Source organism: Rosa chinensis, chromosome 6 (assembly GCF_002994745.2).
Source record: "Rosa chinensis cultivar Old Blush chromosome 6, RchiOBHm-V2, whole genome shotgun sequence".
In the NCBI taxonomy this organism is placed as follows: Eukaryota; Viridiplantae; Streptophyta; class Magnoliopsida; order Rosales; family Rosaceae; genus Rosa; species Rosa chinensis.
Genome location: NC_037093.1, coordinates 48,167,894 through 48,239,982, shown reverse-complemented (window position 1 = coordinate 48,239,982; position 72,089 = coordinate 48,167,894). Strand labels below are relative to the sequence as shown.

Here is a 72,089-nt window from a genome sequence, read left to right as displayed (position 1 = left end):
CCATATATATATATATATATATAAAAGATATATATGCATTACCACAAAATTGGTGTGTTTATATATGCATTACTGCATAATAAATATATATATACATATATAGATATATGTGTGTGTGTGTGTGTGTTTATATATATATATATATATATATATATATATATTTGTGTGTGTGTGTGTGGAAGTTTTTATACTTCTATATAGAATATGTGCATATATATATATATATATATATATATATATATATTCTACATATTATGACTACGGTTGACCAATTCGATCGGATTCGAAAATATGGTGAAATTGGCTAAATTTTTTACCACACTCATAATTTATTGTAATAATCTCATCCAACGGTCGGTTTTTCCATTTTCTTTGAATTGACTGCATTTCATTAGATTCATTGGCCAATCAAATGGGACAATGCAATTCGGTGCAAACAGGATATTTTGTCAAATGTTTTAAAATGGTGGAGAATGAAAGCTGTAAGAGTATAACACTTTCATTGCTAACACGCTACCTTGAGAGCAAAGCATTTTCTGACAATGAAAAATTTAGCTTTGTTGGTCCTGGAAATGAAATTCCAGAGTACGTGGTACAATCACCGAAGTGTGGGGTTTTCGATAACTGTAGAGCTGCATCCAGGTTGGTTTAGTACGTAACAAGTTTATGGGATTCGCCTCCTTCGTCGTTTTTAGACTCCTCAAACCACTCACGCCTTTGGGTTGGTGGGCCATTAATTGCAAACTGAGGGCCAATGAGAAAGACACTCCCTACCCGTGTGTATTATTTGGGGAAAAGTGGGGTCAACCTGTGTCATATCACATTTGGTTGTTGTATGTGCCCCATGATGGATACTACCTTACAACTGAGTGGCAAGATATCTACTATCAGCTTGTATTCTCATGAGCAATAGTTGCCCGCGGCTTGCTCGGGAATTGGTTTAATAGATGATAATGTGATTGATGTTATAAGACTGTTATACAAATTTTTTTACAAAACTGATAATTTCATATCAAACTTGATATATATAGTTTAATGAAGCTATAAATTGAATACAATGTTCATTTGGTGTTGGTGTTGGTGTTGCTTGTTGAAGAGTAATGCTGGTCAATAGCTGGTCTCTTAATTTGATCGATGAATTCTGCCTTAAATTTTTTGTAATGAATTTTTATGCATTGCAAGATGAATTTTGTAAAGCTCTTTGTGCCAATATTGGATAATAAATATTGGCTTTGCTGCGGGCAAATTTTAGTAAGTTAGGTGATCTTTCTGTCTTTTATGCGTCGGAAAATTTTATTAATATATTTAAATAAATATTTAATTAACATAGATTGAGAACATTTATAAAGAAAAACCAATAAAATTCTTGCTCCATATGTTAATCGCCCAATCACTTTTTTTGTTACGAACAGATCCATCCACAGAGCTTTACGAAATCACTCAAGTATATATATATATATATATATCCTTGCTGCGGCCAAATTTTAGTAAGTTGGAATTAAAATTTTAGTAAGTATTGTTAAATACTTAGTAAGTATTCTCATTAGTTAGAATTATCGAGATTTCCGGAGCCAATAAATTTTGCTGAGCATAAATTTAATAGAGCAAATGAGAGGAGACAAAGACCCAAATTCTATGTTAGCACAAAATTTTGTGCTATATATATCACAATAACATCACAAAATTTTGTGCTATTGGAGCCAATAAATTTTGTGCTATATATATATATATATATATATCACAATAACATCACAAAATTTTGTGCTAGATGGAATAATTTCACAAAATTTTGGAATAAAAAGGCTCCAATAAATTTATTGGCTTCTCTAGATGTATAATTTCACCAAATTCTATGTTAGCACGAAATTTTGTGCTATTGGAGCCAATAAATTTTGTGCTCTTAATCTCATCACTATATTCCTTGTTGAACATGATAATATGAGAACTCGTCCAAGATTTTACGGGCATACATGACTTAGAGCAACTCCAACAGCTTCCCTATAATTTTTTTATTATAGGGAAGCAAAAGTCAAACCTTTAGCCTCTTTTTCTTCTCCAACTCCAACAGATTCCCTAGTTTACAGTAATCTATAAAATCTCCATATTCTTCTTTAAAATTTTGGAGTTTGCTGTAAATATAGGGAATTTGGTTTTCTCTCTCCTCACTTTCCCTAAAATAGAGTTAGTTATAGGGAATCTGTTAGAGCAAAAGAATCTCATTTTTCCCTAAAGTAGAGAAAAATCAAAATATAGGGAATCAGTTGGAGTTGCTCAGAGCTCTCAAACTTGAGAAACTGCAAAAAATAAGTGCTATATGTCAATTGAGTTTCAGGTAATTTTGATCAAATACACAGATTGCACAATTCACATCGTCAACCACTTGTTTTTCTGATTACTTACCTCAGATAACATTCTGATTGATCGTCAACGTAAAGAAATGAATCCAATAAATGAGAACATTCTGTGGAATGTCACTGTCAAGTCTCTAATAAAGCTAACTACAACAATTTTTCTTTTTAAGTGACTAATCTACTTTGCTTTGCTAATTCTTTACCTCTCGGAACCAAAGAATCAGGTAGAGAAGGGTTTCTTTCAGTCTCCCTCCCTAACTTTTTCTTTTCTGCTCTTTTCTTTACTTCTCTTGGCTTCAATGCTCACCAAGTAATCAAGCATACACTCTTCTGTGCATATACACATGCATAAAGGATGCTTTGGATTTGACCATTGTGTTATTCATTAATTACTTCTCTCAACTGCAAAGAGTCCAATGAATGCTTTGGGTTCTTTGATTCCTTGTATTTTTTTTTCTCTAATCAGAAAAAACAGGAAGCTAAAAGGTTATGCATTTAGTGTAAATAAGAGATAAATGATGACAATATATAAACATCCACCAAAACTTTGACAGTAAATTACCTGAAGGCAAGTAATATCACACAAAGGAGAATGTTCAGCTTGAATGTTATGATTTATGCTCTAGTTCTATTCAAAAAACTCATGTTTAGTTGTTGAATTGCTAACACGCTAAGAATTAAATAAGGGTATCTCCCCATCTATGAATACAAAGTTTGTACCACAAATAGCCGGTAACTTCTTTAATTCTCTTCAAGCCTTTCAATATCAGTAGAAACGCTACTCTTTCGCTGGTCAAACACATTACCATTACCAAACCACAGAAATCCATATATACTCCAACAATAAGCAAGTTTCACTAACTTGACTCTAAAAATAGACCAAATTCAGAAGCCACGAAATAACATATAGCTGTTCGATTCTTTCAAATTCCCTTCAAGCCTCTCAATTTACATGAGAAAAAGACTCAATTTTTGGTCAGCCAGACACACAGCCCAATCAAAAACCCAACCCAAAAGGTACCCGACAGAATTATCCAATTGATTCGTTCACCCCTCTTTTGACCTCACTATCGATATAGTTCTGTCAACAAAATAACTCTCGATTAGTTTGATAAGATTAATTGACAATTCTGGAATTTTTGTTTACTTTAGTTGCTCCAGTTATGCTGTTGTTATTTTGATGTTATCAAGTATGAGACCTTGTTAAATCAGATGTCAATCATGACTCTCGATTAGTTTGATAAGATTAATTGCATCATTGTTGATTTCAAGTCTTCTGAACTCTTCCCCAAGGTCCAAAACGTACTTATATTAAGATTTCTAAGCCCTTGGCTGCATGTGTTTTTACACCTAAAGAAGGTATAGTACGTTAATCAGTCTAAACTCAAGAATCTATTTATTCAGAACATCATAGAACCATTTTTTGAAAACATGTGTAAGAGAAAAGAAAAACAAACAATTATTCACACAAAGAATAGAAAAATTTTAAAGCTCAATGCCAATTTCATTTCTACTATGATTCTTAAGAGACATTGCTCAAGGTTGCGCAAAAGATAGCAACATAAACAAACCTAATATGATAAAGTTCAGTGCATGCTAACAAGACAACACACAATACTAAAGCCCTAATTTTTTCCATCCTTTTGTCTAATTCTGGTAAATGACCTAGTAGGTGCTGATTGCTTAGATGATGAAGGCTTAGGGGGAGGGTTTGACCTTGTTGGAGCAGAAGCTGTAGCTCTTGACATTGCTAGAGCAGGAGTTGTCGAAGCTGTTGTAGGTCTACCCTTTGATCCTCTTGACACATTTGATCCTCTTGTTGTTGCTGCTTGCTATGTCTTCTTTTCATCTCTCTTTTTCTATAAGAAGATATACCAATACACATAAACTGAAAGAACAAAATAGACCAAAAGCACAATCCATCTATGTAACAGACCAAAACCAATGAATTGAACTTTACCTTCAACCTTTCTGCCTTTAGTTGTACCTTCTTCCTCAACTTATTTTTACTCACTGGTCCCTTGCTCTTAGTGTTGGTCTACAGCACACACACACACACACACACATATTAACACAGACCAAAATACACATAAATATACACATCAATAACCACAATTCACAATTTCAGAATGTTTAAAGTTCATATCTGAGTTTCAGTTTTGGATGCATCCAACTTTCTCTTCTTGCTACTGCTTGTTGAGGTCTTATTCTTGGGTGGCAAGTGTCTATGACAGGTCTTTACATTGTGACCAAGTTGTTGACAGTTGTTGCACTTAAGAGACCTTTGAACTCTTCCAAGCTTGATTCCACCACTAGCTGCCTCCTTCTCAACTGCATCCTTCATCCTCTTTATCCTTGGTCTCCCTAGTTTCCTTGTGTACTGTGGGGGAAGGATTGGGGGTTCTGCACTTTTAGACCACAAATCCATACCATTTACAGGTTTGATTGTGTTGGCATAAATGGCCATGTATGTCTTCTTCAAGTAGCACTGATCCACATACTCTTTAGGGGCATGTCTCATGTAATGTATTGCTGAAACAGCATGTTTATATGGGATACCAGTTAAATCCCATCTTTTGCATGCACAAGTGTGGGCTTCAAGGTTCACCACATACTTACTGCCTCCTATGCTTGCAACTTCAATTTGTGGCCCACTTGATTCACTAGGTATGCAATCAGTTGTAGCCTTGACCTTGTTTTTCTCCAATATCTCCCTAGGTTTGGGGCAGATTGTATCTTCATGTTTTAGCATCTTATCCTTCCTAACTTGGATTCTCCTCATCAGCTTAACCCTTATTTCTTCAAAACATCTCACAATTGGCTTCTTTCTAGCTAGTACAATGAATGCACTAAAGCTCTCGGAAAAATTATTCAAGAAGATGTCACACTTCAGATGTGTTCCAAAATGTGCCCTAGACCAGTGCTTGGCAGGCCTATCAGGATCTACAAATCAGATAAAGATTGTTATGTACAATTTGTGGAACATTTAAAAACTGATTAAACTAAAGTAAACATAAAATAAGCACAACTTCACTTACGCATTAGTCATTCCCATTCTGAAGAATCTAGTTGGTTCATCAGGACCATTTCCTTGATAAAAAAAAGTTCTTTGTGGTTGCCTTTGCTCAAGCCCATAGCTGATCCTTCATTACCTTTCCAGGAAATAATTTGTTGAAGTTTGTCCATAAGTGTCTAACACAAAATCTCAGGTCTGCAAGTGGCATCACTTCAACAAAAGTAGGTAACAACCCCTTCTGCTTATCACTAATAAAGGTCCAACCAGCTCCTTCATCCCTTATGTTTAGATCCTTAGCTAACAGGTCCAAAAACCAAGTCCAGCTGTCAGTATACTCCTACTCTACCATGGCATAGGCCAACACCCAGGTAGTGTTATTTGCATCTAACCCCACAGTTGTAAGTAGCTGACCTCCATAGCAGCTCTTCAAGTGGCACCCATCTAGGCCAAGTATTGACCTACATCCAGCTCTAAATCCCATTTTAAGTGTTCCTAAACAAATATACATCCGCTTGAATATAGGTAGTTGTCCTTCATTGAAGTCACACTTGATGTCAATGGTGGTATTTGGATCTGGTTTTCTGAGCTCATCCCCATAGTCCCTTATTCTTGCATATTGTTCCTTGATATCAGCTTCTAAACGGGCCAAGGCTGCCTTTTTTATTCTGTAAACCTGCTGGTTTGACACTCTTGCCTTCACTCCAGCTAACATTGCTTGTGCAAGAACCTCTGTAAGACAAGCAAACTAATATCAAAATCCAAACATTTATACCAGGTTAGTCACAAATGTTAAAATGAACCAAAATCATACCTGTTGACCAATTAGGGTTGAACTTAATATGCTCAACATACTTCTCTGTCAAGTATGGTACCCTAATCATGCTATTGTCATTCACTCTAGCACAAGTGTGTGCAGGATTATAGGTCTTGATCTGCAAAGTGTTGACATGTTGCATCTTAGATGCATACAACTTGAAGGGGCAATTTTGAGCTTTGCAGATCACCTTTATCCTATCCCTATCACTTTTCACAAACATTGCTTCCCACCCTTTTTGAATTGCTCTTTCTCTTACTGCAGCTCTCAAAATTTTTGGGGTTGCAAACTTCATACCTAGGCAGAATTGAGGGTTATGAATATCAGTTTTGGGGTTGAACTCAAGGAACCCATCTCCATCTTCTTCCCCATCAGACCCTACCTTATTCCCAATACACTCCTCATCAGACTCAATAGCTCCATGCATTTTCTCATTATCAAAATCATCTACATCTACCTCATTCTCAACACCTGCAGAAGAGAACCCTTGACAAACTCCTCCTATCCACTGACAAACTTCATTAAACTCAACATCCATGTCACCTAACCAATCATCTTCCAAACTATATTCATCATAATATTCATTGTCAAACCTGGGAACATAGTCCTCATCCTCTGAACTGTTCTCATACAATAAGTCATCATCATCAGTTTCAACATCTGCTTCTTGCTCTACATCAGTAGGAACTGTTGATCTTGAGCTTCTTGGTTCGTAGCTAGACACATCAACATCCACACGACTATCTAGGCCATCAAAGACAGTTACATCAGGTTCTTCCTCCACAATTTTTTGCTTGCCTTTGTCTTTAGATGCATTCACTTGAGTTGCACTAGCTTGAGTAGGCACAACACTGGTCCATTCCAGCTCCCTAATGAAAATTCATGAAGACTTCTTTGGTGGCACTACATCATGCCACTCTAACTCAGGTATGACAGGAGTACAAGACTTCATTGGTGGCCTACTCGGAGTATCCCTCCTTGGTGAATCAGGAAGCTGCTTTATAGCCACACTTGGCTTCCTCCTTGGTGAATCTGGTAACTCCTCAATAACAACTCCACTAGAACCTACCTGACTAAAAGCAAAATCATGATACTCATCCTCTTCATTCATGAGGTCATCCTCTTCATCATCTATCTCCACATAATCTGGCTTCAAATACCAATGATCCAAGTATAAAATCACTAGCCTAATTTGTGGAACATAGTAGCATATAGTAACTACATCTAAATATGTCGAAAGCTTTATCAAAGCATCATCCTCAGTTCCAATCCTATACCAGTAATCTATCCTCTTGCCAGTATAGTCTTGGTTCAACCCCCTAACCATTGCATCAACTTCGACAAGTGACATCCGATCCTTGTCCACAAAGTCATAATAGTTTATCTTCCCACCTATATACTGATTCCCACTAAAAATAACCCCCATGATAGAGCTTAACTGTAAAATAATCTAGTAGACCTGCATATCAAAAGAATCAATGTTTAATCAATACATGCAGAGAGCAAAAAAATCAAGAAGAATAAAACCGTTAATAAACAGTAGCAAACCTAATCGAAACTAGGACCACAACAGCCCTCAAGCAGATAACAACATTCTTTACTATTTGTTTGGACTACTTGAACAATATTTAAAGGGCAAACACAACACCCACCAACTCACTTTATTGTCTTCAGTACATTATTCATAAGAGTAAACACAAGTAGACAAGAAACCCAATAAATTATCACATTCCAATCCCTATTTATGTTCAAAATCACTTCTTGTAAACTACTTTCAAGCTTCATAGACCCCAACCAGTCCCAAAAATAGAAACCCCGAAATAGAAACTCTAATCCCTAAAACTAGAACCCCGATCGAAAACCCTAATCCCTAAATAAAAACCCCAATCAAAATACTAAACCCATAACAGAACACCTAAAACCTAATCGAAATAAGAAAGCATGATTGAGATTAAAAACTTACTGTAATTCAGAAGCTCATCTCCTTCAGTTTTCTCTCACGGTCTCCAATCATCGTCAACTATTACACCTTGACGATTCTAGGTATCGGGTTATATAAACCCTATCAAGTTATGGGTTTCAATCCTCGAGTTCTGGGTTTCAATCGATCTCCTTCTCTCTTTGTTTTTGGTTTTTCTGTTTAGTCTTAGAGAATGATTTAGCGACCCCCAAATCGGGTTTAGATCTCAAATGGGAAAATGTGTTATTGTTTATTATTGTTTTAGGGTTAATTGAGAGGGAATTGATTGAGGTTTTGAGATTATTGGGGGGAAAACGTTCTACTGGTACTACACCAATTTCGGAATCAGACAACACATATCAGACGACAGCAAACATTTTAACTGTCGTCTGAATTAATCAGATGACAGCAAGAAATATTCTGTCGTCTAAGTTTTCGAATCCAACAACAGTTTTTTTTTTGCTCTTGTGCAATATCATTTCGAACAATGATTGATTTTTTTGACGTTGTCTGAATGAATTAATTCTGACAACAGTTATTATGTGATGTTGTCCAAGGTTGATTAACATAATGGTGGATAAAAGATATTGTCTGATTGTTTTTAATCACACAACAGTTATTACTTCTCTGTTGTGCAATTACTCTTAATACAATGGTTGAAAAATATGTCGTCTGATTGTTTTGATTCACACAATAGTTTTTTAGTTGTCTATTGTGTGACTTTGTTTCAGACAATGTACTGAAATTGATGTTGTTTGAGTTTTAGGGTTCAATAGTTTGCTCAGCCCCCCTAATTTTTTGGTCGAAAGTTAAACTTCCCACTTTTTCTTCCCACACATATTCGCACTGCAATTTTGCTCGGCCCGCCTCTATTTTTTAATTCCTCTCTCTCTCTCTCTCTCTCTCTCTCTCTCTCTCTCTCTCTCTCTCTCTCTCTCTCTCTCTCTCTCTCTCTCTCTCTCTCTCGCTGTGCATCTCTTCCCACCAAGACCCTCTCATCCTCTCAGCAATGTCGTCGCCGTCGTCTCTCCCCAAACCCCCAACCTAGCCTCTGTCCCTAGACGCCTCTGACCCCCTTCACGATGCCATTGAAGAGCTCCAGCGCCGCCATCGCACATATGTTGCGTGTGCCTCGCAGCACCACCAGCCCAGCAACCACGCGAACAACCTTCATCAATGGTAGAGCCTCTGGTATGCTCGCTACCTGCGTCATTCAACCCATCGATATCTTCATCGAGACACAAACCCTCTTTATCTTCATCATCCTCCTCCCTGACTCCTCTTCTCGTGAACATAACCCTCAATCCCTTTGCTTCATCATCCATCACTGAGCTGCTATGCGGGCTGAAGAAGGGGGACGTTGTGGAGCTGACCTAGGCCATGGGGAAAGGCTTCGAGATTGATCAGATCGAGCCGCTGGAGAATTATCCTACGGTTCTAATTTTTGCAACGGGCTATGGAACAAGGTTTGTTGCAATCGATTTTGAATTCACTAATTTCGAGGCAATAGAGTGAATACGACTACTAACATGTTTTGATTTGTGTTGTGCAGTCCAATCGGGTCTCTCATTGAATCAGGGTTTAATGCTGATAAGCGATCCGACGTGAAGCTCTTCTATGGGATCAGAAACCTTGATAATATGGCTTATCAGGTCTGTAATAATGTTGTTCTTATTCATTTTCATGTGCTTTATTCAATTTGTGAATTTTCCGTGATTGTTCTTCTTGTTTCTCCGAAATCCTATAAGATAGATTCAAAGATTGGGAAGCTTCAGGTGTAAAGAGAGTTCCTATATTATCACAACCACAGGGCATTATGAATTTTTACAGGACAGTATGAATTTTGTCACTGTTTTTTATTTGAATTGCTAGTAGCTGGTGTAGGCTGTTTCTAATTTTGGCCACTCTTAACTTTGTTCTATCAATCTGCTTTCAGATCACTTGGCAGTGGCTTCCTTTTACGAATTCTGCTCAGAAAGATGACTTAAAGCTTTACCATTGGGTGAATTTTTGTACTCCGAAGGTAAAGCTTTATATTTTTAATTTGGTGTTAACTACAGCCTCTCTTCCTATGGAGTATGTTCTAACTTTATATCATCTTGTCTCTGAATATCCAGCTTTTCTTATTTGTTTATCTTTGTTTTTAAAATTTTTGTGCAGTCTGTGCATGGATGTTATCAGATACACCGACGAGGAGTATGAAAAGTATTTGACTGATCCTGTAGCTATGAAATTAGTATTTAGTTGTATATATGATCTTATTTTACTTAATAGTGAGAGGGCTTTCCATTTTGCATCGTGGATTCATAGACTCATTCTTTGTTCTTATCTCTCATTTACACTAGATGTGGACAAAAGAGGGGAGAGATCATTTGTTTGACTTGTGTCAACATTTTGATCTCCGCTTCATTGTGATGGCAGACAAGTTCCCATCATCGCGTATTGTGGAGGAATTAATTGAATGGATTCTTGTGTAGGATGTGTTGTAACTTTCCATTAATTGAATGTATTCCTGCATTTAAGGTATGGTTCTGTGGTCTATCTATTTATGCTTGAGTTTCCATCAGTTTCTTTTCCTTGGATAATGTATCATGACACACCCTTTTGAATTGATTAACCTGAGTCATTTGCACTCCAGAGTTACTCATGTTGAATGAGTGGACACTTCATGGATCTTATGGTCCAAACATTGCTAATTGCCCTTCAATCTGTAGTTTTCTTTGGGTTATGCTGTTATATTTTTATCTCAAAAAATATGACTTACGATTGTGTCTTTCCATTGCAGGTGGGTTTGTAGTTTCCAGTATGGTAGCTTAGTTGAGGAGGTAGATGGACATACATCAATACTTTATCATAGGCTTCAGGTAGACTGGTTCCCAATGTAATTCCTTCACCATGATCCGGATTGAAGTTTCATATTCTTCTAAACAAGCTAGTCGGATATATTATTGTATTCTGGTGGTTTACTCCAATCAAGGTTCTGTCTTTAACATCATGAGAAGATTAGCCGGACTTATTACCATATCTAATGGAGTTGATTAACAACCAAACCACTATGAATGGAGGTCAGCCTTTCCAATTCATCATCTGTCAATTGCAACTCTATCTTGATTCTATCTATGTGGCCAAAATGAGTCTATCAGAAACATTAAGTTTCTTAAATTGTTTGTCATGCTTTTTCATATTTGTGACTTTGACAAGTTTTTTCTGCTTTAGATTTACACGCTTCCTAAATTTTTCAGTGCATGGAGCTCTTAGATGCTTGGCTTTTCTCTTTGTGGACTTGGATGATACAGTGGTCCCGACACTAATTCTCACTTTGTTCCCATGCTTACTTACAATTGTATCATCTCCTCAGGTTAGTACCCTTTGTCTTCTTTTCCAATTAATTGTCTTCAAGCTCTGTTCTATTTGAAAGGCTAGTAAAGCTCCTTTGTAGAATGCCTGTTGTTGATCTATTTGAGTCTCATATTCTTCTGCTTATGAACTGTGGTTATTTTAAGAGGAAAACATTTCATGGCATTTGTGGCACTTGATTGTTAATGCAATTTAAGCATGTATCATTTTTAGAGCATGTATCATTTTGTATGAATTGTTTATTTAATTAATACTTTTGAATTCAATTTTCAGATTATCAACTCAGCCACGATTGAGAGATAGAGAGATTGAGTGTGTTTCCCGCGGTTCTGGAAAAGAAGGGACAAGAGGAGAAATTTAATCTTAAGGTTTGAGAGCTTTTGTTATCTGGGTTTGTTCTTCTTTTGTTAAAGCTTGATTTTTTTTTGTTTTTTAGTGAGAAGTTTGTTGGGTACTTGAATCACTGTGGTTGATGATTTTGTTCATTTGAGTCATTATGTTTGATTGTTTGGTATCTGAGTTCTCAAAGTTTATGCATTTGATTGATCATAGGTAGGTTTGGCAAACGACTTCTCTGTAGCATTTGGTTCACACAGCAGCTCTCTCTCTCCTCCTTATAAAACACACACACACACACTCTCTCTCTCTCTCTGTAGCTTCTGGTAACAGTTTTTACTGCCTATGCTTTGTGTTTTCAAAAAAGGCTCAGTTTTAACACCACCCCATTTTTTCAAAAGCCATTTTGTATGACTCTAGCAAATGGGTGAGTTGTTTTCATGAATATTGTATTACCACGAAGGTCTTTTAGGGAGATATTTGAGTTTAGATGGTAATTAGATCACAGAAGAGAGAGCCAGCTTAGATATCACTCATCATATTCTGCATTTGTATAGTTTTCAACGTGAGGGCTTTATGTTTCCCATTTTTTGTAACTGTTTGCTCTGTTTCGTGATCTCTCTCCCCTTTGAAACCTTTAATTCTATTTCAGGCATGGGAGTTGATGATTCTGAAACTGACGCTATAATAAATTATGAGATCAAACTAGAATTCTGATGTTCATATACCTGTTGGATCATTTCATGCCTTGTTAAGATATTTGTATTAGTTTTCTGTTAGCTTGTTTTAAAATGAACTTTTAGTCAACTAGGTGGCATTGGATGAAAAAAGTGCTTATATAACTTCCCATCATTCATACATACATAAAGGAGAGGCATCAAGGCATAGGGGAGTGACAGCGAAAGTAAAGGCTGTTGTTGATGCAACTTATGCTAGCATCTTCATTGTCATCACAAAGTGTGTTCTTCAAGACTTGGTTGGTTTCAACATTTTACTAAATTTTTTTAGAAAACTAGTTCTGTTGATGTAATGACTTTGTTGGATATATGGATGAATGTATCAAATTTTAACATAAATGAATGTGTTTTGGATGTGATGTCATTTTGAATGTCTATCAGACCGTTCAATCTAGCTAAAAACTATTGTCTAATAATTTATCATCACAAAATGCCTAACAAAAACTGTTGTATGAGCCATCTAACAATAATACTATAAGGACTAAAAGAACGAGAAAGTCATTGTCCAGCAAAACAACAAACAACAGTTTTTTGGAGAAATCTATAGTATCAGTAATGGATGGACAATGGGATTTGCAAGGACATATTGTCTGACTAAGCCTTCAGACAACAGCAAGCATATAATCCCCTGTTGTCTGGCACAGCCTTCAGACAACAGCAAGCATATAAGTCCCTATTGTCTGGCACAACATTCAGACAACAGTAAGTATATAAGCCGCTGTTGTTTTTCTTGGTGTTCAGACAACAGACAGCATAGTAGTCGCTGTTGTAGTAAACTTTATCAGACGACAGTTTTTTGGTATTGTCTGATCCATGTATCAGATGGCATTGAGATAGACAACAGCAAAGTATATAATCAGACGACAGTGAAAAACTGTTGTCTGATTGAAAAATTGGTGTAGTGTGGGTTAGTTTGGTCATTTAGCCACTAAACCCTCTCAAATTCATTCAATTTCAAACGCAACGGTAGGATTTGACATCCAAATTGGACGGAGGTTCATAGATTGGACACGGAAGATGAAAATTGAAAAGCTTGGGGGGAAAAAATTCAAAATTGAGAGTACATGGGGTGACATGATGACACCCCCAAACTTCAGGGAGGGAGATTGAAATTAATCCCAAAAAAAAATTTCTATCATATGAGATTTCATTTTAGCTTTTCTAAAAAAATAAAATAAAATAAGTTCAAATTTAAAACATCTTCCACCGATGAGAAGACAAAGATACTAGTAAGCTTTATGATTTATAGTATCATTGTCCTCATTTCTTACGCAAAATCTAACCGTCAACTGACTATATTTTTTGTTCTTCAAAGATGGAAAATCATCTTAGGAGTTAGGAGAGTCGATCTCCTGTGGAGAATTTCTACATGTCAGTCTCTAGGGATCAGCGGTTGCACGTCACTCACGAGACACCAACCCTTGAGGAGAAAAGATCACGCGCTCCCTGATTGGCAGAGTCTAGGTACTGGAATAGGTGCCTCGTAAAACACACCACGCAAGCATGACGTCACGCGTTTGTCCGTGATTGAATGAAAGAAAATGAATTTACCTAGAGAGAGAGAGAGAGAGAGAGAGAGAGAGAGAGGTAAATAAAAAAGAGGGGAGGGCTTGAAAAAAGGATTGAAAATAGTTGAGAGAGTTAAATATAGAAAAAAAGACGCGCAGTAAGGTGATTGATTGGCGGAGCAGTCACACGTCACCGACTTGTACGGCGGTTTCAAGTTTCAACCCCCTAGGAGAAAAAGAATAACAAAGACTTTTTTGCAGTAAAAGTTAAAACCAAAGGACGACGCTTTCAAAATCTGTTGGCTCCGTGTTTTGGAATTTCTAAGTTTGGGCTCTGTAGGGCGAAGGTTTCAGGGAAGGAATAAACTTTTCCACACTCTCTTTTGGTAGAATATATGGTCTAATTGCTATATTTAAAGGAAAATCAAGAAATCATTTATGCAGACTATATACCAAATAGAATGCATAGATTTAAACAATGCAAAACGATAAAAGTTAGAAAAACCTTTAACAATGTGGTCGAGTCTAGAACTTGGTTCTATGTCCTTAAGACGAAATTGCCTCCTCATTGGTGCTTGAAGGGTTTTAATGGCAAACGTCTCCGAGGATACAACGATCATCTTCTTGTGGTAGTAGCACTCCAAACCTCAAGAACAGCGAACTTAGATTGTGTATGAACTCTCTCTTGAAAAGACTCAATTGATTTTCAAGATATTAGTAAAGACTCATATGTAAAGGAGAAGAGGAAAGATGAATTCAAGAAGATATTTTCAGAATATGGTGTAACAAGTATTTTATAGATGTAAGGTGATTTTTGGAGGAGAGATGACTTTTCACTAAAAGTTATCTTTTGTGATCACCCATGACTTCTCATTGCATAGTCATTTACATTTATTTAACTTCACACGTTTTCACTAAATTATTCATCCACAATTATTGAAATTTAATAATTCAATATTAAATTTTCCAACAATCCCCCACATGGATGAAATAATTAGTTAGAAAAGAAAATTCCAAAAGACGACGCGCGCGGACATATGAGAGAGTTCGGTTGAAAGGATACCGCATCGGGATAGGTAGCTTTTGGCCTTGAACCTTCCGTAGTGAAATACCATAGGATTTACTAGCTAATTAGTGAACGTGATGTCTTGAACTATTCAGCCATTTATGTAAACCGAGAGAATAGTATTCACACAATACCTTTTCATACACATCTAGTTCTACGGTTGTGTCCTTCCGGCTATGGACAACACCCGGTATTCATGAGTTCTTTAGAGAATTCAGCCTTCAAAATTCTCATAGAAACGGCCTCATTTCACACTCATATAGGTAGCTTCCTATGAAGAGTATCCTTCTATACCCCACTTGAAAATTCAAGCTATATATAGGAACCATTAAAAGCAAAGTTACCCTAACTCATTATGCATTGTTTCTTCATCATAGGACATGGGAAGGAGATTTATCTCCACAATGCTACTTCAAAATCATCCACCATTTAGTTGTCCCTTTGAACCTAGATCTTGGGATCTCCAGTCAACTAGGTTGGGTATCCATGATGGCGACTTTATGTTTTAGGCTATATCCCATTCCTTTCGATGATCAACTTACTCTCTAGTTAAACTTCAATACAAGTAATTTGGGCCCACTTGTTTAATTATAACTCTATTGCAAATGAAATTCAATATATGAACTAATTTTATTGAGAGTAGTTGTTACCAACTCAAGTTTTCGATATACTAATCGAGACTTACTAATTACATCAACTGAGATAGAAAACGTTTAATTTAGACACCCCCACATTTAAAGGAAAGCCTGTAATCTTTCCATACCTTACGATATGTCCCATTAGAAGAGAATAGGGCAAAGCATTCTATCAGGGTGCTTCTGAAATCTTCGTTGATGCTTATAATCCTTATCACCAAATTCATCATCATTGCTCTTTTCTCCCATAAAGAAAAAGTATATTCCTTATCTTCTTTTTCTTGATTTAACTATATATACATGGGCTTGTACAGAGAGTTGGGTACCAACCCCCAGATTCTCTCATAACCATACTTATATAATGTAGGAACACTGTATTTTCCCTTTGAATTGATCAAGAACGCCGTGACTCATGGTCATATCAACTTCATTTGTTCTTATCATGATAATGTTTGATGGAAAACTCATTTCCGTAATTCACTGACAGCACTTGTCACTTTCTCTGATCAAAGCTAGAGTAAATAATTGATCAACATAAATTTCTTTATAAGCGCTTGCACAGTAAACATGTATATATAGTCCTCTGTTCTGATAATGAATGAACCCAATTCAATAAAGTCAGAACGACAATGAAGGATCATTAAACTTAACAATAAAAATATAAAACATTAGATCAAACACAGTAGTAGTTGCAGATATGCACATGACTTAATCGAACAAAACTAAAATAGCAGTTACAAGGCTTAATTATATTTGTACGAAGAAGCAAATATTGCATCTTTTAAGATTTACCAACCATTATGACTGTTCAGATAGTCAAACCCAGGTTGTGTCTATTTGTATGATCAAATGCATATCTGTAAACGTATTTAGCAGTTGACATTGATTGATTGAGTATATAAAATGCAGCAGTAACATTTACATATCTTGTGGTCGAGACTACCATGAATGTCCAAAGAAGTAAACCATTCAATTTAAAACACTACTGACATGTTTTCATGTAGACCATGCAATTCAAATCAGCATATAAAAAATTGCATATACATTAAAATCCTTTGAACTGCATATTCTATATCCACTTATATTACTGCAGATATCGAAACATAGATATAGCAAAAGACCAAACAAATAATTTCGTCTTAAGATTGTTGGTAGAATATATGGTCTAATTGCTATATTTAAATGAAAATCAAGAAATCATTTATGCATATTATATACCAAATAGAATGCATAGATTTAAACAATGCAAAACGATAAAAGTTAGAAAAACCTTTAACAATATGGTCGAGTCTAGAACTTGGTTCTATGTCCTTAAGACGAAATTGTCTCCTCATTGGTGCTTGAAGGGTTTTAATGGCAAACGTCTCCCAGGATACAACGATCTTCTTCTTGTGGTAGTAGCACTCCAAACCTCAAGAACAGCGAACTTAGATTGTGTATGAACTCTCTCTTGAAAAGACTCAATTGATTTTCAAGATATTAGGAAAGAATCATATGTAAAGGAGAAGAGGAAAGATCAATTCAAGAAGATATTTTCAGAATATGGTGTAACAAGTATTTTATAGATGTAAGGTGACTTTTGGAGGAGAGATGACTTTTCACTAAAAGTTATCTTTTGTGATCAGCCATGACTTCTCATTGCATAGTCATTTACATTTATTTAACTTCACACATTTTCACTAAATTATTCATCCACAATTATTGAAATTTAATAATTCAATATTAAATTTTCCAACACTCTCAATGGTACCATTGCTTGTTGATTTTAGTTTTTTTTTTCCTTTAAAGAGTATATCAACAAGGATATAGAAATTCTATCTACGTACTAGTTTATTTTCTGTGAAGTTCTATCACCTTTCTATTTTTTTCCTTCTCTTTTTCATCCATCCAATCACTCATAAATGGTAAAGTATCTAGAGGTTGAAGATGGAATTTTCAGGTGTCAAGCGATAGAAAATTGAAAATCGCAGTAAAAGATATTGTAATATTTAGAGAGTATTAGTCAAATATTTTAGTATCAATTTATTGAATTGTATTGGAATTAGCTCCTTCATTCTATCTTGCTTGCTTAGTCACTACCCAAACTTCAATCTGAGGCATACCTGAGTAAAATTGAAAATTAGAATTCTCATAATTCCCTCTTTATTTTAATCGATCAATGTAGTAAATGAAACTATAAAAATTCTAGACCCAAGTAAAAAGTTTTTCAATAGGTTGGACGTCCATTAGGTTTATTGCAAAAAAGGTGGGAAGAAAAAAACTACCGTAAGGATTTAACTTTTTAGGCCCTTGAAATTCTGAGGCCTAGGGGGTCGCCTCATGTCCAATCCTCATGATCGACCCTACTATAATACGCTCATCAACAAAATGTGAGAGGCAAAAAGACAAAACTTGCATGACCTCACTGCTAATTGACGAAACTTTGTTTCTCAATTTGATTTAAAACTTTGAAATAACATTGGTTTATGAATTGAATTTAAAAAAGTTGAACATGATAGGTGGTCACACTGCTAATTGACGAAACTTTGTTTCTCAACTTGATTTAAGACTTTGAAATAACCTTGGTTTATGAATAGAATTTTTAAAAAGTTAAGACGTGATAGGTGGTCGGTTGAGACGGGAGTGATAGGCAACCATGATGCAAGGAATGGTTGGTGGCCAATGACTTGATCAAGGAAACCCTGATGATGATGGTGAATGAGGAGAACTAGATTGAAATAAAAATAGTAACACAAAGAAATAAATAGTAGAATTATTGGATTTCCAAAATCACAAAAATTCAGTTTGTTAGAATAAGCAAATTGTTTAAGGACATCTGATTTATGTGTCTGGCCGAAACTCTAGTGACTTGTCCAAGTTGTAATAGGGTTAGTCTTACAGATATCCTCAGAGATATCCTATATATTCATTGCATGATTTACTTTCCATGTAAGACTCATATTATCTAGTTGTAATTCTCTATATAAAGAGGCCTCTATTATCAATGAAAGCACAACTCATTCTCTCCTAATTTATGATTTCCTAAAATATGTTATCAGCATGAATCCCTAATCCTGAAATCCTAAAATTGTAACCTTCAAACCCTAGCTTCCTTCACCGCGCACCTTGAAGCCCTCAATCCCAGGAGTCCAGAATCGACGGCGGAACCACAAGAACGGTCGGGAAAAGCCCCGAACCGGCCATCGGAAATCATAAACCAACCTTGCTAGCCTCGCCAGCGCACCCCTATGCCTACCTCCCCGCGCGCCCATCCCTGACCCCTCAGCTAGCCTCGCCTCCACACAACCCCGCGCGCGCCCTCGCTTGCAGACTCCTTGGTTTGCCTCGCACAAACACCTTGCATGTAGCCTCCCACGCATGTCCTTGCCTATAGACCCCTGGCTGACCCCTCAATTATCCTCGCCAGCAACAACCCCTGCACGGCCTCGCACATCCTAGCGCCATCTGCCTGCAGGTTAGTCTCGCCAGCCCTAGCGCCCTCACACAACAGCCTCGCTGACCCCACACTGGCAGGCCCGGACCTGAGATTTTCAGACCTGAGGCAAACTCTAGGAGCTGGGCCCTCAAATCGTAGTGTGCATTAAAAAAAAATCTGGAACTAAAGCTATAAACTCAAAATCTGATAGTAAAACAACAAACAACATGTAATATCCAAAAATATTTAGATTATAAGTCAATAATATATCCTAAGATGTCTTAAAACAATATTTAAAAGATTAAGTTAAAAATATAGCCAAATTAAAAATATAAGAAAAAAAACTAAAGATGAACTAGACAAAACAAAACTAAAGCTAGAAATGTTGACAGGAAGCTATATTTGGATATCATCATACATCACACGCTCCCTTGAAGCATCAAATTTTACTTAAATACCACTCGCCTCGCAGTTTTGGAGGCAAACGTAGTAATTAAGTTTGCATAATCAAGTTTTTCAACCACTTTTTTCTCAATTGATAACATAGCCAATCCATTCAATCTTTCTTGTGACATAGTTGATCGAAGATAAGTCTTGATTAACTTCAACTTGGAGAAGCTTCTCTCTGCAGATGCAACTGTAACTGGTATAGTCAGCAAGATTCTATAAGCAACATAAGCATTCGGAAAACAACCATCCATCTTCTTCAAATAATTCAGCACATCAATTGCTCTTTTTGTTTCTCTTGGTAAAGAGCATTTCAAGATTTTTAACTCCAAAAATAAATCATATCCATCAATATCTGAATGGCCATTATGTGTTAAAGAATTCTCAAGATTGTCACATGACATCGTTAAACTATGATCATCAGCAGACTTTAACCTCTCCAAACTAAACAAAAACCCAAAAATTTCTTCATATTTTTGAAATTGTTCGAACCGAGTTTGAAGTGAAGAACGGGCTTGATCAATTATAAAGAGGAAGTAATTAACTCTAAAAGATTCTTCAGATGATTGCATTACCTCATCACTGCCACTGTCATCAAATTGCTTCTTTCTTCGAATGATGAGTTTTTCGCGGAATACAGCTTCAATTCCCAATTCACTTGCCATTTGTTTAGCTTCATCCATGGCCATATCAAGCCCGGATTCTCTATACTCTTCAAGAAACAAAATAAGTCCATTTAATTCTTTAAGAGCAGCATCAATATCCATATTTTCAGCTTGAAGACATTTACTCACAGTGTTGATTGCATATAACAACTGATACCAAATTACCATGCCAAGCAAAAACTCAAAGTTCTCAAGTTCATGTGTTACTAAAGACTCAGCTTCACTCTTTGTTTTCAGATCTTCACTAGTATTTGCCAAGTCAACTAAAGCATCTCTTATTTGCGAAGTCTGCTCTTTTATAGGTTTGACACTTTCGACATGACTTTCCCAACGTGTTTGTGACAATGGCTTAACTGTCAAACCTTCCACATGATCTTTGAAAATCTTCCAACGCTTGGTAGAAGAAGAGAACAATGTGTAGATGCGTTGTATCACTCCAAAAAATGACATAGCTTTAGGACAACAATTCGCCATATCACATAATGCCAGATTAAGACTATGACAACCACATGGAGTATAAAAAGCTCTAGGATTTATTTCAAGTAACCTGCTCTGTACACCTTTGTGTCTCCCTCTCATATTAGATCCGTTGTCATACCCTTGACCTCTTATATCATCAATATCAAGTTCAAGATTGCTTAACACATTTTTAAGCTCGGTAAAAAGTCCATGCCCTGATGTGTCATCTACCTTCAAAAATTGTATCCAATATTCTTCTACCACTGCAGAGTTTGCTGAATCATCCACGCATCTTATCACAAGAGACATTTTCTCCTCGTGACTCGCATCTGGAGTACAATCCAGTATGACTGAAAAATATTTTGCTTGTTTAACTTTTGTAACAATTGAAGTTCTCACGTCATTTGCCAACATTTGTATCAATTCATTTTGAATTTTGGGACCAAGATATGTATAATGAATCTGACGTGCTTGACTACGCCGAATGTGCTCTTCCATTATTGGATCAAACTCAGCAATCATTTCAATCATTTGCAAAAAGTGGCCATTGTTTTCAACATAAAGCTTCTCACAATCTCCTCGAAATGCCAAGTTATTTTTGGCTAGTCTTTGCACCACAGCGATTATCCTCTTTAACACTTGTCTCCAATGTTCTCTTTCTTTGTTGATTTCTACTTGCAAGCTTTCATCAATTGTCTTATTTTTTTGCAGCCTTCTTTCCAATTCAATCCAACTTGTCATACAACTAATATGCTCCTTACTAGCTTCATGATTTCTAAGACTCCGAGACAAATTATGCCAATCTTTGTATCCTTCATTAGCCAATTGGCCAATTAAAATCATATTTCTTTGTGTCTTGAACAATTTGCAACAAAAGCAAAAAATCTTGTCTAAAGAAATAGAATATACTAGCCATCTTCTATCACTTTTCTCCCCATTTGGCAACAACCGCTTATAATGTGATGAATCAAAATGTCTACCAGAACTATCTTTGGGAAACAACTCGACACCATCATCTCTTTTTGGACCCCTTTCAACTAAGAAGTCCCTAATATTTTGATCAATTTTATCCCAATTTCCTGGATCATCAATATTCAAAGGAAAGCAGCTCTCTTGATTTAAATCTTCATGTTGAACATCTTCAATCATATTGACATCAACTTCCTCATTCTCAAGCTGCTTCGGGTCTTCAACCTCGGTATCATTTAATTCATTCACATTGGCAAGTTGAATCGCTTCTTCATTCTCATTCTCATTCTCATTCATAGATTGATCATGTTGTTCATTGGCATGGTCATTCTGATTCGCTTCCCTCTTCGCTTTTTTATTGCTAGTAAAGTACTTACTAATATCTCCAGCTTGACTTTGAATTAATGCTTCTTCCCTCTGTTTCTTCTTTCTTTTTTGAGCTCCAGACATATATTTAGGAGGCATGATAACAAAGTTGAATGCAACCCAAGACACAAGACTAGAAATTGATTATTGAGAGTAGTGAATTCCTCTTATGTAATTATCTCTATATATAAGTTCACCAAAAGGCTTATTAATTATTATAGAAATAGGATTACCAAACCTTGATGTTTTAGTAATCCTATTTCTAATAAATATTCTAGTAATCCTATTTACATTATGAATCCTATTTATACAATAAATCTCTTAGACGGTTAGGCTTCTACCCGTTTTTTTTTTTTTAATTAAAACTTTTTTTTTTGGGTACACTTTCAAGCATTAATTAATGGGTGTACCCCATTTTCTTTCTTTTACGTCTGAATGGGTGTACACACTTTAACATTATATTATATATTATATATGGCAAGCAGCCAAGCATCATGTATATATAAATCTGTCCAATTCTTTGTGGGCCCCTTAAAATTATGTTTCTTTCCCTTTAATTGGAGAAGTGATTGCTAATTAATGTTCACACACTTTTGTCTTTGGAGCACCAACACATACGGCAAAAGCTATAAAAAATATTTTTTGGGCCTCCTAGATTTCTGGGCCTGAGTCAGCTGACTCTTGGGCCTCGTGTCAGGTCCGGCCCTGCACACTGGCCCCTTACTACCAGCAAGCATCAGACACCACCGGCGACTCATCCGACCACCTATGATTTTTCTAGCCACCTCCGGCGACCATTTTTCCGGCCAATTTTCCGTCGACCCCAAAACAAGGGAAAGTTTTATAAAAGTTCCCGCTTTTAGTACTTTTAATTCTTTTGTTTTAACGAGGACTTTAGACCTCCCTTCTTCTACCCCCGCCCCCCCCCCCCCCCCCCCCCCACACTTCTTCTTTTGTGGGGAGACCTAACAAGAACTATGGGGATTCATGTTATCCAAGCTTAGAGCTTGTTGAGACCTCCAAATTTAGAGTTTGTTAAGAAGATACGATCGACCACATACACATTATCATTTCAATCTAATCCAATACCTCTTGAAATAGAATTTCTTGGGAGTGATTACGCTCAGAAATTACCTCTTGAAATAGAATTTCTTGGGAGTGATTACGCTCAGAAATTTCTTTTGTTTTTGTGGTAGCCATTTTGCTCCAAAACAAACACATTTTCTTGTTCTTTTTCAGGATGAGTAACTTGAACAAACTGGACTTTGCTCCATTGGGGACAACTGGCTCTGGATATCACAAGTGGTTCGTGATGTCCGCCAGCATCTCAAGGTCTGGAAACTATTTTTTAGCCTAGTCAGGACGTGCTAACTCTTGAGCAAGCTCAAGTTTTGTAAGCAAATAGAGCAGTCTTGAAACAAAATAAGGCGAATTGAAAGTCATCATCCTAATGACTCATCGTATGGATGATTCACTCCAGTACGAGTATCTAAACGAATAAGATCCGAGAAGGTTGTGCATCTCACTCGAAGAACGCTTTGGCAACGTCCGTGACTCCCTGCTTCCTGACCTAGAAGTGAGATGACATAACCTCCACTTCTGTGATTTCAAGACAATTCTTGATTATAGAAGTGAGATGACATAACCTCTACTTCTTAGATTTCAAGACAATTCTTGATTACAACTTGGAAGCACTTCGCATCAAATCCTTGATGGAATTTGTGACAAAGAGATCACGGATGCGATGATGATTAAGAATACTCTCTCTACCTTCCCTGTCTCTATATTGATGGTTGCTAAGAACTATCATTTTGATGTTACTGTAGGAAGTATCACAAGGTTTCATGAGCTAATTGGAGCCATGAATGTAGCTGAGAAGCACGACAACATACTTGTGAAAAACTATAATTCGAGACCCATGGGAACCAAGTCTATTCTAGAGTCCAATTATAGTCGCTCCCTTAAGGGAGAGTGCCAAGAGCGAAACCCTAAATCTGGGGACTATTCTGGACGTTCTGATCCATATTCTCACTCTAATGAGGAAGGTAACCGCTAAAATTGGCTGACAAAGAACCGAAGAGGTCAAAGTAGAGAAAGAGAGCGAGGTAATGCCTCTGGCCATGTTAGTGGCGCCACCAACACTAAGAGTCATCCTAATGACTCTTTCAATAGGATGACTCTTTCAAAGCACTTCGATCAAGGAAGCCTGACCATAGAAATGTTTGTCTTCGACGTGGAGCGTCCTGACATTGGGCAAAGGCATGTAACACATTCCAAAATGTTGCAAAGGCATACAAGATGTATTGCGAAGCAAGGGAAGCAAACTACATGGAACATGAGGATCAAGAAGGTGATCTTAAACTAAGGGGGGAAGACTTCATGTCCGACCAAGATCAAGAGACTGACGATTTTGAATAAAGTCTTTATATTCCAAGAGATGTAATAGGCAATTGCCATATATTTTGTATTAAATGTCATTGGTTTAGTTTTTCTTCAACTAGGCTCATCCAAAGTGAGTATGATGTCTAGAAAGGTTTTGAGATAAGTGGTACTTAAGCGAGCTTTGCTCCAACGACATTTCTCTACTCAGCTGGTCATATTTATTTTGGAGTTACCGAAAGAAGTCAAAAGGCTACCATTGTTTTGCATTAGCTAGTATTTGGATTAGATTCTCTTATTGATTAAGAAACAATGATGTACTTCGTTGGCCTTATTAATAGAATTTCGAGTTCTTTCCATTCTGACTCCATTTTAGTTCTGAGCATATTCCTCTGTGACTACGATGGTTGAGCCATTAGGTTTAGTTCAAGGACATGAAATGGCCTAAATTCAGCTTCCCAAATGACACCTTGATTACTATCACAGAAACTCTGTACGCTCTTAGGGAGAATCGAACCCTATTAAGCTATTTGAGCCAACGAATTCTATGCGGAAACACATGTAGAGAACAGAAAAGAGTTCCTTTGCAATACCTCTAATGATTGAGAATAAAGACGCATCTTAGAGAAACTTATGTGTCTCTTTAGTGGATTTTTATGTCACCACTATTCGAGCTATTAAATATAATAAAGTTATGAGAGAATATCTCTTGGATTTAGATAAATATTGGCTTTGTCACGACATGATAGGTTATCCTAGTCATGATATGATGATCCGTCTAGTAAAGACTTCACATGGACATCCATTCTTTCGAGTGAAACGAAGCACGAATCAAAGGTTGATTCCTAGACTAAGTGTGACCGTCGTCGCTGCCTCTGGCGCCGCCAGCCTAGGGCTACCTTAATTTATATCCATGATGCCATGGATGATGTCCATCATGGTGATGGCGCCCCAGATGATGCTGCAATCACCAACTTTTCTTCCAATAGCATTGCAAACGCTCAGGCCCAACCAAAATCCTCATTGGTTGCTTCTAAGGCCTCTCGCTCGTTCTACAAATCATGTTCCTTAGGGAAATTAGGACTGAGACCGTCCTACACAAATGATACAATAATACTTATTCTGTTCTTACATAGAATCCGTGGGGATTCTGTGAACCAATTCAATCAACTTGCAGACGTTTAAATATCTCATGATGTTGCTTGACACGTGAACACGCTAGTCACGTGTTGTGCCATTGTCCACTTATAATGCTGCTTACGATACACTCCTAGCATAGATCATATGGCGACAGGCTCACTCTCCGGATCATTCCATTCAGTCAAGTTGATTTGACAATGCTAGAGAGTTTACATTGAAGACTTTCGATGATTATACATATCACTGGGACTGATGTTGGACATGATATTCTCACATACACACCCAAATGGTCTTGCAGACACGACTACAATGGTAGCCCGGACATTGGTAATGCGCACTAATCTCCCTATATACGTTTGGGGTGATGCAATATCGCATGCAGCTATGCTAATTCGTCCACGACTCACCACCACCAAATCTATCTCTGCATTACAGCTAGTGACTAGGTACAAGTATCTCGTACTTACGCATATTTGAGTGCTCCATTTATCTGCCAATTGCGTCGCTATAACGCATCATGATGGGTCCTCACATACGAATGGGCAAATACGTTAGAATGGGACTCCAACAATCGTCCGTCATTTACTACCCTTGCTAGGTGATCTCTTTACCGTTAGATTTGTTGATTGTCATTTTGATGAGATAGTCTTCCTGTTGTTAGGGGGATATAAGAACACAAATGTTCAATAGGAACGACAGAAATTGTCGTGGTCTGTTCCCACTTTGTCTCATCTCGATCCCCGCTAAAATGACGAGATCACACATATTTGCTTGCAAGGGTGGATGTCTATAAGAGAGGACGTAATGCCACCCTACATGGAGGTGGGCATGACACTAATGCCAAAGAGAGTGGCACTCTGGCGTTACAGGCCATGGCCCTAACTAGGATGTGTGGGAGGCCCGTGGTTCGAAGGATACTTTGGCACAACTCAATCATTTGATCATCGATACTCAAAATTCGTCTCATGAGAATGTTCTGGATTAAGGTTATCGTTGGAGGACGCCTCAATAATGTCAGAGCCTACTCTTAAGAATATAGAGCTCTCTGAAAATTACATTAGTGTACATGAGACATGGGATAAAAACTCCATCATGATTGATGATGTATTCGCGCATGAATTCGTTGAGTCCAATGATATCGAATCATGCTCTGTGGATGAATGATGAATGCCAACGTAGAGAAATTTGGCCTAAATAGAAAGATGCGATTCAGGTTAAGTTGGGGTTGGAGTAACTTATTACAGATTATGTATCCGGAAAAGATTGTTTAAGCTTGTTCCTCCATGTTAGTTAGCAGTCACATGTGTTATGTTTTTCGCGTTTGAAAGTTCTCATGTTAGAGTTCACACAAATCGCTAATTGTGTTAATTGTTACCTTCACATGTTGCAGAAGAAGAGGAGAAAACTGGCTACTTCTCACCACAGTTTGATGTTCAGGCTTGGAGCTCAATTCCATTCTATTTTGATGCACTATAATATGGTACTAAGTCATTCATCATAGAAACATGGGATGTTGTGCTACCTATTTTTACTTGATTTATATAGCATAGGAAAATAGAGACAGATAATGTTCCTAGGCTATGCATCCTAGACTGGTAGTTGTTAATACTTAAAAGATACAGTTGTTGGAGTAGGCTCTACTAATCACTTTTTCTTCTCAGTTATGAGTATCACGTCACCATGCATTATTTCACTAAGAAGGCCAAATGACAAGCTACTAAATATGATTTATGAAATGTGTTTGCCTATTGAGCTGCTCTTTCACTTTTACCTACTAAATATTTCACTCGTCAATTATTTATTGATTTATGATTTTTGTCTGTCTTAGATTTTGGTATTAATAGTGTTGCCATTTACCTATAGGTGAAAGCAAAAGCAGTAAAGAAGCAGAGAAGTCATCGGGTTCATATCACATGGGAGTTGGCTGTGATTATTGTGGGGTATACTTCTTTACTTCTTTCTCTGCACATTGATGCAAAAAAAACTTTGCCTTCTCCATCTTGGATAGGTTTATGGCAGTGCAAGTGTGGATACTAAAGTATTAACCAGATAGATTTATGACTCAAATGATCAGGACCATGAAAAGTTAGGATGTAATAATAACCAGAAACAGTGCACGCTACTTATTTTTGATAGCCCTAGAAGATAGACACGTTTTCTTATTGAAGTATCTGCAAATTCTGCATGATTGTTTGATTTATGATGGCTTAAATAGTTGCTATATTGCCTGGTCACACTCTGTAGCTGATGATGGTACTTTATTGCCTGTCAAGTTTCCGTACTACTGTTAACCTCTGTGCTGGTGAAATTTCAGTTCTGTTTCACTTGTGCATTTTCATCTGGTTTTGCTGTACATTTGGTATGAAGAGGGCTTGGAGTCAGGGTTAAAGTAATCTATAATGTTGTATGAAACAGTATTTATCCCATAACTTTTTTTTTTTTTTTGACTTTGTCAAGAGGAACCCAAAGGTTTCTTAGGCCTAAAATAAACTCATTCGGTGCATGTGAAATGCTCCAACTGTGCATTGCAGCACAGTGCCTGACAGCTTCGGGGTTTGAACCTAGATTGGGGAGCGTGACTAGGCAAGAACCACTAGGTCACTTACAGTGGTTATCCCAGAACCTTTATGCTTGCATAAAATCGGAGTCTGATCACTCTAATTATTAGATAATCTTTTTTTCCCTGTTTGAGCCTCAGTTGTAATTAAAAATCTCTCCCCCTCTCCCATTACTGATATCACAATTGCACAGGATAATAACATCTTAGTTTCTTTTCAACAGATGTATCCGATACATAGGATTCATCTCTCCAAAGGATTCATTTTCCCTTCCACTTTCCCTACATTAATTACATAGTATAAATACATTTATATCCTTGTTGAAAATTATTATTGACAATTTTATTTAAAAAGTTTATGAGATTTTGTAATTATATATGAGGATAAAAATGGAATATTAGTATGATTTTGTTTCCTTTCCTTACACAAACCAAACACTAGAATGGAAACAAACATCCATTTTCTCCTTACTTCCCAACGTTTCCAAACAACAGAAAGGAAAGTTAGTGAGAAGTTCGTTTTCCTTTCCCATCCGATTTCCTAAGGAATTGATTTCCTTTCCGCGAGCCAAACGAGGCCTAAATATTTCACTTTGTCAATTATTTATTGATGTATGATTTTTGTCTGTCTTAGGTTTTGATATTAATGGTGTTGCCATTTACTTATAGGCTACGTGAAAGCAAAAGCAGTAAAGAAGCAGAGAAGTCATCACTGGGTTCATACCACATAGGATTTGGCTGTGATTATTGTGGGGTATACTTCTTTACTTCTTTCTCTGCACATTGATGCTTTGAGAAAATCCTTTCTGCCTTCTCCATCTTGGATAAGTTTTATGGCAGTGCAAGTAGATACGAAAGTATTAACCAGATAGGTTTGTAGGTCAAATGATCAGGAACATGAAAAGGTAGGATCTAATAATAACCAGAAACAGTGCACGCTACTTCATTTTTGATAGCCCTAGAAGATACACTTTTTCTTATTGAAGTATCTGCAAATGATGCATGATTGTTTGATTTATGATGGCTTAAATAGTTGCTATATTGCCTGGTCACACTGTGTAGCTGATGATACTACTTTATTGCCTGTCCAAGTTTCCGTAGTGCTTGTGAAATTTCAGTTACTTGTGCATTTTCATCTAGTTTTGCTGTACATTTGGTATGAAGAGGGCTTGGAGTCAGGGTTAAAGTAATCTATGATGTTGTCTGAAACAGTCTTTATCCCAGAACCTTTATGCTTGCATAAAATCGGAGGCTGATCACTCTAATTATTAGATAATCTTTTTTTCCCTGTTTGAGCCTCAGTTGTAATTAAAAATCTCTCCCCCTCTCCCATTACTGATATCACAATTGCACAGGATAATAACATCTTAGTTTCTTTTCAACAGATGTATCCGATAATTGGGGATAGATACCGGTGCAAAGATTGTGTGGAGAAAATTGGATTTGACCTTTACAATGATTGTTATAATACTAGTTCCAAGCTTCCAGGTCGATTTAATCAGCAACATACAGCAGAACACCAGTCTGAGCTTATCCGCAGCGACATTATTCATGGGTCAGTTAAGGATAATGAGTGAGCGGTTAGGGGATGCTTCTTTTGCTGTTTTACTGGCTCACATGTCAGGGATTCCAGAGGAAGATGCCAGGAATAGAGAGCTTCCCCATGCTACCTCCACCAATAGTGAAAATGATGAGGATGATCAAGATGGATCTGAACCAAGTTTTCAGCGCGGTGGCATTTGTGGCTTGTGTTTTGTTTGGATTTCAGACTCTGCCTTAATGCTGTAAATAATGTCCTTTCCCAGGATTATATCATGGCAAAGGTTTCTATGGAAGACTACTAGATTGTACAGCTTTAGAAGTTTCGTTGATCTAGGATATAAATTCAGAAGATATTGGTAGTGTACAAACTAATAAATGAGAAAATGGATGTTCTTTTATGTGATTTATATGACAATGTGATAAGGGTGTCTAGAATCGATTGTCCAAATCTGATTATGACACTTGAGATTTGAAAAACTTCCATTAGATATAAGACATGGCAGTAGTTACATTTCACCAGCCGATGTAGAGATCACTCAATTTCCTCATTAGCTTTCTAATGTACGTTTTCAGGAGCACAACTCTGTTAAAAACTATCTTCAGAAATATTAGTCAAAAAGAGCTCATTGGTAGTAATTTCTTACCTATCACTGTCACATAGAGGTGATGTAATATCTATGACATAGAAATCCAAAACCTTCTGGAATTCTTAAAACTGGCTCTCATTGGTATTAAGAGCCAAATTGACTATCAATATGATATAAGAGCATAAACTCGGAGCAGTTGGTCACTAGGGATATATATATATATATATATACAAATCCTATCCAGAGCGGGGCCTCGCTCTGAAATTAAAGTGCGATGTTGGAGTTTAGGGTCACTTTTCGGTCTCATATCCACATCTCGACCGTTCAGTTTTTAGATACTAATGTATAGACCATCTTTGCAAAATTTCAGCCAAATTAATGATCTTTAAGGTATCTAACTTACTTAAACTAATGGACAAACTGAATCTGTCCAACCTGAACCATACTAGCTTTAAGGCAGTTATCAATGCCTTAACGACCATCAATTTGGTTGAAATTTGTATATATATATATATATATATATATATATATATTAAAATTGGAAAGATAAAAGGAAAAAAACTCAAATGGAAGTTCTATTCATACCTCCTAAAATGGTATTTAGACCTCCAACAATTTTTGGAAGTTTTTAAATCTAATTTTGCCCTTCTAACAAATGAACAAAATGAAAGATAAAAAAAAAATTTAAATAAAATCTGCACCACAAGATTTCAGGTGGTAATCCCACCACTCAATACTATACTGCCACGTGTAATAATCTATAACCATGGTTAACTATAATTAACAGGAAAGAGAATGAGACTTTTAATGAATACTAAAACTTTTATATTTTAATATTTTATTATATTAAAAAATATATATTAATTAGCCTTAATCATCATCATCCTCAACACCCTTGGCCACCATCATCACCATCATCATCTCCAACCTCCAAACCTCTATCACCTCATCGCAGGCATCAATTACTCATGAATCTCTTAAATTTTCGTTTATGGGTCGCCAATCAATTTACTTTATCCATACGCTTCACCTCCTATCATGCTTTTACATCATCCATGTATTCTCAGCCAAAAAGGAACAATAAAGGAAAAAAAAAAGCCTCGTTAAAATATCAATGTTAAATTAGCCATGAATTTTCACAAGCACCTCTATTTATTGTCCATTAATCTAGCCTACAAAACTTTGAGTATATTTTTATTATGAAAATCTGGCAGATAGACTATCAAAACAAGTGATAGCTGAGGAGGTCTCATAGACCATCTTCATGAGACTAAGATTTATATGACTGATGTGATTACACAAAAAGTCTCCGGGTAATTTAATATTTCTTCGAGTTAATCCATGGTGTTTCTCTGATATACCCCCGCTAGCGAGATATCCGGCACGAATAGGAATTAGACATGGTACTCTCTTGATATCAAATGGATATTTTTGATGTGCTTATTTCTTTCTCCAATATCTTTGTTTTCTTTTTTCTTTTTGGCTGAAAATTTATGATGAGGTAAACAAGATAAAGATGGTAGAATCAAAGAAAACGAAGAGGAAGAATGGAGGTGAAAGGGCAAGAACTAGAAACAATGGAGGAGAAAAAAGTATAGAAAAGAAAAGAAAATAGTTTAAGTTAACCTCAATTAACTAAACCTTAAACTCAAATTGCACGTGGTAATCTATTAACAAGTGGTGATAATACCACTTTGATTAAGGTGGTGAGCAAATCTGAATACTTGAAAATAATTGAGAAAATAATTGAGAGATTAAAAAAAAATTATTAAAAAAAGGGCGCACAGTAAGGTGAATGATTGCGGAGCAGTAACACGTCGCCCACTTGTACGGTGGTTTCAAGTTTCAAGTTTCAAGCCCCTAAGAGAAAAAAAAATAACAAAGACTTTTTTGCAGTAAAAATTAATACCAGATGACGACACTGTCAAAATCTGTTGGCTCCTTGTTTTGGAATTTATAGGAGATTCTCCTTGGAGTTTGGGCTGTAAGGCGAGCGTTTCTGGGAATGAATAAGCTTTTCCTCAGTCTCAAATCTCAATAATACCATTGCTTGTTGATTTTTATTTTTTATTTTTTATTTTTTTCTTTAAAGAGTATTTCAACAAGGATATAGAAATTATATCTACTATGTTTTCTGTAAAGTTCTATCACCTTTCTATTTTTTTTCTTCTCTTTTTTCATCCAATCAATCACTCAGAAATGGTAAAGTATGGAATTTTGTAGTAGAATCGCAGTGATATTTGATCGAAATATATTGTAATATTCAGAGAGTAGTATTAGTCAAATATTTTAGTATTAATTTATTGAATTGTATTGGAATTAGTTTCTTCATTCTATCTTGCTTGTTAAGTCGCTACCAGAACTTCAATCTCATAATTCCTTTGTATTTTAATCGAGCAATGTAGTAAATGCAACTACAAAAATCTAGACCCACGGAAAAAGCTTTTCAATAGGTTGGATGTCCATTAGGGTTATTGCAAAAAATTTAGCTTAAAAGACCCTTGAATTCATAGGCCTAGGCTATCACTTCATTTCCAATCCTCACGATCGACCCTACTATAATATGGTTATCAACAAAATGTGGGAGGCAAAAAGACAGAATTTGCATCAGCTCATTGCTAATTGACGAAACTTTGTTTCTCAACTTGATTTAAGACTTTGAAAAACCTTGGTTTATGAATTGAATTTTAAAAAAGTTAGAATGTGATATGTGGTCAGCTGAGATGAAAACGACAGTCAATCAACAGTGTAACTCCCCACCCCACCCCTGATGTCAGTGAGATTTGAACTCATGACCTCTACAGTGTTAATTAGGCTAGCTAACCAATAGGTCATGACTCACCAACGACAGTAAAAGTTAAAACTAGAGGAACACACTGTCAAAATCTATGGGATCCTTGTTTTGGAATTTATAGGAGATTCCCCTCGGAGTTTGGGCTCTATAAGGCGAGGGTTTAGAGAAGTAATAAACATTTCACTCTCAATGGTACCGTTACTTGTTGATTTTATTTCCTTTTTTCTTTTCATTTTTTTCTTAAAAAAGTATTTCAATTAGGATATAGAAATTCTATTATCACCTTTCTATTTATTTATTTTTTCCTTCTCTTTTTCATCCAATCAATCACTCAGAATTGGTAAAGCATCTCGAGGTTGAAGATGGAATTTTGTGGTGTCAAGCTGTATAAAACTGAAAATCGCAGCGATGTTTGACTGAAAGATATAGTAATATTCAGAGAGTATTAGTATCAATTTATTGAATTGTATTGGAATTAGTTCCTTCACTGTATCTTGCTTGCTGAGTCACTACCAAAACTTCAATCTGAGGCTTACCCGTGTATAATTGAAAATTAGAATTCTCATCAATGTAGTAAAAGAAACTATAAAAAATCTAGACCCAAGTAAAAAGTTTTTCAATAGGTTGGGTGTCCATTAGATTTATTGCAAAAAAATAGGTGGGAAGAAAAAAACTATAGTAAGGATTTAGCTTAAAAGACCCTTGAAATTCAAGGGTCTAGGCGGTCGCTCATTTCCAATCCTCACGATCGACCCTACTATAATACGGTTATGAACAAAATGTTTGAGTCAAAAAGACAGAACTTGTATGACCTCACTGCTAATTCCCAAAACTTTGTTTCTCAACTTGATTTAAGGCTTTGAAATAACCTTGGTTTATGAGTTGAATTTTAAAAAAGTTAAAATGTGATAGGTGAGACGGGAGCCATGGCCAACCACGATGCAAAGAATGGTAAGTGGCCAATGACTTGATCATGGAAACCCTGATGACGATGGTGAATGAGAAGAACTAGATTGAAATAAAAATAGTAACACAAAGAAATAAATGGTAGAATTATTGGATTTCCAAAACTACAAATATTAAGTTTGTTAGGATGAGCAAATGAATTTTCACTAAAAATTCACAAAACTGGCGAATTGCAAAATATTCTAATATATACACATTAACCAAGAAAGAAAACAAGTGTTGGAATTTCATAAAACAAAGCAAGTTCCTTCATTTTTCATTTTTGATTACATTGGAACAGAGAAACGATCTCCTAACCTAATTTAATCCCTCTCACCACTTGAGCTAATTCAAAACTAAAAAAAAAAAAAGTTTCTTCATTATTCATTTTATTATAAGAAATAAAATAAGTTTTTCATTTCATATTGGGGCATCGTAGAGGGAATCATCAATGTTTTCATACAAGTGTTGTGGGTCCTTTGCGGGGTCCGCCTTGTTCAATCATCTATTTTTCTGCACATAATCTATTGGTGATTGCACCAATGGGATGACTGCGTTTTGGCGGGAAATTTGTTGCGGGAAAAAAAGATTCCATTTGCGATGACCGTACTGGTTTAGGGAATTTATGTATGTTATGCATTGATGTGTGCACTTAATCCCTAAAAAGCCATAAATTCAGGGGAAAAGTCGGGATTATTATTCCGATACCAAATCGGGTGCATGATTTTTAAACACTCATTCAGCATTTCGAGGAACCACGAAGTGAAGCTCCCTAACGATTTCCTCCAACATCTTTTATCCTTCCCCAATTGTCCAATTTTATATATATATATATATATATATATATATATATATAATTTTTTTTTTTTTTCAAAAATATTATATGTAATGTTGCTGAATTATAAAAATAAATATATTATTCATTTGTAAACTCGCATTTACCGGCTTTCCTTTTAGCTTTGTGGTTAAGGCCTTTGACTTTTCTACAAGATAGAGGAGTTCGAAAACTGATATGGTGGCGTTGAATTAGTTGTGGTATTTCGTGGTTTGTTCCTTAACTTCAAAATAAACTCGTATTTCTAAATAAGTAAACCAAAATTAGTTGTTACAAACTATATTATCTTGCGACACTGCTTAATTGCTTCCACCACTGCCAATATCAGCTAGTCCCTGCTAACCATTACCATTGGTCATTCATAATACTATTTACTTATTTAGTATCGACATGATGTGAAGTTTTCAATATCTTGTTATTTATCTAAATATGAAGTGGCCAAGTAAATGTTTTAGGTAAGAGGAGTCGTGAGAATCAGGGACTTAAGGCTCAATGAGATTAAATACACACCATTAAAGATCTTTCGGTACATTTAATAATTCAGGGGGCTAAAATTTGAACTATTTCTTTTTTACTGACCAATATATATGAAAGAATTATTAAATGAACCTAAAATAAAGATTGCATAACACTTTAGATGAATTTATTCTAACAAAAAGAGTTTTATGCACTTGAGAACCAAGATTAAATTATAAAAAATTATGTAACAAGTGACTCGTCTTGCAACTTATATAGTCTATCAGTGGGTTCGCACCAACTTGGAATCTGGAACAATTAGTTTGGTAGCTTCACCTGCAAAGTCTGTTCTTCAAGCTATTGCGAAGGGAAAAGTAGGCATTACCATGAGGTTGCAAAATCAAGATGCATGCTAGGTCAAAGCCTAAAGCCAGGGTTATGACAAAGGTAAGAAGAAACCTAAGGGTTGCAAGAACAAGAAGTTCATAGGGCAGGTCCTTTTGCCGGAGCTTCACTAGGAGTAACTTGGTAACTCCAATTCTTTAAGGAAATAGAATATTTTAGCTTAATTTATTTTCTACTATTCAGGTCTATAAACTATCGAAAGTGTATTTGTTACTCTCGTATCAAAATTGTATATTCAACGGCTTAATAACTACACAAAATTTCCTTAAAAATAAAATGCTTTTGTTAAGTAATTGGCTTATTTATACGAGCTCCGATAGGATATTTGCGGGGTATAGCCGTATAGAGTAACAAGAATAAAGAGATGCTTTAACAAACAACAAAGAAATCCCATGTTAGTTGACAAAGCAAAATTCTCTTACTTTGATTGCCTAAGATCATTCCACTTTAATTGTCCTCTAATGCTAAAACAAAAGAGAGTTGGGGACACCAGTATTGATAATGCTACAGAAGTGTGTACTGTATCCAATTTTCAGCAGGAAAAATTTCCTTGCTCCCTTCGGTTCAAGTTGACCTAAAAGACTTGAAGACTTTGAATGAGTCTGTCCAATTTAGCTTAACTTTGACGTGAAGACTACTAGGCGTGCCAAAACTTTGAATAACTTGTGTACTTGAATTGGTAACGTTTACTGGATAGATTTACCTCATTTCTCTTTTGATTTCTTGGCAATTTTTTGTTGTAGTCGCCAATAAAGATTGGTTTAGTTGGTAAGGACGGTCTTGTGTTGGAGCCCCTATCCAAGTTCGAATCCCGCTGCCGACTATCCTTTGTTGGTGGGTAATCTAGAAAACATCTTGCATAATTCCATACCAATCGGCTGGGCTGGGACATTAGCCAGTTTCTTAAGTCCTGTTGGGTTAAGTTCGTAAGTTTGTTCTGGCCCTGACAGTATAGGAAAACCTTCCTCTTACATGAACTTTTTGTAACAAAAAAAAAAAATTATTATGTTTGTTATATACGTGATCTTCACCTAAGACTCCCATACGATATTTTGAATTTTCGGAAATAAAAGATTTACTTTGAGAGTTTAATGATACAAAAAGTTGTGTTGGGACTTAATCGTAAAGTTGGAGGAAAGTGTAGATAATATACAGAATGTGGGACTCAAATCAAGACATGTTCATGCCAAACATTGCAATATAAAGAAATATCGGTGATCACTTTTAAGAGTTAATTCTAAGACATGGTTTATCCTAAAATATGTTATGTGGTCTGAGAATGCTTATCCTATAATCTGCTCTGTGGTCTGAATGCTAATCCTATAATCAAGAGGAGCAATTTCAATAAATAAGTAATAATATTAGAGAAGAACACCATGATAAGTGGTCTAACAGAAGAAGTTTTCCTAAAATATTACCAACAATAACAAAGAAAAAAAATAGCCTAGAAAATAAACATCAAACGATCTTATAGGAGCCTTATTCTCTATTGATCTCGATTGTCCGGCAAAAAATAGACCTAGGTATCATATAATCCTTAAGTAGGCGAAGCCAAAAACAGTGGGTTTACGCTAAGCTTAAGCATATAAGGAGGCAGGAAAAAAAAAAAAAACCTAAGCTCAATGAAATGCGGTGCCCAATTCATATGTGAAAGTGGAGCCGTGCTTTAACGACACCATATGAGTTTGAGAAAGAAGGGCAACCGCACTGATGTTAACAAATAACAACACCAAAGTATACATGACCTTTATATTTTTAATGCTCGTGTTTTATTTGGGATCGACACTTTAGTGCGGACATGTGTTAGCCACGAGTCCAGTGAATGAATCAGCGGGAATGAAAGTGAGTTCCTCGAATTCACTCTTAGAGTCTTAGGTGAACTTCAAACCATAATTAAGAATTGACTAATTTCATCAGTTGATAATTCAGCCAGATTACATATAATGATCCGCTCGTAACGTCCGTAAAAAACAAAAAAACAATCATATAACAAGCGACGTAAACAATTTCAATTATTTTTCTTTCGTATACAGGAAAACAATCTCAATTTTCATAATTGAGAATTTGAGATAATGAAAAAAATAGAGATGGGTCCACAAAATAAAATTAATAGATGATGAAAAATAGGAGGGGAGAGGGGAAATGTAGATATATAAAGGACTGTTCCCTAAACCCCAACCCTAACTTTTCTTCTCACTTCTCTCCTTTTACAGATCCCATTCATTTTTACAAAAAAAAAATTGGTCCCTCCCTTTCTCTCCCGCTCTCTCTCTCTCTCTCTCTCTCTCTCTGGACTCTGAACCTCCCTTTCTCTCTTGCTCGGTCTCTTTCGTCACCACAGGCTTAAACCCCCAAACGAGAAATTCAAAATCAAATTGAGAGGGAGAGAGGGCCTAATGGGAAAATACATGAAGAAATCCAAGATCACAGGCGAAATCGCCGTCATGGAGGTTTCAATTTCACCTCAGTCCTCCCTCGGCGTTCGAACCAGAGCCAAAACCCTAGCCCTCCAGAAGCTCCACCACCAGCAGCAGCAATCGCCCGACTCCGATTCCTCGTCTCTGTACTATCTCCAGCTCCGAAGCCGCCGCCTTGAGAAGCCGCCGCTGCGAAGCGACGCCAACAAGCAGGCTCAGGCTCAGGGTCCTCGGGATTGCTACGCGGGGGGCGGGGCCGTCAATTCGAGGTTGAGTGTGGGCTCGTCGGCGGATTTGGGCTGGGATGAGAGGAACGAGAAGGACGGGGAGGGGTGTTTTGGTAATGTTGAAAGTGAAGCAGAGTATGCCAACGATGTTGAGGCTTCATTTGGGGAAAACAACTTGGATTTTGATGGCAGAGATAGGTATATTTTCCTTCTCTCTCTCTCTGTTATTCAAATTTGAATCTGTTTTTTTTGGCTCATTGATTTTCAAAATGGCTCTGTTTTCTCACTGTCCTTGTTTGTGGAATATGAGTTTCTTCTGTGTGACTAGAATATTTATTTTTATTGCGTTTCTTATTTTCCTCTAGTTTGTGATTTTTTTTTTTTTTTTATATGTAGGATTTATCATAGATCTATCATTTCTGGTGTGCATTTCTCTTCTCTGTTTCGTTACTAGTCTGGTTGATTGATTCTGCTTGACTTGGTACATAAATGATAATCAGAACACAAAGAAAGGAATTTTAATTTCCCTCAACTTCTTCCCTCGCATGAGAGGGGTTAGACATTTTGAAAGGTTTGAGCTGTACCGGTGTACTTTCTTAGTTTCTTTGCTCTGGCTTTTAGGCACAAGTGAGATTTTTCTCATGGTTGTTTCATTTTAAACATTTTTTTTACTGTTTGTTTCTTCGTTCTCTCACACACAGGCACGGATTGAACTCTTGTTCCATTGGTGGTATTGCTGCTCTTTGATTGATTTCCATGTTTTCACTTTCATATAAGGGACCTTTGAGAAAGTTCTTTAATGAATATCTAAGTTTACAAACATGTGGCAGAGCTGTTAGAAAAAGCAGCTTTTCCATACCGAGGAAAGCGGATTTATTTCTTTCCTGCTTACCAAATAGTGAAAGAGAAAAAAAGTCTAATTGTGCAGACATCATACATGACTGCATATTAATTGTATTAAATGTTAGTTTGAAACCCCAGTTTTGTTTGTCTAGAGACCAATGTCAAGTTAATTTGGCCCCTCAAAGATTTCCCACTAAACCTGTTTCATCAGCCTGTTGCATAACTAGAAACACGGTTTCCATCTGTTTGTACATATTACGAGAAGAGAGAAACTATTGTTGGTATTCCGGTTAATAATTCATTTTTTGTTTGATTGTATTTTTACCCGTCAGTTTAGTATTGATGAAAAGAAATAATAAAATTGTCTATTGCAGTACTGACAGCAATAGCTCCTGCACTTCATTTGTGTTAGCAATCATGTATCATTTTCACGGGTCCCTGAATACATTTATGTGGGACGCTCTATTTCTGAGGTTAGCAGTAGGTGACAAAGAGTTGCAGATCTCGTGCTTTAATTGTATCACACACTGCCAATATTATATTCAATGCACACTTTTTCCTCTCTTTTTTTTTTTGGTGGCACTTTAATTTGTCAAATTTGTAACTTGGTAAGTGTTCTTGATGTTTCATTAGTACTTTGGTCTTATGTTAAGAAAGCAAAGAGTAAATAAGTTGGGGATGGTGCTGGTGAATGTTTTTAAGCAAGACCTTATCAAATTTGTCATGATTATACAGGAGCACCCGAGAAAGCACGCCATGCAGCTTGATAAGGAACTCAGACTCTGTTGGAACCCCTGGTTCTACAACAAGGCGGTCAAGTTCTATTGCAAATAACCAAAGAGTTAGAAATGATACCCAAAGAACCATTCCAACTGCACTTGATATGGACGAGTTCTTTGCCCAAGCTGAGCAGCAGCAACAGAAACTCTTTATGGAGAAGTAGGTTACTTTCAGTCCATCATTGACTCTTTTAGTTATTTCAATGTGTTTTAATTCGTGGTACCATTGGCTTTAATGCACCCACAAATACCATGAATCCCCCTTACGCAGGTTACTTTCAGTCCATCATTGACTCTTTTAGTTATTTCAATGTGTTTTAATTCGTGGTACCATTGGCTTTAATGCACCCACAAATACCATGAATCCCCCTTACGCAGGTTACTTTCAGTCCATCATTGACTCTTTTGCTTGATTTTTGCAGGTACAACTTTGATATTACCAGTGATATGCCCCTTCCAGGAAGGTATGAATGGGAGCAAGTGATTCCCTAAGCGAGGCAAATGTTCCGATGCCCACAGTTTCTCAGTTATCTTTTTGGTTGAGAATTCGAAGCAAGTGTAGTAGTTAGTGGCTCAGCGTCTCAGATCAACCTCATAACCCCATGTAAAGAAATGTCATCTGACTATTTATGACAAATCTGTTAATCAGTCCCTAGAGTATAAACCCAGGTTTTTTGTCGAAGAGTGAAGGGATCGTTTCAGAAGAGATCGGGTGGTTGGTTTTATTTCATTGATGACTCTTCTGTCAATATCAATTGGAGGGGTATATCTAATTATCTAGATTTTCAATTTGTCCTCTCGGAATTAGCCTTTGTCTATATTTAGGTAGGGATGACCGGATGATGAGCTCATTGCTCTTTGGAAATAAATGTAACCTAAATTTCCTTTCCCATATCTCCGTCTTCTCAATTTCATCTGAGTTTATGTACCCAGCATTCTATTGATGACTAATTAGATCAGTCAAACCTACCTGTACTTTTTGGTACAAGTCTTGATGCTGATGTTTCAAAATTTTGGAAATCTTATTTGAGATTGCTTTCTGATGTGGTTGTTTCCTCTACGTGTTTAATGTGTTTCAAGGAGGGTGATCATTGATGTGTACCGGTTAGACTTAAAGAGGCTTAGATCTAACATGGTCCAATGGTCCATGCTCCAATGGTCCATGGTCCATGCACCCAGTGGGACTGGTTGGTTAAGTTGAACTGCCGTTGGTTTCATCCCTTCTGATTAGTTCTCGTTCCTCTGCTCAATGATTTTATTCCTGTTTGCTAGTAGGATATGCTTTGTTTTTGCCCGACTTCTAATTCTAACCGTGTATTGTATGAAATAGTGGGATTTTGGACTTGTAATACACAACTAATATTGAAGCAAGCAAAGCAAAGCTGCAAAAGCATGCACTAGATTTTGGATCCGCAAAGAATCCATATCAGAATCTGGAAGTTGATTTGGGAAGTCGTGCTTTTGCACAATTTATATGTTGATCCGCAAAGAACAAATGTGGTGTGGTGTGTGAGTGACCCGGTAGGTGGGGTTGGGGAGGCAGTTCTGGAGTGGTGAATAGTATTATGAAACTGAAGGCCTCCGGGTCTGACAGACATGAATGTTTTTGTTGAATTTGTGGTATTACTCTATAACATCTTCTGCTGCTAGATTTGTGGTGGCAAAGAATGGCCCCAGTTTGAGTGTGTCAAGTGGGCAATTACATGAAGCCGTGAATGTAAATTTTTGAAGTTCCAATGGTACATGGTAGGGTTCTGATTCCTCAAGGAGCTGTGATTACATCACAAGTTGAGACTTGGATTTTCTCGTTTTTTTTTTTTAAGGGGGGGCGGTGTGACTGCCCTCAAGCCTTGATTAATGAAATTGCAGAATATAAGGAGGGGGGGGGGGGGGGGGGAGACGTAGAGCCTGAACCCCAGATTGCAATATACATAGGGAGAACATCTTAAAATAATACCAGGACTCTCTACAAAATCTATGTATGCTAACGAGCACCAATTAGCAAAAAGTGCGCTAACGGCTACTCCATTTGCTTTGACATAGCGGTAACGTACCGGAAAGATAACTCTATCAAGAAGAAGCATCATTACAAATTGCACAGCTTTCTCACTATGTTGTCACACAGAAATAAATCTAGCGACACTCAATTTCATCCTGCCACTAGGAGGTTGCGTCCATTTGATCAAACAAATAGCTCGCCGCCTCACTAGGCTAGACAAGGCACACTGAATGTTCATAAAGCCCACGTCGCCCTACCAAAAGATTCTAGGGACTTATTGCCAGCAAGAAGCCACGTCTTACTAAAAGTAAAAAAACAATAACATATAAAATTAAAATTAATATACCATGGGTTCTGGGCCCAAGCCCAAACATCACTAAGCCCAAGCCAAGTTTGACCACTGCAGATGGTATGACTCCACCGTCCCGACTGCCTGACCCCTACCTCCCCGCCACTGGCCACTCCATTGCCACCTCCTTGACTCCAAGGGATCGCGCACCGTTCCACATAACGCCCACCAACCCCGTTTCGCCGGCGGACGCCGCCACTCCCCAGAACAGATCCGGACTGCACATCCCAGATCAGATCCAATTGACCCGATCTGAGCTAAGGGAATCCCAACCACGCCCCCACACTGTAACCAGCAACCAGTGACCTCCAATCAGGCAACCACCAATCAAACCACCCTTCTAGCAATCCGCACACCACTATGGGGTAAAACGACCCCCACTGCTCCTGCCAGTCATCTACCCATCACCGCCCTTCACCGTCGAACGCTCCAGACTATCTGGACAGAGCCTCCCTCCCCTCACAGAGCCTACACCGGCTGAACCACGTACCAACCGACCGTCGGTCCCTTTAGGCCCGTCTGACTACGACGCCTCGAGGGCGTGCCGTCGGACAGGGCATAAACTTTCACAAAGTCTGTCAAGTGCATACGATGCGTTCTAGGGTATTTTTCTCAAGCGATTCATGGGTATATTACACAGAATCCTTCTTTCTCATTCTTTTTGTGAAAGCTTTGGTTCCATTGGAAGATTGGAACTTGAAGGGTTGGCTGTTGCTATTCTGTCCATTTTGGTATGATGCTTTTGCAGTTTTGCACCACTTTGTTTTGAGTTTTGATGTTACAGAATATGCGTTGGATAGTAGAGGATAGGATACCAATGAACTGACAGAGTAGTAGAACTTAGGTTGGGGTGTTTTTACTGTTTAAGAGTGGTGATTCTCGATGATGTAAGCCGTATTTGCATTCCGGTTTTATATTTGTGGGAATTGTGGCAGCATCATTAGGGCAACTCCCATCTATATATAGTCCTATATGGAGATCCCAAGTCTCATTTTGAGAACTCTAATCATAGTATTCATATAGCACCTCTTCATCTCCAATCTTTAGGTCCTATAATAAGAGCCCCATTTCTTTTTTTGTTTCTTTTGACAATAATTTGATCATAGTATTAATTGATAATTTATGAATGATTTATATAAGCAATATATAGTCATTAAATAAAAATGAAAAATAAATTTTGCATTTTTGTTATTATTTTTGACAACTATAGATTTGCGTGCCACATGTCATTACTACTTATGATATGATGTCTTATTCTTATTTCGGATGTGATTTTACCCATCATGTGTCAATAGAAATAAGTTTTATTAACAAAAACCCTAAGCGTGTTCTCTAAGCCGCGCCTCCAAGCTTCCAAAGCCCCCATATTAGTGCCTTGTGCACCACCCCGCAGTCGTCTAGCAACCCTCCCCCTCCTCTCCTTCATCTTTGTTCTCAAATGGCTTCTCTTGAGGAAGTTATTGCAAGCTTTCAAGCGTCTCTTGCACTTGCAGGAGATGATGTGATTGATATCACGATGCTGTCATGTGGAAAAACTCGACGAAATTCTCAAGCATACTTGTTGGGAAGATCCCTCTCACCCAAGCCTGTGGAGATCAATGATCTTCGTTGTCACTTTCGTCGGATTTGGGTGTTGGAAAGAAAACTTCAAAATTCAGGAGAGATCAAACTCCCTTTTCCTCTTCTCTTTTGATCATTGGGGCGACTTGCGCAAGGTGATTAGAGGAGGGCCTTGGAACTTTGCTCGAGCTCCAATGGTGTTGATGGAATATGATGGTGTGACACCAATTGAAAAGATCCCTCTGAACCTGCTATACTATTGGATGCCCAGCAAGAGAGGTAGGCGCACTCTTACCCCTTCACCTCAGAAAGTCCAAACCCTAGTCCTGATTGATGAAAACAGAGGACAAGTGGCTCAGCCAAAGAAGCTCAAGATGCCTAAATTCATCGCCAAATTTATTGCAAAATCTTTGGGGCTTCAAGAAACTCCAGGAGGTCTAATGGTGCCAGTTGTAGCTGCAGAGATGAAGAAGAAAAGGGGGCGTCCTCTTGGAGCCGAAATAAAAATCCACCAAAGACCAAGAATGACAAGGAACCTGCTCCTCCATTGAGTCTCACTTATTCACCATGTTCTTCTAGCCCTTCGGGTAAGGGTAAGGGTAAGGGGAAAGAGATTGAGTAATTTGTAAGTTGGTTTTTAGCTTGCTCTCTAAACTCTGCTATGTTTTTGCACTAAATATTTGATCCTTCTGGAGCACCACAATTGCATGCATTGGCAAAGGAAGACTCAAGTCAAAAGTATTTTTTGTAAGCCTAAACTGCCTAGTTTAGGTTTAGTCTTGGCAAGCTCTTTGAATAATTGAGCATGATTTGTAACAGTGAATGGTATAGGGGTCCATATGGACCGTTTATATGTGCCGTTTTGACCGTTCAATCAATAGAAATCATTTGAACTAAAAAAAAAAATGTACGAATTAAGAAGTGATGTTTTTGTCACTTGTCAAAAAACATCACTTCTTAGTTCGTGACGATAAGAAGGAAAGTAGTGTTGACATGTGTGGCCCAACACAACAGAAGCTGTGATTACATCACAAGTGGAGACTTGGATTTTAGATCACAAATTTGTGACAAAAACATGACAAACTGAAAAGTGATGTTTTTGTCACGGATGTGTTTCTTATTCGCCACGTATCATATCTTAACTTATCCAGATAATCTTTTTCACCCTCCATAGATATAGTCATTCACTTCATCATCTCTCGCAAAATAATGCATAATTAAAAACAATCATCTCAACGAGGTGGCTTTTAGCACTTTGGCGATGTTAGATCTTGGCAGCATTGGTATTAGCTTTTTTTTTTTCAATGAGATTCACAACTTGGCCTCACTCTAACAACGCCCTTAGTAGACTTGCAATTCTCGCACACTTCATGTACACGATCCCACAATTTTCTCTTCTCTTTATTAGTATCCTTAAAACCATCTTTACCAACGATAACCATAGCTATGCACAAATAAACCTTTTTGGAGTGATTCTTATCTAGTTGTCTTGACATTTTCTTGAAATTGAGAGCTAGCTAGGTGAAAAATGAAGAACTTTGGAGGAGATGGAGGATTGTTGACCATTATAAAGAAATGCGTTAGTATTAGAGGCTTTTTTTTTAATTTTTTAATTTTTAAACACTATTCCAAAAGGCAAATATATTTTAGTAATTTTATGAAATTAAATTTTTTTTTTAATTTTTTTACGTATTATTTGGTTAAAAGATTGTTTAGTTTAATATTAGTTGTGGAATATAATCTTACGAATTTTTGGTCCATTATTACCTTCAAGAAAATTTGTTTGTTGTGTTACTTGTGTTTTTATTTTTATTTTTATTTTTAGAGGAATTAATGTGGACCGTTGCCTTTGAATCAATTCAATTTGGCCGTAGGTTTGAGATAGCAAGAGTGGTGGTGCTGCTATTTGAGACAGTGAGAGTGATGCCACTTCCTGAGCAAGCGAGTGTTTTTGCTGCCTGATGAGTGATGAGACCACGGGCGTGATCTCGCTGCCTAATGAGACGGTGAGAGTGATTATTTTGGTCAGATCCATGAAGAAGTCTCAGTGAAAGAAATATGGATCGACTTAGAGAGAGAAATTGAGCAAATGTGGTGAGTTATTTGTTATTGTTGCATTCACAGCAAAGATCTTCTGTTGTGCTGGGGCATACATATCAACCATAAGTGGACGGAAAGGGTTGTTGTATTTTAGAGAAAGTTTGTTATTCAATCATGTATGGTAGAAGACAAATCTTGTCTTAGAACAATAATTTGCATGCCTCTACTCAATTTTTATCACATATTATACTTTTATGCATATCTTGACTATTTCTCTTATTAATATTACGATATTTTTTTCTTTTTCTAACTTTATTGAAATCCCCTCACATAGATAATACCAATTTGTTGATAAAGATACTACTAATTACATTAAAGTGATTTCTTAACCCACATGAAATTTACCTAATTATTCTTTAAAAAAACTTCCAACACGACGGAAAGACTTACGTTAAGTGATAAGAGTAACTTATTAAAACAAATTTCCTTGGTAAACATGCAATGTCTCACTTGCTTTTAATAATTAGTGACTGGCCTGTGATGGGTGGATGTGAGAGACATTCCTGCTATATATAAGTTATAACAGTTGTGGGGAAGAACTCTTTTCTTCTACTTTGAATCAAAGGGAATTTAACTGCACAATACTTTTAACTAGTTAAATTTTGCACCAATAAAGTGAGTGTTTATCCAAAGGTAATTTTGACATGAAAGAGAGATTTCATTTATCTCATAACTAGAACGGCACATAGGATGGATCCCTATACTTGCACCATAAATCAGTGAGCAAGTAGATTATTAAAAATCAGTACTATCATTAATATATTGAAGCTCACTTCTTCAAAAAGAGCCTACAAAAGACAAAATCTCTGGTCACCTAAACAAATAAATGAATATTCCACGACCAATGCCCTGAATTGTGGTATGACTAGAAGAGGCTTTGATCAAATGATTTTACACAACTTTTTGTATTTGCAGGCTCAACAGACCGAGCGTTAGGTAGTGCGGGTGGCAAGACACCCTTCTTAAAAAACTAGCACCGCACGGTCCTAGCATTAGCGCCAAGAGATTTTCTGGGTAACACAACCCGACAAAGGTAGGTCCAAGATCACGCATAGCGGTAGCAGCACAATCAGTAGAGATGGGGAACCCTGTACCTAAAGGTTTGTCAAGCGGCAACCCACCTGGTGGGAACCACGCCACCCTGACCAGTAAAATATCTGCAGAGTCGGCGCCATCTTTGTGCATGGGGAAGAAACCGTCGCTAATGGAATACCAAAGCAAGGGATATGTATGCTAGTCATTGTGTGATGACACAATGATGAGATGGACTGTTCCGAAGGCCTTCGCTGTCTCTCGGTGGAAAAAGAGTCGATGGCCAAGGACAACCCTAGCAGATGCATACATTGTTTCAAACTTTCTAATATCGGTAGTTAGTGATCCTACTATTCAAAGCAATTAAAACCTTAAAATGCACCTTTGTAGTTCATAACCAATCCACTTCTCTATTCCTCGCAGTAAAGTGGAGTGCCGGTGGTAGTGGGAAGGTAAGTCACCAAATCACTTAATATCATACAAATAACGTAGCAACATGTGAACAAATTAGCCTCGACAAATCACTATTCCATTAGCCCAAAAATTAGAAGATTTGGATTCTAACGTTCCCTGGTTCTATATTCCGTAAATGCCTCAGAAAGGCAAAACCTAAAGAACGGATCATGTTGGAGTAAGGTTGTACCTAGGTTCGATCTTGTCCAATGTTTAGTGGAACCGTTGACTAGCTAATGGATACAGCTACAAGAAAGGCCATGTGATGTTATGGATTTGTAGGTGCTAAGCTTGCAACTGCATTGTGCTTTGCTTCTGCCATTTCAACTTCACATCCATCAGCAGCACTTGACCTTTCATTTTCCATTGTCACTTCTTTGAGCCTTGCTAGTTGTATGGCACGTAGCTCATATCTGATAATCAGAAGATAATGTTAAATAGTGTGTCTGCAGATCTAAAGTCATTAAAATGAAGGCTAACACTGAAATGAGTAAACAATTTTCATGATTCCATTCCAAAGCACTCTGCTTATCACGCTAATCATGAAACTAAATTACTTGCTGAAGATGCGTTAGCTGGAGATACTTCATCATTCTGTTCGCCGCTATTAACAAGCAAACTTCATCTACAGGAACTGAAGAACCAAAGAGTGATAATAGTCCGAAAGAAATTTGAACCGTTTTGGAAACTAGTCATGGACTTGTGCGCCTCTGGTACTAACAGAGGGAGGGGAATCAATTATGCCTAAAAATGTTATCTAGCTAAGCATCATGTTATTGCCAACAAATTTTTTACAGGGAACAACACTACTTAATGATTGTATATCAACATAAATTCAATAACCTTAGAAGCTTTACCATATCAGACTTAATCAAAGAGCCTGGTGCTATCACATAAAATATTTTGTTCCTTCATTTGAAATGCTTGTTCGTTACAAGGTTGAAATGGTGGATGTCCAGGCGTAAACGTTCACAAAATCAAACAAAGTTATACTGAAAGGGTTAATTTTGGCTTTAAACTAATGAGCAAGTCAAAGTGTAGAGTATGCAATATTGTTGAGATTACTGGACCATTTTTGCTTGATTGCTGTTCTAATTTTTTGTTCTTCTGTGATAGAAATGAGGTCAACAGTCTAGAGCTCTATCAGAAGCTATCTGTATGTACTGAGCTCTTACGTGATCAGCTGGAAATTCAAAACGAGTTTAAAACAAACCAATCGTACACATATTCCTTAAACCTGGCTATCAATCATCAAACCATGCTCTGAAATGACATCGGCGAAAACCAATTAAAAGATTAGAAACTTACTCGGCCACCTGTTTCTTGACAAGCATAAAGTATACTCTCCAAAATTGATGTTCCTTCATGTGGCCTGGGCATAGCTTATATCTTAGGTGGGAAAGTTCCTGAAAACAAAAATGATACAAATTATGCTTGAAATGATTTTATGATGCTGTTAAGTTATAACTTATCAGAAATCTAGCTCTGGTGCCTAGGATATCCCCTTATAACAGTTTGATTCAATTCCTAAGCTACTGTCATGAAAATTAGTTTTATTTTGGCTACAAAGTTCAACATAATCAGAGGCACCAGCCAATTGAAAAAGGAAAAATTCCAAATTGTTACTGGAATAGTTGCATTTAGAGTTATTAATTGGATAAGAAATACAAAAACCAATAACATCAACCTTCACTTTTGAGAGCACAAACATGGCATGCCTTTCCTGCCATTCCGAGAGATCTTTCTGAATGTTGCTTGAAGTTGTCAGAGAGTTGTCACCAGAAGTAGCTCCTTCATCATCTGCACCACAATCAATTCAATGTACACACTTAAATTGAAGAACGAGAATAAAATAAGCTTAAGAACCATTACAGCCTTTGTGCACTGATGCATGGAATCAAATGCATGAAAAGAAACCAAGCCTCTAGATTTAAGAGTTAATCAATACTTAACCACATCACAGTTAGTCAAACTCGTTATCAAGCTTAATCACTAATTCATTTTCTCTCAACTGCTCAAAACATCAAAACAACAAGTTGGACTAATGCAATCTATCCTAGTTTCTAGAGTTTTCTGTTTTTGTACTTACTTACAGATGGTTGTAGTGGCAAGCCAAATTATCATTATTCTAATTATTCATTTGAAGAGAAACAAATTTTATTAATTCTTATATATACAAAACGCCTAAACTATTTCTGGCTAGACCATATTAATTTGAAATCAGATTCCTACACGCATTTGTAGTTCTCTTGAAAAGAAATCTCTACAATTTATTGTTTCCTACAAATGTAAGTCTTGAGATATATTTGACTATCAGAATTACAAGAGCTGTGCAATAGCAACTCAAACAGAATCCTTTTGTGTCCGTAAATACCTTCCTACTGAAACATCAAATCATATTTCCTACTTCACCTTTTATCCAATATATTTGGCATGATGGGTTTGGTCATTCAAAGAAAAGTCAACCAGTTTCAGTATTTTCTTCTCATATTGGAATGAGAATATGCCTGTTTTTGTGTGTGTGACAGGAAACATGCATTAACTGAAGGGAATAAGAAAAACTTACTATGCAGTAGCAACATACCTAAAACACAAAAACAAAGACAAATATTTTTCTTTGAAGAAACAAGATTATATTGAAACAAGAAAACATACAAATGATTAATAAGGAATTCACAACCAGAAAACAGGAAATGAGTTCAAAAGATCTGTAGAACCTATAGGACAAGGAAAACTCAAGAACATAGACAAACATCACTTCACAGCAGCTAGCATGTCAAATATAATAGGAGAAAGAGATTAACCTCTAACATCAAGAGATCTTCCACTCCTTACCCCACCTCATATAACCCATAAAACTACCAACAAGAAACCCCAGAAGGTGATACATTTCTTCCCTTGTCCAAAGCTTGAAAGTGAGTACTCAACAGCTCAAAACCGCACCTTGGAATAACCCAAACAGCTTCAATCTCTCCAAACAACTTGTACCGCAATTAAATAGAAAAAGGGCAGTATAGAAAGCCATGAACTTTGTCTTAAGTGTTAACCCTCCTATGAGCAACCACCAATCAAGAATTCTAATTTCCAAAGGGGCTCTTTCATTCCTAAATATGAGTAAAAGGAGGATCCACTTTATTGTAAAAAAAGTACTACTAGGATTTGCAGGAGAACAACCCTGGCTGTTCTAACTTCCATCTTCTAGAATCCTCTTAAAGGAAACATGTGAGCCCCTTTCAAAGTCTCTCATAGCAACACCTCAACAATCATTACGATTTCTCTTAGAACCAAAATCCCAGTTATAAGGAGACAGAAGCATCCACAAGCTTTGAGATACATTTCTCATGATTTCTGGACAGTAAGTACAGTCAAGGATTCATCACTTTCAAATGGATGATTTTCTAGCTAGCCATCCTCCTAGAACCTCACCCTATCCTCATTCCCCACCAATACCACAAATTTAAGACACTGAAGGAAAGAAGAATAACCATGGGAAATACCTTTCCATGGACTACAACTTGATCCTCTCAAAGAGGGCTTTGCATCCCATCCATTTACAGCTTCCCCGTATGTACTTCTACTTACAGGATGCCACAAACAGGAAGGTTCCTCACAATACCTTCAATTATAAGCAATTGTTGGAGAAAAATTTCTAAATTGGTTCAAACAATCCATATGGCATTCAAAATTTTCTCATCTAAATCTCCAAGGAATGAAGCTACTTAAACCAAAATGTATGGAGAATGGGCAGCCAAAAATTGAAGCAACATCAGGTGCATGTGAAGGATATCATGAGCAAACAGCATTGGATTTCTTTTCCTACATAAATTCACGATTTTTCGAGAATAACTGGGTTTATTTCTGAACGAGAAATCGGAAATTTTTTTGGTATTCAAAAGATTCAAATTCTTGTAGAAAAGCAAAGTGGCTGCACATCAAGATCATTCTCAGTAACAGAGGAGGGTAATAGACTTCTCATGGCAACTACAAAGATTAAGGCATTTGGAAGCAATTGACAGTAGGTTACAGCCCTCAACAGAATGGAATAGCAGATATAAAATGCCAAACAGTTTTGGAGATGGTGACTTCCAAGATGACCCTACGAAGAAGCTTTTGGCTGGCAGAGGCTGCGCATACTCTCAAAAGCTGGCCAACTAAGGCTTTCAAAAACAATACTCCACTGGAAGGTTCAAGGATTGAAGGCTTCAAGCAATTAGTAAGTCATTTTAAGAATTTTAGCTCTATTTTTATGCTCAAATCCCTGCAGAAAGAGAACTAAATTTGAAAGAAAAGGCCAAAAATGCATTTTTTTAGGTTTCTTTCCAGCCCAAGAGGATAAGCACTTAAGAATTGTGAAATTCTTTCTAATGAAAAGGCTGGCTGGGATCAGAATGAAAAGAAAGTGCAGAATATGAATATGAAATTTCTAACAGCAAGGAACACGGCAAGAAGAAGATGAGATTCTCAGTCACCATCATCTCCAACAATCAATTCAATTACAAATCCTTTCTCCCCAAATTACTCTTCATCACAGTCTTCCATTAAGTACCTAAACGATATGCATAAAACCTGCAATTTTCTCGTATAGAACCCGAAATCTTTGGAGAGGTCTAAAACTTGATGTTTCGGTGAAACCATCGCAAGAGGACATATGTTGATAATCCAAAAGTCCAAGAAGTCATTGGGGCAGAAATGGATCTTAAATACGAAGTTAAACTTGAATACCGGCTGATATACTCAAGAAAACTAACAGGATTATGCAGAAAGCATGTTGAGGTTAATGCACGCTCCCCTAGTGTATAGACTATTACATCTCAACACTTATTATACACAGTTGCAATGGCAGACCAAAATTCAATTCATCATAGATAACAAACCTCTACAGCTTAATGTTCCTATGAATGTAACCCTTGCTGATGTCACCCGAATCTCTTGCAACTCAAACAAAACCAAAGCCCTTCGTCGTAACTACTTTCCTACTTCCCTATCTCCTAATCAACTCTTAGTGCAACAAAACACAAAGCAATGTTGTTTTAGTTTGGTTTTTCTCTGGGACCGAATAGAATGGCATAAGATGAGAAGAGTGATAAGAGGGGGAGGTCGATCATACCTGGGAGAGGGAAAGTCTTGAAGGTTTCTAAAGTGAAAGACTTGACATGATTGATCAACTGCTCCGTGACTCCAAGTAGCTCTTGTTCAGGTTCATTTGGCTTTGGGGGATCTGGGTTCTGGGTCTTTTCAGTGTTCCGCAGAAGGTTGCGCCGGAACCACGAAGATAAGTCCATTGGCTAAAGTGGTGGCAATGCGCGGTGACTCGTGACTTGTGTTGTTGGAGAGTGATTGGCGTTTTACTTGACAAAGATAGTGCTCGGCTTTTACGGCTTAGTATGGATTAAGGGCCTAATTCCGGCCCGAACGCGGGTTCGATAGGCCTCATCATTTAGCCCTTCAGCTCTAAGTCTGCCCGGTCAGTAGGGCCGAAGCCCGATCCGGTCCTTGCATTAGGGCGGGCCGGCCCTACCCTTTCTCAAATAGGGTCGGGTAAGGGTCATGCAAATGAAACTCGGCCATACCCTCCGGCCTGGCCCTAAAATTTATATTTTATGTTTGTTATTTTCTATTACATGTGTATAAAACTATAGAAGTATAGAACATTAGAACTTGTATTGAATTATTACAATATGTCATATTAGAAAATGGGTCTTTTAAGTTGAGTCAGTCCGTTTGAGGCCTAAAGGTATGAAGCCCAACTCGGATCCAAATCCAACTCAAGCCCTACTTACCGCAAAACCTAGACGCTACGAAGTATCGAGATCGAGGTCTTCAGACAAAAGCAAAGACCACATCCGCCTCTCTCAAAACCCTCTCTTCCTTCAAACCTATACTCCTCCGCCACTGGGCGGCTCCATCTCTCTTAGCCTCTCTGTTCCTTCAGACTTCAAAGTCCAGATCGCATCTCTCTCATGCTCTCTATTCCTTCAGACTTGTCCAGATCGCCTCTCTATTCCTTCAGACTTGTCCAGATTGCCTCTCTCTAAGAGACTAGTCTGATCGAAGATCGAGGAGGAGTAGGCGACGCGAGCTGAGGCAGAGGCTGTGATATTGACAGTGGGGAGGTTCTGACGCTAGCTGAGGCAGTTGAGTAGGCGACGTCGACGCACAAGCCACAAGTTGTGGACTTCATTCCTGGTCTTCGGTATGCATCCACCACCGACGCACAAGGTGAGGACCTTGTTCCAGATTTTTGTTTGTTATGGGTTTGAAGAGATCTCTCTCTCTCTGTCTCTCTCGAAATCTGACAGTTCTTCCTTGATTAATAATTCTCAGAGTGAAAATATATATCGGTGATCTCCTTTGCATCAGTATAAAAATGGTGACGTCGGTGGTGGTCAACAACTATCCACTTGGTGAGGTAATCTTTCATCCTCGTTCAGTCATACACTCGGAATGGATGATTGCACTTGAATGTCCTAATTCAAACACCGAAGGGGTCGAGTCAATTGGAGATTAAGGAAAGGTGTGTGACTCTGTTTTTTGGACGATATATGTTTTGTTTGTGTTAAAATTGAGGTTTCAATAAACTTGTTTGCATTTGTTGCTGAACAGAAATATGTGATGTTAACTTGAAAGTAAATAAAGTGAAATATATGTCCAGAAGCAAGTTTTTCCCAGAAATATGTCCAGTTGTATTTATATATGTTGCTGAACTGAAATCCCACATAAATGAATTATATGGTTTTCTTTTGCAGGTTCTTTGTTTGGTTGCCATGAAAGATTACCACTCGTGAATTTTTGAAGACTTGATCAGTTTTTGTATCAAAGTGTCAAACATTACTTCTGTGCAAACTATGCTCCAATAGTTCAGTTTTTGTATCAAAGATTACCACTTCTTGTGAATTGATGAAGTCATGATCAATTTTTGTATCAAAGTGTCAAATAGTACTTCATTTTTTATAGCCTCAGTGGCTTACTGCCTCTGTGCAGTTTCATTTCAAGTATACTACTTGATCAGTAAAAATGTGAGATGTGTGAGATTTGTAGATATTTGTAATTAAATCAGGTTCTCAAATCTCAAGTATTCAGTTTCATATGTGTGTGTGTGTCTTTTTTTTTTTTTTTTTTTTTTTTTTTTTTTTTTTTTCAGTTTGAGTTTATGTAGTCAGCAAAATTGTGATTTGTGTGAGTTAAACAAAGGCCCGGCCCGGCCCTTTCAGCCCTTGCAGAATGAGCCATAAGAGGTGGGTAAGGGCTTACGTATTGAAGCCAATTTTGTTGACTTAGTCAAAGCCCGGCCCGGCCCGGCCCTACCCTAAGCCCTAAAATTTAGGGTAGGGCTGGCCCTAGCCTGACCCATGATGAGGCCTAGGGTTCGAGATGGAAAAATCGGGGATAGGACGAGGATGGAACAATAAAGGGTCCCTTTAATCCGGTTTGGGACTGAGATGAGGATTGAGGTCGGACCTCGGATCCTCGTCGGATTTAATATTTTGTGATGTTTAATTTGAATTTAGTTGAAAAAATAGTTTGTAGGTGAATTGGTGCTCGAGACATTGAATCAAATAGATTACAAATAACAAAATACGGGGAACGAGACTCTTGAAAGAAACTCTGTGACACAAATAGGGACAACTAAACACCCGATGATTAGCAGAGATGTAGATATGGAAAGTTTCAAAGGGACAAGGGTGGTGTAGGCAAATCCAACCCATTTCCGCCCGTTGTTAACCCTACTACTCATGAGCAGTCAAAGTATTTTACGATCAAGTTGAGTTAAAATTATAAATAGAACCAACAAGTTTTTTTTTTTTTTTGACTTTGTCAAGGGGAACCCAAAGGCTTCCCAGGCCCAAGATAAACCCCTTCAGCACATTTGAAATGCTCCAACTATGCATTGCAGCACAGTGCCTCGCCACTTTGACAACTTCGGAGTTCGAACCTAGGTTGGGGAGCACACCCAACTAGGCAAGAACCATTAGGTCACTCGCAGTGGTTATAGAACCAACAAGCTTGTATGAGACTGTTTCTAAAACATTTAGAAACACCGGTAAAGGGGTAAGATTGCTTTTAAATGAGAAATAATGAGTACTTTTACAGTCGAATTCTCATTTTGATTTCTTTTTCTTGTAACCTAGGAAAAGGTCTACTACAAGTTCATAGAAACACACAAAACATCCAATACGAGTGGAAGGGGGTATTGATGAGTTCATTAATGATTCTAGTCAAGAAGAGCTCGATCCGATTCATATCTGGTTGGATCAAATAAAGAAGTTGGCAATTAGTTGATCCCAATTAATTGAGGTTTTGATGGAGACCTAAGTCTAGTTCATCATCAGGAGACGTTTAAATGTTCAATCATGTCTCACACATTGGGTACCATGCATTTATCAAGATGGTGAATGCAGCTGTCTCCAGATCGATGTTAATTGGTTAGTGTCACATCGAAACCAATATGACATAGGATGCCCAATTAATAATTATGCCATGTCTCAATTTCACTAATTGTTGTTGATTTCTTTTGTGATCAAAACACTTGGCGTGCAATATTCCAATGATGCGACTGACTTTGGCTCACCACCACAACAACAAAATGCACGCCTTCTATCCACAATAATTCACACCTATCTATGTAGTATATATCATCATCCTAAAAGGCTGAAATCTTAGCATGCTATAATGATTCTAAATGAAGCAACGTACGTTCATACTCTTCTGGGCATATGCATGTCAATCAGTTCAAGTGTTGAAGATATACAAATGTAGCTACAATCTAAAAACAAGAAATGAACATTTTACCCGAGGGTAAAAGCTACGAAAAAAAGAGTAGTTATCCCATACCATATTGCAATAGTATTGTTTGACTCTCGTATTTTTCTATTAAAAAATAAAATCGTTGTGAAATTGGTGTCACATAATTATATGGTCATGTGATTCTGTATAACGGAGAGGACGTAATAAACTGGTTATGTATGACAATTGTTGGGGATACTACTTTTTAATTTGCCTCCTCGATCTGAATAGAAAGAACTCAACTCCAGACCCTAATTTGTTTGTTTTCAACCAAGTAGAGAATCTACGAGCACTTTCATATTATCAATCGGCACAAATGCAAAAACCTATAGAATATGTAAAGCTATGATGCTACAAAGTTGAGAGTTGTAACTTTAGTGGTAAAGGTAATACTTTCTTACACTACAACAAGAGTTCGATTTTTATCTTCTTAATTTATTAGAATCAATTTATATTTCTTAAACTTTAAATAACTTACATAAAAAATGTATGTCCTACGTTCTATCTCTCAAGACTTTCCGATTTAGGGTGAACTTAGGGGATTGTACATTTCTTTGCATTAATGAATGATTATGCATTTGGATATTAAAAAAAAGTATGGAACAGATAACAGTTGTAAACTCAATTCCTCTCGCCTTGGATTATTACATGCAATAATCCTAATTTGCTGTTTTCACCAACCAAAGAAACTACCAAGTTAGGGTCGATCATTTGGGACAAACTAAAGATTTTGGTGATTTGGAGGAAACCCATTTTGACTTGAAAAGCATGTTTTTGATACAAGACTTGAAAAGCATTCAAACCCTTAGAATGCACTCATTTGTAGTATGATCCACCACCAATCCTCAAGTCCTTAACTTTAGGATCTTGCTCTGCTCTCCATGCGTACCATTATATATGGTTAATCTATGCACCAAAGCTCGTTAGGCCTGTGACAATTGACAATTGACAAATATGATATGTTACACCTGAACAGGTTTCATGATCTTGACTGGAACCAAAGTTGTTTTTGTATGCACCTCAAAACAAAGCAATGGTGGTGGTAGTGGAAGATATGATATGATATCAAATCAAATCACGATATCATTACTAGCAAAATGTAATAATGTGTGGTCGGATCCACTTTGCCCTACATTACATTTTTAAAATTTTAATTTGATATGTGACACTGCAGGTGATGGTGGGCAATCATGAATTATATAAAGTTATCAAAAGTGGCCACACCGTTCACCACACATTTATCCAAAACTTGGTTCTATTTTTTCTCTTTTTTGATCGACCTTAAAATTTATTGCCTTTGATCGATCTCCTCCCTCACGTGGAGTGGTTTTGTCAAATTTTTCAAAAGGGAAAGCTATATCTTTCTTTGTTTTCAACCCTAAATTAGCGTAATTGGGTATAATAGGATTTTCCTACATGATTTAAGCATTGGAGTTGGAGCTAAAGCTAGCTGCCACCCAAAAATGGATCCTTCATTTCCTCGTTTTGGTGTTGAAAATAAGCATAGTTGATGCTTAAAGTTACCTCTAACAAAATGATGAAAGTTTCCATAGGTCTAGGCTTAACAGATCAACCGTTAAACAAAATATTCTTGCTTTTAGACACTCCTCGTGCTGATTGGCTGAACATGTTATAAGATAATTATAAATTTGTAATGGCCGTTATATACCTTGCATTTTTGTGATTTAGTTTTTTTTTTTAAATATTTTTTTATGGTCTTGGTTACGAAGATGAATGATATTTCTTATATTTAATAGATCACTGATCAAATATGAACAAAAGTATCATGTTGGAGACTAGTTTTCATACTCTATTTGACTATTTTAAAATTGCATGAATTATGAGTGTGGTTCACTGAAATTCAATCAAATTTTTTAAATCTTAATTAATGCCGTAACGTTATTGATGGATGAAAATGGTCATTTTACATGAATAAAATCATACCTTGAAAATCAATATATTTTTTCTTAAAAACGAGTCATTTTGTAGGACCACTCGAAAGAAGAGGTGAGTGAAGGTGATAATTTTTGGTTGAAGGAATATTTAACTTTTTTTTATGGTTTTATAGGGGACAAAAAGTAAAAGATGTCAAACCAAAATAACTACCTTTTCACTTTCCCGCTTTTTTGCCACGAGAGGTTTTGACTTTGTCCGCAAACAAAGGCCTCCTTCTCCTTGGTTGTGTGCCTTTGAATTAGAAATACATTTAATCCCAACAAAACCAGGAAGAGATCCTGCAAGATTTTAAGTGAGATTTCAATACCCCATTGAAAAAGAAAGTAAAGGTAGAAAATTTAATCTATGATGATGACCCACCAAAGAGAAGGAGGCCCATTGCTTTGGACAGTTGCAATCTTTGTTTTGCCGCAACACCTGTTTGACGAAATGGCCAAACACTTCTTCACCAACAGCAACATCTCCAACTGGGTTCCTTCTGTCCCTCTAGTTCCCAGTTCAATTCCCAGTTCCCTCATTCAACCCCACCATCCTTTTCTCTTTGCTTTATTCACATTCCCATTTTCTCTCCTCCATGGACCGCGGCGGGGACAAGCAGCACCACCAGCAGCAGCAGCTCTCTTTGCCTAAGAGTGCAAGGCAGCAGCACAGATATAACGAATGGTTTGTTGTTTACTTTTCCTGTGTTTTCAGTTCTGTTTCACCCAAATACTTTGCGCTTTTCTTGTTCTATTGTTTTGCCCGAGTGATACTTCAAGTTGTGTGTTTAATCTCTCTTTTTGCTTAGATCTTGTAATTTACTTCTGTTCCACCTCTGTTTATCACAGACGTACAGATGCAGTGTTTTTTTTTTTTTTTTTTCATCTTGTCTTTATTAGTTCTTGTGTTTTTGTTTTCGCTTCTCTTTTTTTTTTCTTTTTTGACGACATCGCTTCTCTCTCTCTTTTGATGTTATAAACATGTAGCTGAGTTGAGATTACTGTTCTCTCCAGTACCAATGTTCTTTTCGTTGTTTTCTTTTCTTAATAATGGTTTCTTGGGTTTAAGTGTATAACCTCAAAGGGTTCTGAAAAAAGTGAAAAGTCTTTATATCAATGTGAAGTACTAATTCCATTTACTTTGTGCTCTATTATGATTTGTATGCTTACTATTTAAGTACTCCTGATTAACTAAAAACAAAATTAGACGCTTTGATGATGTAAGATTTAATCTTTGGCCGTTAATGTTATGTAGGATTTTCCGGGATGTTCCAAGTGATATTACAATAGAAGTGAATGGAGGTGCTTTCTCACTGCATAAGGTAACTACTTGCTATTGATTCTGCAATTCTTCAATACTTTCTTCTTGGAAACAGATTGATCAGAAGGACTTGCAACAAATTTTTATGGGGCAGAGATTATGTTTGAATCTATAACACGATTCATATTCTCACCTTCTTCATGTACTTTTGGTCTAATGTTATTCTGGAATGCAGTTCCCTCTTGTCTCTCGAAGTGGGCGCATCCGGAAGCTAGTAGCTGAACATAGAGATTCTGATATCTCAAGGGTGGAGCTTCTTAATCTACCAGGAGGCGCTGAAACATTTGAGTTGGCAGCGAAATTCTGTTATGGTATTAACTTTGAAATCACATCAGCAAATGTTGCGCAGCTGTGTTGTATATCCGATTTCCTTGAAATGACTGAAGAGTTCTCAAAAGATAATCTTGGCTCGCGTGCTGAAGAGTATCTCGAAAGCATTGTTTGCAAGAGTCTTGAAATGTGCGTTGAAGTTTTGCAACAATGTGAGACTTTACTTCCTCTAGCTGATGAGCTCAGAGTAATTAGCCGCTGCATAGATGCAATCGCCTCAAAGGCCTGCGTGGAGCAAATTGCTTCAAGCTTCTCCCGCTTGGAGTATAGCAGCTCAGGAAGGCTACACATGAACAGGCAAGCCAAATGTGATGGGGACTGGTGGATAGAAGATCTTTCTGGCCTCCGGGTTGACTTGTACCAAAGAGTCATAACAGCCATGAAGTGTCGTGGAGTCCGCCCCGAGAGTATCGGTGCATCTCTGATGAACTATGCTCAGAAGGAGTTGACAAAGAAGTCCAGCTTATGGAACCCACCTGGCCAGACAAAAGTTGATGTAATTTCAGTTTCAACTGCGCACGAAAAACTCGTAGTTGAAACGATTGTCAGCCTTCTTCCTGTTGAGAAACTTGCTGTTCCAATCAACTTCCTTTTCGGGCTTTTGCGAAGTGCAGTGATTCTTGATTGCACCGTTGCTTGCAGACTTGATCTGGAGAGGAGGATTGGGTCTCAGCTGGATATTGCTTCTCTTGATGATCTTCTGATACCATCTTTCAAGCACTCTGGTGATACTTTGTTTGATGTGGATACGGTGCATAGGATTTTAATTAACTTTTCTCAGCAAGAGGATAGTGAAGAAGAAGAAATGGAAGATGGTTCTGTTTTTGAATCTGATAGTCCCCATTCGCCTTCCCAAACCGCGCTTTTTAAGGTTTCAAAGTTAGTGGACAACTACCTTGCTGAGATTGCTCCTGATGCAAACCTCAAGCTCACTAAATTTCTAGTCATTGCTGATGCTTTGCCTGAACATGCACGAACTGTTCATGATGGGTTATATCGAGCCATAGACATCTATTTAAAAGTATGTCTTTATCATCTTTTTCCTCGGAATTATGCAATATGCTTCACTTATGCATTATACACTCTTGTTTTCTAGTTACTAATTAAGTTCCTTATGGAGATATTTCATTTAATAAGTCCTTTTCTGTGACAGGCCCATCAAGGTTTATCAGATACTGACAAGAAGAAGCTCTGCAAACTAATCGATTTCCAAAAGCTCTCTCAAGAAGCCGGTGCACACGCTGCACAGAATGAGCGCCTCCCTCTCCAGTCGATAGTACAAGTTCTTTACTTTGAGCAATTAAGGCTCAGAAATTCCTTGGGCTGCTCTAATGGTGAAGACGAACACAAGCCAATGCACCAGTCATGGCGGATCAGCAGTGGTGCACTCAGTGCAGCAATGTCTCCTCGAGACAACTATGCATCATTGAGGCGAGAAAACCGTGAGCTAAAACTTGAGCTAGCTCGGCTACGAATGAGACTAAATGATCTTGAGAGAGAACATGTCTGTATGAAGAGAGATATGGAAAAGTCCAACTCCCGTAAATTTATGAGTTCTTTCTCCAAGAAAATTGGCAAGCTAAGCTTCTTTGGACATAGTTCTTCAAGGGCATCCACTTCTCCATCAAGACAATCATATAGAACGGATTCTAAGGTGATCGAAAGAACATGTGCAAGCATAGATTAGGTAATCCACATTACCAAGAAGTTTTTCTGTTTTGTTGATTAATTAAGTGCAAGTCATGCTTGAATTTTTCTTCTTTGTTACGCTTTTTCAATCGCCTTGTACATAAGATTTGGTGTTTTGAGTAAGCAATAGCAAGGAAAGCTTCTTGATAGTGATGCTTTTGAGTGAATACAGTTTTGATTTTGTGTAAAATTTAAATCATCATATAATTTTTAAAGTGACATGCAGGATAATACTCAAATATATACAATCTAGCTGCTTGACATGAAGTTTATATAGAAAATTTTCTCTTGGCTGTAAAAGTATATCAGAGAATAGAACAAACAAATGAAAGTAATAACTTATGTAGCTGATCTAGTAAGGTAACAAGCATTGGTGCATAAACAACATACAAAATATGATTCAGTCTGAATCATCAATATTTATAGTCTGGATATTGCATCCGATGCATCTGACAATCAGCGGCCTTGGTTTGCCGCTCCACATAGTCGTCTGGCAAGTCAAATTTCACTATAAGTTGACGCAACTTACGAGCACTATCTGGTTTTCTTATACAAGATTTCAGTGCGGGGACCTGTTTACTGGTTGTAAACTTGAGATCACCAAGTTTGCCAGTAATGCTACTGAGGCCAGCTTTACCTTTACCTTTTCTAGTCTCATTTTTTGAAGATAGAGATGATGATTTTCGTTTAGGTTCTCCCTGAGCTGTCTTGTGGCCTGGCAACACCGGCGCAGACACCCTTTGTACATTTCTTCGTACTTCTTTGTCATAGTCTTGTTCTTCAGTAGGACACACAGTAGTAGCACAAGATATGCTCAAGAACTGATGCTTAAGCCGTCGCCTGTGCTCTCGGTGCTTTGGTGTCATCCCAGCATCTGTCCTGTTGGGTGGGAAGGTCTTTTTCAATACTTGTTGTTGAGCTTGATCTTTCAGAGACTCTTGTTGTTTCTGTTGCGAAGCAGAAGGTGAAGACTGATCAGAATCAGAGTTCTCTCTAGCTTTAAGCAACTGATAGATAGTGCGATTAGGAACTATGAAGAACACTCTTCCAGCGGTTCCAGGGGTCAAAACTGCTTCTGGCTTAACCACAATCCATGGGAACTCGAAGATATCAGGGCGAGTGATGCTGTGCCTCGGGTACCTTCTCATGACCTCAGCTGCAGTAATCGGTACCCGATGAAGCTCCACTCGCCTACCAGGGCGCACCAGTTTCAGCACACCTGCTTCCCTTGCTATGGTTCCCATTGCCACTATTTGTCTATTTTTTCTTAGCAAATAGGTCTAATGAGAACTCTTGTACGCAAATATGAGTAAAGAAAAACTCAGGAAGGAGGGAATATTAGGCTACCTAGGCTCTCTTATTATATTTTCATCCTCTTGCAAGATGATGAAAGTGTTGGCGTGAAATCTCATGAGGAGATTTTGGAGGACATGATAGTTGGCTCCAAGAAATTCATCCAAGAGGATATTTAGTTTCTACTACATTCATATTTTTAAGATCCTTCCTTTTGTTTGCGAGTGCTCATTCGGCTATAGTGGTATTGGCATGCTCTTATCCATTTTTTCTTTTGGTCTAGCTATCCAAATCTTCTATTTTCTCTGTTTATAACATTTTAGTATGTTATAATGCAAATGGTGAACTATACTAATGATTTGATAGACTATGAGAAGATACTAAAATGAGGCTTCATTCAATATTGTGAATCAAAATACCACCGGATGAATATCTAGTCGGTAAATAACTAAATATAATATGTCTCAGTGTGTGTAGTCATCTAACATTGTGAATTGTGTAGAGAAATACAACAGCTAGTTGTTATATAGAACATGTCCGAATGTGTGGTCGAAATTGCCAAAATATGTGATCATAGATCCTTTAAAGAATTGTACTGAATCTTTCAAATATGGGAAACCTTATTTTTGTTGAGACCTAAGTGTTTGTTTATATACGAACTCATATGAAACTTAAGAGTACTTCAATAACTAGCATGCCAGAATTTACGATGGTGCTCAAAGTATCTAAGAGGGAGTGGTGAAGTGAAACCAAACCACAAACCTCAAATCCCCAATAGCATTGGATTGAACGAATTTGAAAACTAGCGACTCCAATTTGAACCAGCGTGCTTAATTCACCAAAACTAGCAAAAATATAGCTGTATATGATCCAATGAACGTCCTTGAAATATCCACCTCTCGTTGACATAGAGGTAAATTTGATTCACTTGCAATTTCGATTATTTTACTCAATAATTGACTATATTCATGCACCAGTTTCCTCATCACAGTTCCACTTGTTTGTTTTGCCCTCTTTTTCTTTCTGGCTCCTGCCACTTATTTCATTAATCAGGAGAGGTTTTGATTGAATAAGGTTCTTTAGTAAGACCTTGGAGATCACAGTTCCACTTGTTTGTTTTGCCCTCTGTTTTTCTTCTGGCTTCTGCTTTCATTAATCAAGAAACAGAGGTTTTGATTGAATAAGGTTCTCTAGTAACACCTGAGAGTTGCTATATGTTGGAGAGGAAAAAGTGACAAATGAAATATAACTTATAAGTGGGTGGATCTCACCCAATTGTACCAAGGCCTTTTATGATTAAAACCCAACACCTAACGGGTGGTTAAGTTGGGACAGTATCGGTACAATGGTGGGCCACGGGCCACGTTTGTCGCTGTTTAACATGGTATCAGAGCGGGTTACCCAAGTGTGCATGCCTAACGGCCACACGGGCTCCACGTCACCCAAAGTTGTCCACGTGTATGGCTTGAAAATTCGCCACATGTGCGAGGGCGTGTTGAGAATATATATATCCCACGTGGGAAAAATGGGACCTTGCCTATGAGTTTATAAGGGTTTGGGACACTCCATCCATTGCCAATTGGTTTTGGATGTGAATCCCAAATTACTTTATCATGGTATCAGAGCAGACTCTGAGCAACTGCGTGGGTGCAAGGAGGTCTGAAACTGAAGATGGTTCAAGACGGCAGACGACCCACAAGGTGCAACCGAGAGAGTGCAGGGTGTCTAGCCAAAATGAGTTTGGAAGAAGTGAGAAAGAGAAGCTTGGAGTCCGAGAGAGAGGAACCAGCATGATTAGGGAAGAAGGTAAGAACACGTGCGATGGTGGAAGATTTACTATAGATGGCTGATGCAGAAGTTGAAGCACGCGAGCGGCGCGTTTGTTGTCTCTGGCCTAGTTCACCAATGGGCGCGAGAAGGTTGTGGAATGGCTGTCATTTGCCAAGTTCACAAGTGGGTGCGAGAAGGTTGTGACGAGAGTGTCATCTGCCAAGTTCATGAGTGGGCGCGAGAAGGTTGTGACAGAATCCATTTGCCAAGTTCATGTGTGAACGAGAAAAGGTCGTCACGAGAAGTGATTCCAAGGATGGGGGACAATAGTCAGTGAATGCAGCATCTATGTTTGCAAGCCTATAGAGCATCATGAGGAAAAGAAGGAGCGCACGTCAATGAGGGCATTGACATTATAAGTGGGGGAGGATGTCACGAGCCGCACTTAGGAGTAGTGCTACCGTGACACTTTGTAAGGGAGATGCCGAGAGGGGCGAGCTTGAAGCTAAAGTGACGACGAGTGGCATTGTCGTAATTAAGTGGAAGTTTGGGTTCGAGGTACTTCGGCTTGGAATTTGGGAAAACTCAAAACACGAGAAATGTCCGGGACCTCGAAACGAGTTCAACGCACTTGACGGCATGTCATTTGGATTTTCTGTGAATTAGTTATGGACAATTAGTCTCCTCTGCTATTTTGATGTTTCCTCCTGCCAGGTTCATGTAAGCAAGATATGCTCTATAGGGGGAGACATGGTGTCAAGCTCTCCACCACCCCCGGTGCTGGCCGTCATGGGGCACTAAGTGAGCTTCTCCAGGGCACCCGTGGGGGCCTAGGGGACCGGGCATGTGTCGTCAAAAAGGGGCGGCATATGTTTCCACGAGTCAGGAAGTCTCGTGGACGGTATTGGCCGAAAGGCCGATATTGCGGGTCAACGTCGGGGACGAGGTTCGTGTGAGAGCGATCCTTATGCCATCGGCGTTAGACAAACATGTGGGCTTATGGAAGATATGTCAGGACCTCGTGGTGCTCATTGGCCACGAAGCAAGCGACGTGGGCATGTGTTAGGGTTCGACCTTGCCCAAAGCAAAGTGATGCCAGCAAGCACGGGAAGGGCGACCTCGTGCTAGACTGAAGGAAGCTTAAGAGGGGCATCAATGATGAGTTGCTCACTCAAGCGTCGTGCCAACAAGCAAGACGGTATGCCTTCTTGAGGATTGGCCTGCGGGCGAGAATATGCCGTGGAGCCATGTCAGTCAGCAAGAAGAGAACATGGTAGCCTTGTTAGATGGGAAAGGCCACAAGGCCGCGATGGCTTGTCTGGTTGGCACTGAAGGCTTGAGGAGATGGGCGAGTGTTACCCATGAGCCGAGTGGGCTGTCTAGGTGATGTCCATGAGGCGAAGTATTTAGGCATGTGTTGCCCAATTGCCAAGTGGGTTGTACAAGTGATGCTCACGAGGCAAGATACAATGACAGGTGGTGTCCGCGAGCCGAGTGAGTTGCACAAGTGGTGCTCATGAGGTGCAGGGTGAAAACAAGTGTTGCCTATGAGTTCATAGGGTTGCCAGTGATGCACAAGACGAAGTAAGCGGGCACGTGCTGTCAAGTAAGGTGCGTATGTGACGCGCACAAGGTTAAAGTATGCGGGCATAGGTTGTCCATGAGCTGAAGACCGAGTGGGCACGGGCATGGGTTATCCATGACCTGAAGACCAAGTGGGGCGCATAAGTGATGCCCATGAGGTGAAACGTGCAAGACATGTGTTGTCTTGGAGCTGTGTGTGCATAAGTGATGCCCATGAGGTGAAACGTGCAAGACATGTGTTGTCTTGGAGCTGTGTGTGCATAAGTGATGCCCATGAGGTGAAACCTGCAAGACATGTGTTGTCTTAGAGCTGAGTGGGTGGTGCGAGAGATGCCCACGAAGTGATGAAGGTGTGCAAGCTACTAAGGAAGGACTCAAGGAAGGAATGTGAATGCCAACTTAGTCTCGATACACGGTCATGCTAATTGCTATCGGCGTGCGGGATGCACGTGGGTCAGTAATGGGCAGCAAGCCGAGATGACATGAAAGCCTATCGGTTGGGCGAGTGTCTTGGAAGACAACCATGACACAAGGAAGCGATCGATTAGTCACAAGTTGTGAGACTCTTACGTGAGTAGCTTTCGTTGGTAAACCCCAACAAGTAAGGGGACGATGTCGAAAGGGTCAAGTTGACAAGAGAAGCACACAGAAAGAAAAAGAAAAATGGAGTATCAAGGAAGTAAGGAAGTAGGCTGGCCTCGGTTCAAGAGGAACCTTAGCGCCTCACGGGCTAATTCCGCTGCGTATAAAGTCGGCCCGTGATAGTTGGTATCAGAGCCTAGTTGGTTCATTCGTGGGGAATGGCCTTCCATGGTAGGAGTGAAGATTGGGATCTCTTCCCGAGTGCTACAAAGGGGATACCAAGTGGACAACGGTGAAGAAAGCCAAACAAGCGAGTTAAAGCGGATACATTGAGCAACTAGGCGTGAGTTGTAGCCTTGCTCCATCAATTTGAAGTTGAAGAAAGGGGCGAGAAGTGCCCAAATGTTGAAAAAAGAAGCAAGCTGGGTGCCGGAAGAAGGAAAGAAGAGTCATATCAAGTCGTTGACACTTGTGGTGGACTAGTGCAGTGTCCAATGAAGAGTCAAAGGAGCAAATCAGTTGATAGAGACGCATTCTCCTTGAGATTATAAGCCACGAGAGGAGTGCATTTCTCAAAGGAAGTTATAAGCCGTCGTTCTCATCGAGACTATAAGCCGCGAGAGGAGCGCATTTCTCGAAGGGTCCTTGAGATCGTAAGCCGCGAGAGGAGCGCATTTCACCAAGGAAGTTAAAGCAGTTAATTGTTGCTCCAGAGATGTTCGAGTTCATGTAAGCCACAACAGTTAACATGAGTTGTCAGCTATCAAGTCAAGAGAAAGTAAGTTAAGCACCTTTCTTCTGGTTTCATGTGAGCTTATGCAATGACCAAAGTGGGTCGAGCAAGTGAAGATCAGAGGCCATGATGGCCAAGTTTGTGAGAATACTGCATGGATATTGAAAGAAAGAATTATATGAGGTGTAACCTGGATGGTATTGTCCAAACAAGTTTCAAAGGAGAAGGTCGAAGAAAAGTGGGTGGATCTCACCCAATTGTACCGATGCCTTTTGTGATTAAAACCCAACACCTAATGGGTGGTTAAGTTGGGACAATATCGGTACAATGGTGGGCCACAGACCACGCTTGTCGCTGTTTTAACATGGTATCAGAGCGGGTCCTTCTCCAATTGCGTCTCCACGTAGGCATGTATCATGAACCCAAATTGGGGTTCCCTGTATTGCCATTGAAATTACCAAGTGTCCAATGTGGGCCTTGGATTGTATCGAGCAAGTCTCCGATATGAGACTTGTGTCCCAATTTCTAATGTGGAAATTGGATTAATTAATTTCACGTGCAGACCTAAAGTTAGGTTGCACGTGAGGGGGCGTGTTGGAGAGGAAAAAGTGACAAATGAAATATAACTTATAAGTGGGTGGATCTCACCCAATTGTACCGAGGCCTTTTATGATTAAAACCCAACGCCTAACGGGTGGTTAAGTTGGGACAGTATCGGTACAATGGTGGGCCACGGGCCACGTTTGTCGCTGTTTAACACTATATACATCCAAAAATTTGATCACTATTCTCAGCACTCGAAATTTGGTCTGTAATTTCCAACATTATCCCCAAGAGACTGAGAATTTGGGTGCTGAGTGTGGTGATGAAAATCTTAGGTGTAAATAGTATCTCTCTAAAATATAAACCTTACATATCAATATCATAAAGTCTAAGTTTGAGTGAGATCACCAAAGCATTTACTTAGTGCAAACCAAAAGGCTGGCATAAAATCATTACCAGAAGGATATTTGATTTCTTAACATTCCTTGATGAACAATTCCAGACATAAAAAGTTGAAAACTAACAAAGGACCAACCCCCTAACATAAACTTATTACTTATTAAAAAGACAAATTTCACAATTTTCTCTTTTTCGGTTTTCAGCATTTAGGCTGTTGGTGATTTGGTATAGGAGCGCACAACAAAAGCCAAACCCAAAATGAGCAGGGGAACAAGGAACTGGAGGAGTCTGATGATGAAATCGGATGTTTTGTCCGGATTGTACTGAGGCTGCTTGGGAGGAGTGTACTCTGTCGACTTGGCTGAGATGAATGCTTTATCAATGTCTCCTACATAGTACTCATCCATCATTGCTCTAGCTGCAGTACTGTGACCAACATCCTCAAAATCATCAGTTGCATCCTTCCCTGCAAAACCATAGTTTACATTAAAGCCTCAAATTGAATAGGGGGCATAAGCAGGTTTCTGTAAATCCATAACAGAAAGGGGAAAAAAAAAAAAAAAGTCAGACATTGCTATTGTTTTCAAACCTGTGGATGACAATAAGACCTCATCACCACCAGGATGGTCCTCCAAAAATTTTGTCACATCATACACCTGTTCAAACAGATAGTTATTCATCAAATTATTATTATTAATCTTCCTCAATTAGAAATGAGCTTCTTCCATATTGCTTCTAGTCCAGGAATGGTCAACAAATGCCTATGGGATCGATATACAATACAAACTGCCCGAATTACAGATCAAACTTTACACGCTATAACTTTAATTAGCCATTGACTCATTGCACCCCCACCAAATGCAAAACCAAACTCGTTTAAAAGATATCAATGTGCACTTGTGTAGCTTAAGCCCAACCACCAATTTTTTGAGTTCACATCAAACAAACAACGAAATCTGGCATGACAAAGTCCACATTGCAACTACCACCTAGCAACTACCGCATTTTTCTACAAATGAAGCTATCGTGAACTTATAGATCATTCACATTCATGATCGTGAAACTAAAACCAATCTTTTCCAATCTGATTCGTACCAATATAATTCAACTGCCTCCTTTTCTCAAGCAATCTTAAAGCTACAATTTATACGTGGGGACCAAAATATCAAACTCAATGGCTTAACCCTATGTTTCTCAATTCGATTTATAAAAATCTAATTCAACTCCCCATATGCTGAACATTAACATAAACAAGGACACAAATATTTCACGAACACAAATACATGCAAATCAACACACAAACTCATACTCATCAATAGCAGTGAAAACCCAAATAAAAAAAACCAATCAATCACAGATCAAATATAGAGCAATCACAATGACCTGACACAACCATTCCAGGTTCAATCAAAACCAAGAATGAATCTTTAACAAAAACCCAGAATGGGATACGAGCATACCTTGCCATCAATGACGAGCCAGCAGTCTTTGCGGTCGCTGTGCTTGTAGACCTCGTCCAAAGTGTAGACCTTTTTCTCCCCGCCCATTGTTACAGAAGACAGAGCTGTTTTTTGAAACTGATCAAGAGAGTTCCACTGACAGAGTCCGTGTTGGATTTGAATGGGAAAATAATAAAGGTGAGAAGAAAGGTGGGTTTGGGTTGGGTTGTTGAGGGCAAACAAAATTAAATTGCGAATGGGGCAATGGTGGGAGGGCTTTGTCCACACCAACCCCCATGTCATGTCACCATATTTTGGTAAATAAAATTATTGTTGCCTATTGTTTATAGGATTTCGTTTTCACCACATTCTTTCTTTTGCTTTATATTTTGGGACGATTTATGTGGTGTTTTTAGATAAATTTTGGTTAACATGTTTTAAATTGTGAAATTCAGTCAATCTGCTTTATAGATTGCCAAAACAGAAGAAGTTTTATGATCTTTGCAATTTTGTCACTTTAAAAAATAGAAAGTAACTAGTGCTGTTCGATAATGTTTTACAAACATTTATTATATATATATATATATATATTTAAAATCCAGTAATACATTTTTGGAAAATAAATTTGGAAGAATAAAAATGCGAAACACAATCTGAAATACAAATTAAAAGTGGTGATATCACCACCCTATTAAAACTATAAAATTAATTGAATACTTAAAATATAATTTTTTAATAAAACATCATGATTAACTATAATTGTATTTTATAACACATGACAGTTTTGTATTGAGTGGTGGTATCACCATCAAAGTATTGGTGGTGAGCAAATTTGAATCCATGTATTGTTGTTTAAGGTTTTAATAAAAATAGACTTAATAGTTAATACCCAATTTGCTACTCTAAGAACATCTTTAGCAATGCTAGCTATTTTTGAGTTAAATTTTAGCTAAAGTAGCTAAAAAGTCATTTTGGCTAGCCATTTTAGAAATACGTCTGCATCAGTGCTCTCTAATCTAGCTAGTTTTGAATTTATATTATTTTTTAAATGAAGATAAAATAGTTTAAATATATTTATATGTTATATAAAATAACTCAATAGGAATGTTTTAAATTATAGAGAGTCTCATCTCGTTCTCTATATTTAGGAGTGAGATAGCTAAAAGTTATAATAGAGAGCCACTTTAGGAGTCTAGTGCAGCAACTAAAATATATAAAAAGCTAAACATGCTCTCCAAAATAGCTAAGAGCATCTTTAGCAATGCTAGCTACTTTTTGAGTCAAATTTTAGCTAAAGTAGCTAAAAAGTCATTTTAGCTAGCCACTTTAGAATTACGCATGCATCAATGCTCTCTATTTTAGCTAGTTTTGAATTTATATTATTTTTTAAATGAATATTAAATAGTTTAAATGTATTTATAAATTACATAAAAATAACTTAAAAGGAATGTTTTAAATTATAGAAAGGCTCATCCCGCTCTCTATATTTAGGAGCGAGATAACTAAAAGTTATATTAGAGAGCCATTTAGGAGTCTGGTGCAGCTGCTAAAATAGATAAAAAGCTAAACATGATATCCAAAATAGCTAAGGAGCCACAATAGAGAGTCTGCTAAAGATGCTCTAAGGAGCAAAAATAGAGAGTTTGCTAAAAATGCTCTAAAGAATTGATAGATAATAATTTCTTAACAAGCCAAAGGATCTCTCTCTCTCTCTCTCACTCACTCACTCACTCACACATAGAGAAACTCTTTAAGGTCGGCTTTTTCCGGCGACGCCCTGACCTCTATGCTGACCTTCGGCCTCACTGACGTTTTGCAATCTGCTGTCGAATAGGTGATTGATGCTAATGCTTGGGAGAGCTTCTTAGGAGGGGTATTTTGCTTGAGGTATCGGCAAGGTGGTGATTTCAGTGCGAAGTTTCTGAGGCACAATGGTCGTGCTGTAAATGATTGGAGGTCCTTATCGATAGCTTTTTGGACCGACGATGTCGTGGGTTATGGAGGTTTTGAATCAACGGCAACATGGGATCGTGGCGGTGCAAATTGGGCGGTGCTAAATCGAGGCTGTTACGTGCGGCAGTGATGAAGGAGATGAAGACTGGGGTTGGGTCAAGCTAGGATTGTTGGACTTTGAGTGAGAGCTCTTCCCTTTGGGCTACCCTCTTGTGCTTGGTGATTTATCCTAGGG

The 72,089-nt window shown here is 37.8% G+C and overlaps 5 protein-coding genes across 5 annotated transcripts; 2 read left to right on the top strand and 3 right to left on the bottom strand.

The window, feature by feature from the left end:
• Positions 1-19,641: 19,641 nt before the first annotated feature.
• On the bottom strand, positions 19,642-22,185 carry LOC112171470 (zinc finger MYM-type protein 1-like). Its single transcript, XM_024308651.1, has one exon. The coding sequence runs from the start codon at positions 22,183-22,185 to the stop codon at positions 19,642-19,644; it is 2,544 nt and encodes an 847-aa protein (XP_024164419.1).
• A 15,754-nt stretch (positions 22,186-37,939) lies between these two features.
• On the top strand, positions 37,940-41,002 carry LOC112172723 (cyclin-dependent kinase inhibitor 3). The gene is made up of 3 exons (XM_024310188.2): positions 37,940-38,583; positions 39,964-40,167; positions 40,430-41,002. The coding sequence occupies exons 1-3, from the start codon at positions 38,138-38,140 to the stop codon at positions 40,497-40,499; spliced, it is 720 nt and encodes a 239-aa protein (XP_024165956.1). The 5' UTR covers positions 37,940-38,137; the 3' UTR covers positions 40,500-41,002.
• A 6,484-nt stretch (positions 41,003-47,486) lies between these two features.
• LOC112169061 lies at positions 47,487-52,852 on the bottom strand. Its single transcript, XM_024306003.2, has 4 exons — positions 52,608-52,852; positions 49,188-49,300; positions 48,809-48,906; positions 47,487-47,913 (listed from the first exon to the last, which is right to left on the bottom strand). The coding sequence occupies exons 1-4, from the start codon at positions 52,780-52,782 to the stop codon at positions 47,769-47,771; spliced, it is 531 nt and encodes a 176-aa protein (XP_024161771.1). The 5' UTR covers positions 52,783-52,852; the 3' UTR covers positions 47,487-47,768.
• Positions 52,853-58,572: 5,720 nt separating this feature from the next.
• Positions 58,573-61,775, top strand: LOC112169249 (BTB/POZ domain-containing protein At5g48800). The gene is made up of 4 exons (XM_024306256.2): positions 58,573-58,903; positions 59,474-59,540; positions 59,715-60,890; positions 61,023-61,775. The coding sequence occupies exons 1-4, from the start codon at positions 58,815-58,817 to the stop codon at positions 61,554-61,556; spliced, it is 1,866 nt and encodes a 621-aa protein (XP_024162024.1). The 5' UTR covers positions 58,573-58,814; the 3' UTR covers positions 61,557-61,775.
• A 6,708-nt stretch (positions 61,776-68,483) lies between these two features.
• Positions 68,484-70,119, bottom strand: LOC112172830 (cytochrome b5). Its single transcript, XM_024310326.2, has 3 exons — positions 69,923-70,119; positions 69,052-69,118; positions 68,484-68,928 (listed from the first exon to the last, which is right to left on the bottom strand). The coding sequence occupies exons 1-3, from the start codon at positions 70,007-70,009 to the stop codon at positions 68,669-68,671; spliced, it is 414 nt and encodes a 137-aa protein (XP_024166094.1). The 5' UTR covers positions 70,010-70,119; the 3' UTR covers positions 68,484-68,668.
• Between the last annotated feature and the right edge of the window lie 1,970 nt (positions 70,120-72,089).

Bases quoted from the DNA above. Each gene is read 5' to 3' on its own strand.
- LOC112171470 (XM_024308651.1), bottom strand. From the start codon at position 22,185: ATGTCTGGAGCTCAAAAAAGAAAGAAGAAACAGAGGGAAGAAGCATTA.
- LOC112172723 (XM_024310188.2), top strand. From the start codon at position 38,138: ATGGGAAAATACATGAAGAAATCCAAGATCACAGGCGAAATCGCCGTC. The intron at 38,584-39,963 runs GTATATTTTCCT...ATGATTATACAG, and splicing joins GATTTTGATGGCAGAGATAG to GAGCACCCGAGAAAGCACGC. The intron at 40,168-40,429 runs GTAGGTTACTTT...TGATTTTTGCAG, and splicing joins CAGAAACTCTTTATGGAGAA to GTACAACTTTGATATTACCA.
- LOC112169061 (XM_024306003.2), bottom strand. From the start codon at position 52,782: ATGGACTTATCTTCGTGGTTCCGGCGCAACCTTCTGCGGAACACTGAA. The intron at 49,301-52,607 runs GTATGATCGACC...ATTGTGGTGCAG, and splicing joins CAAGACTTTCCCTCTCCCAG to ATGATGAAGGAGCTACTTCT. The intron at 47,914-48,808 runs GTAAGTTTCTAA...TCTGATTATCAG, and splicing joins GTCAAGAAACAGGTGGCCGA to ATATGAGCTACGTGCCATAC.
- LOC112169249 (XM_024306256.2), top strand. From the start codon at position 58,815: ATGGACCGCGGCGGGGACAAGCAGCACCACCAGCAGCAGCAGCTCTCT. The intron at 58,904-59,473 runs GTTTGTTGTTTA...AATGTTATGTAG, and splicing joins CAGCACAGATATAACGAATG to GATTTTCCGGGATGTTCCAA. The intron at 60,891-61,022 runs GTATGTCTTTAT...TTTCTGTGACAG, and splicing joins CCATAGACATCTATTTAAAA to GCCCATCAAGGTTTATCAGA.
- LOC112172830 (XM_024310326.2), bottom strand. From the start codon at position 70,009: ATGGGCGGGGAGAAAAAGGTCTACACTTTGGACGAGGTCTACAAGCAC. The intron at 69,119-69,922 runs GTATGCTCGTAT...CTGTTTGAACAG, and splicing joins GGCTCGTCATTGATGGCAAG to GTGTATGATGTGACAAAATT. The intron at 68,929-69,051 runs GTTTGAAAACAA...ATGGTTTTGCAG, and splicing joins GGTCTTATTGTCATCCACAG to GGAAGGATGCAACTGATGAT.